Raw genomic sequence first — 72,089 nt, 5'->3', positions numbered from 1 at the left:
CAGATTTAAGCACCCCATGGGCCGGATCCGGCCCTCAGGTCTTGAGTTTGACACCCTGGTCTAGAATAATTGAAGGGCTTCATCCTTGATTCTTTAAAATCTTTCATTGGGGGTCCTGCATTTCCTGGTTGTACATATTGCTACCCCGGCAGTTGATCTGTTCACCAGAGAATAAAGCATTGTCATTTGATCCAATTTCATTCTAAGTGCTGTGAATCTAGATTGCTCTATTTTTTCATCGTAATGAGAATGTAATAAGAGAGGTTAAGTGTAGGAATTATATTTTTTCTCTCATGTAATCATTGAAACTATTTTGATTACACTGCCATAAAAGCTGAATAAGAATTAATAAAAGTTATGTGATTATTGCATTATCTTGATGTTCTTATATTAAAAAAAACCATGTCACACATAGAGGTAATTACTTTCATGCACACACATGCATGGACACACAATTTCCCTGCATGTATTATTTATTACAAGTAATCATAATATTATAATGAAGAATCTTTAGTGGTACAGTTTTGCTTTGTGATCCAAATATGATTTCATCCTTTGTAGAATTTTGAAAAAAATAAGTTTTGCATATATTCAGAACATCAGTACTTCTACATTTTTATATTTTAAAATGAAAAACAAATTAACCTTAGGAAACTAAGACTCGCACAATAATTTTCCCTTATTTTGTGCCATGTTTTTTTTTTATAAATTTCAAGGTTGAAAAGAAAATGCTTGTTAATGAACTATATTTGTAACTAAGTATATACCTATTTTTTCCTGTGTTATTTGTCTAATCTTCAAGGATGATTCAGGTTCAGCATAACTTATTAAGACATAAAACTGTATATGTTTATTTTGTTTGATAAGGTATAAAATGGATAGAACCTTAGTCCAGAAACAGAAGGTTGAGTTTATGAAAAAGCAGCAACCTGACAGGCATTATCAGGCAGAAGAAAACGGAACACTAAAATGTGTTTTGTCAAAAGGCAACTGGACTGCTTTTTGCTTGAGGAAGAGGAACAAAATATTTTTGTTTCTCATCCAAGAAACTTCATCAGTAGTGATAGGGGGTGGTGGAAGGACAGGTTCTAACCAGATAGTGGCGGGGGGTGGGGGGAGAGTCCAAAAGTAATAAAATTGGTTAACCTCTTTTCTTTAATCAAAACTGTCAATTTTGTCATCTCCACCAGATCCATTAATTTTACTATCCATTCTTCCATTGTAGGTATTCATAAATCCTTCCACCTTTGTACAAATGGAAGTTTCCTCGCTGGTATCATATATAAAAACAAAGTTCCATAAGATCTTTCAATTTGTCTATTAGCCCCCAAAGAACCCAGTAGTATACAGCACATTTACTTTTAAAATCCCCTGAATCAAAATACATATTTGATACCAATATTTTCCAGCTTTTGGATATACTATAGAGTTGGGAGAAGATGTGGTTGAGATTTACAATGAATTATAACCTTAAAGGGAACTTTTATAAAATGATGTGTCTTTGGTATTTGATGCCAGATAAATTATCAAAAACACTCTATATAGTGGAATTTCAAATATTTGCTAGAAATGTAATCAGATTGAAAGTACTTTTTTCACTCTTGTGGCTGTGTAATAAAGCTGAAATCACATATTTTTGTAAGCTCCTATTTTGTCTGCCTGGGAATATTGGGTGCTGAAATCCAAGCCATGGAACATTTCCAGAGTAGCCTTGATTTTGTCTCTGACATTGAAGTACCTTTCAACAGACTCCTATCTATTGAAAACAAAGGAAGATCAGATTTTGGTCAACTTATTTTAGATTGTAACTTGTCAATAAGATCACATGATGAAAGAATGAAACCAAATGAATCAAATGCAATGAAGGCAAAAGTGCTGTCTTGGGTTGAGGTCTCATTGTTCTCTCTTGTCATCATTAGTTATGCTGCCAGGTAACAAAGCAGAAGATCAGAGTGCAAAGGGCCACAGTGGTGATTAAACACAGTAAGTGAAGATGGAAAAGAACTGAAATTACCTTGGACACTCATGAGAGGAAAAAATATATTTAACACAAGTCTTTAAAACTTGTCTATGAAGATTCTCAGTTATCCAGGTGATGCTTGTCTTTAAAATGTTTCTTCATGAGAACTGACTGAGATGATTGTCCAAGAGTAATATGTTATCTGTTTATGATGGTGATAGATTTGATTGGCAAATAAAGTTACATTTACATGCCATGATGCACAGCGGACTGTGACAATGACAGTTCTTGAGGTTTAGATTATGAATAACTTAATGACATTATTTTGTTTCTGTCCCACTTTTCATATATATTCTAGTGTGGCAGCATTGGTTGGGAGTTTGGTTTAAGAAGCTTAGGAGGGACGGAGGGAGGGGGAATTGGAAATTATAGATTCTAATTATCTGATTACCAAAACACTTGTCTTTGAGGGGTCCTTGGCAATCTCTGAGTTTGGTTGTTTTCTTGCAGATGTTTCATTACCCAAACTAGGTAGCATCATCAGTGGTAGTGATAGCACTGATTATCCTACCTTGTATAATCAAATGTCTACAAGAAAACAACTAAACTCAGAGAGCACCAAGGACCACTCATTTCAACCCTGAGCTACAGATATTCTCCTTTATTGGTACACTTGCCTTTGTTTTTCAAATGTGTTGGGATTTTAACTTCATAGTTGAATTCATAGTTCATATCACTTGATCCCAGCCAAAAGACAGGATTGGCACCATATCTGGAAGAGGCCAAGTTGGAGAAAAGACTGTTAGCCAGTGTTTCCTTTTGACTGCAATGTACTGGCCCTTATTCCGTGCTTTTGCAATTTATATTTTCAGTTCAACGTTTGACTGATTATATAGCATCACTTGTGTCGACCCATAGAGAGGTGCTTTCTTGTTACAGTGTGACTCATGGTACTTTTTTGGCTAAGGGAGAGTGGATGACTTCAAAGAGCAATTCTTCAAAGACGAATTTCTTCAACAATTTCTTCAAAGAGATCAAGAAAGTGGAAGTTTTTTTGTTTCTTTCATATGTGTAAGTATATTCACAGGTATTAGAGAGGAAAAAGCAGAATAATATCCATCAGTGTCCAAACTTCCTAGTAGAAAGTCTCTCCGTCCCTCCCGTTATGCCCAAGACACTAACTCTCTCCCCCCCCCCCAAGAACTACTTGCTAGCAACCAGGGGTGGGCTGCTGAGGGCTCAGGGGGCCCGGGAGAGCTTCTAGCTAAGACTCTGTGAGCTTGGAGAGCCCCCAATAACCTCAGAAAGACGAGCAGCAAGGGAAAGCTCTTAATTAGGCTTAATTGAACTTCTGGGCATTCAGCCAAGAGCATTTCACACCTCGTAAAAGTTTGCAAGCTAGATAAACAATCCACTCAGCACTTGCGAGGGAGAGCCATTGAGAAAATCAGATGCATAGCCACTAGCCTCCAAAGGATCAATTCCCAATAATAAGAATCACGTATCTCACCAGAAGCTCCATTAAGACTCCAAGATCTCTCTCACAGTCACTGCTATTACACCCAGTCTTTCATTTAAGTATTAAATGCACGAAGTAATAAGCAACTTTTTGATATGTATATATTTTTAGGAAATTAGGGCAAAGAAGCGATGTTCACATATGACCACCCAGCCACATGACCACCCAGCCACGCCCAACCAGCTACACCCAACCAGCCAGTCATTAGGGCAGAGAGCCCCTTGCTAAAAAATTTGAAGTCCACCCCTGCTAGCAACCATCAACTCTGTTTTTTTTTTTAATAAAAATTTTATTTGGGTTTTCACAAAACATAATACAAGTAAAATTTCTTTTTTTTTTTAGAATAGCATGGTCCCGGTTATCACTTCTCCATACAAACACAGATTCAATTTCATATTCATCTTTGTGTTCTATTCCATATCTTATTGCTATTTTAACATTTTCTCAATAATTTTTCCCTTCCCTTAGTTTTCTCAATCTTACTTTTAACTATCTCATTCCTTTCTAAATTCAATTATATATATCTTTTTCTAAGTTTCAATACCTTTCTAGTCATCATATTTATACTTTTGTCTGTCCTGTTTCAATTTCATATTTTCTTTTCTCATTAAACAAAATTTTTCCCTGTAGTTACTAATTGGAGTATGACACCTTTGTATCTTTTAATTTTTATCCATTCAGCTCTTATTTAAACTTCAATTTATGCCTTTACAATTATAACATTCAATATAACACATAACTTCCAGTCGAATTCTGCTTGGTACATTCTTAAAATACACACTAAGTTCTTAAAGAGAAAATATACATATAACAATAATAAATAAAATACTTATTCTATTCCAATTCAGCTCTATCATTAATGTTAGTTATAATCTTTGATATCTTTAACATTTCTTTTCAATAGGATATCATACTTCTAGGAACACATAATATTTCCATAATTTTTTCATGTTTCTTTCATATTCCTCTTCACTTAAATTTTTATAACACATTTATAATGATTAAAATGTTCCCCTCCTTTCCTTATTTAATTCTCTCATTCTCTTTATTTCATTTATTTATTAAACATTCCATTACAATGAGTATTTTATCTATCATTTTAATCACACTTGTTTCATATTTTCAAAGTTCATTTCTATTTCTAATATAACAATACTATCTTAAGTACCCTTGCAGAATCTCCCTTTCAATTAAGTTTTCACCCATCATCTCTGTGTCTTGTCCGTTTTCGCTGTTTCTCTATGTCCTGTTTCTGTCCTTTATAATTTCTTTTCCTTTCCCTCTTCTCCCTCTTCTTGTCCCTTCCCTTTTTGACCCCTTCTCTCTCTAATTCTGATTCTATCTTCTGTAATCCTCTCTTCTGTTTCTTCCTAATGTTGTAATTACTTTTCAAACTATTCTTTTTTTGAGTTGTTTTTTCAGATCTTAAATTTTTCACTCTCTTTCCCCCCTTTCCTTTCTTTTCCCCACATAGAAATACTTGGTCATTGAAGATGGCTTCTTCTTTGTCCCGCCCTTCTTGTTCTACAGGCATTTCTTGTTGTTTCTCATAGTTCAGGATCTCCATTTCTAAAAATTGAAATATGAAGCCAAAAGAATCTCTTCCTTCTTGTGCATCTTCTTTCTGTTTTTTAAGTTCCATTCTCAATTCTTCTAAGAGTGATACCATTATAAAAACTTTTAAACAACCACCCAATTAATTTTAGTCCTTTAAATCCAATAGCCAAAAATCAAAAAATCACCAAGTAATCCAAATAATCCAAAGCTGTTTCTTCTTTATTCCACTTTCTCTTCCTGGGGTTCTTATCTTGTTACAAAGTTTCAGTTAAAATGTATCTTTTAGGAATCTTGTTAAAGTTTCACTGTTAATTCTTTTCACTTCCGGGTGGTCTCTTCCATTTTTCCAGATCCCACTCTTTTGTTTTTTTCCCCTTCTTTTAAAAGTTTTTGAGAATCCAGAAATCTTTATTATCCCTTTGACATTTTATTTTCAGCTTAAATACCTGTTAATGTCAAAGTGGATTTTTGCCGGTTTCTTGCTTAAATCTCTTAGTTGTCAATATAAGGAAGAAAAGACAAAAAAACCCCAAATCCTCTCTCTCATTCACTGCTTCAAAGTCTTCTTTGGGAACAATGTTGTTCTTTTTAATTCAAATTCCAGGGTACCTTGTATTGTTGTTTTTCCAGTTTGACCTGGTCAGCCAAAACTTTCTCTTCTTATCTTCCTCCTGCACATTCTTTTCCGGCTGAGTTCTTCTTTGAGGTGGCCATTTCTGACCACCGCTGCAACCGCCTTCGGGAAAGGGAGTAAGACCAGCTGGGGAAGAGAGATGCGACTCTCCTTAACCCTGCTGGCAGTCTCTCCCCTCTTCACCACCTCTACGGGGTGGCTTAGCCCAGCCGGCTTGGGGAGCTGCAGCGGTGAGCACAGATCGAAATTGCGCACGATCGCAGATTTCGGTCTGTCACCGAAGAAGCTCCCATCAACTCTGTTGTTAACTACAATTTTTGCCCCTTCACACACCTTCTCCTTCCCTGCTACCCAGCTTTTCATTAAAAGATAAGAATGGAACTGGATGAATTACTTTGGAGAATAATGTTTAAAGCCTTTCATTGTGCATCTTTTTTGGACCTTGTCAGTCTTCTCTCTGTATAAACACTGTGAGATGCACCTCCATCTAGGGCTTGTGTCCAGCCCTTCCAGGTCTGTGATTTCCTCAAGGCTTTGATGTGCCCCACTGCAGACAGCCAGCTTTCTATCTGCCTTGGGCTTGGGATGAATCACATCCCTCTGCCTGATGTTTGCTTCTGTTCACCATGGAAGCCTCCAGTCAAAGTCTTCAGACCTCTAGAGCCAGGAAACAGCAATTGCTTTCTCCAGTGCCCCAATAATTCACGGCAAGTCTCTCTCCAGCCACCAGTTTCCTGCACAGCCATTCCAAAACACTTTCTGCCTCGATGCCTTAGAGCAGCACAACTCAAAACCTGCCAATGTGTCTCTCTTTCTTCTCTTTTCCTTCATAATCCCCAGCATTACCCACAGCAACTGAAGCGGTGGGTTTCCCCCCAGGGCTGTAAAACCCCAAAGCTTCTATATTACATTTGGCCAATGAGTATCTTGCCTCCATCTGCCCCACAACAATCCTGGCAAAAATCCAGGGCAGTTCATATGTTCTCCTGACAGCACAGCTGCCCTCCAAGGTCATACCTGAACTGCTTCTCCTTATTTTGTTTCGTTTTTTTCCTCTCTCCTGACTCCCACCAACAAAGCAACAGCCTGTCCAGTCACAAAGCCATATGTCACACTTCTCCAGGATATCTGTCTCTACTCTGGGCTGTCAGCAGGGGTGGGATTCTACCAGTTCTGTCCAGCTCTGTAGAACCAGTAGCTCTGAAGAACAGCAGACACAGAACCGGTTCTGTGTCTGCTGCTGTTTTGGCCCACCTGCCCGCCCGGGCTCTTACCTGTCCTTTATTTCCTGCTTTTTCAACCTCAGCTGCTTTGCGCTTTGCATAGCTGCGGTTGAAAAAGCAGGAAAACATTGATATTTCAAATGCTGTGCACCCATGCGCAGCGCTGCTCAGCTGTCCAGGCAGCACAGCTCATGACATTTCACACACGCGCACAAATCGTAAATCACTGAACTGGTAGTTACACTGGTTGGATCCCAGCCCTGGCTGTCAGGTTTCCCAAATTGCACCCATCACCACTGTAAACAAGTCTAGCCACCTTGTTGCTGATTATTTTCATCTTTTCCATCCTTCCCAGCCTTAGGAACTTCTTCAAAGTTATCCAAAGGGCAGACTTTATGTAACCTACCCAAAATGAGCCTGGTTGTACCTTGAGCGAGAAATCTATATTATTTTGTTCTATGGTATGTCTTGGCAATCTATGATTTTCTCAAGAGTATTCTCCAACACCCTAACATTCAAAAGTATCGATGCACTTTCTATCCTGCTTCTTCAAAGTCATTCTTTTTGCTTCCATACAGTGTCATGGGGGAAATGACTACTTGCATAATTCTGATTTTGTAGGTATCATCATGTCATTGCATCTCAATATCTTTTTCAAGGCCTTCATGGTTACATATTTCTTGATTGTTGGTTCCTTTACTGTTGACATTGATCTTGAAAGGCAAAAGGTCTTCACCACTTCAATAACTTTATTGTCTTTTCTAAGACTAGTTGTTCAACCAGCCTTCTTTATGTTTAACTGTAGTCCCCTTTATTTTATTGTACCCTTTGAGCAAGTTATTGATATTTCTTCCTTCAGCTTTATTTTCTTTCAACCCAGGCTCCCTCAATATATATTTATCATACAGATTAAACAAATAAAGGGAAAGTATGCAGCCTTATTTCTACTCTTCATTGGAGGACATACAATAGCAGAGATTCACAACAAGCAGGTGCGGGTTTTTATTTTTATTTTATAATGACTGAAATTATTTTTCTCTATTTCTGCAGAATATGGAAATGGACAGAAAAGAAACAGCTCTTGCATGTGTTAACAAGAATGGGCATTTTGTCTTCTGTTCAACAGATCTGCCACTAGAGGTCACCATATATTCAGATAACTCAGATAACATGCATGAAATTTAGTTTAAACTAGCATTTCTCAATGGGAACTTTAAGATGTATGGACTTCAACTCCCAGAATTCCTCAGCCAGCATGAAATCTATGCATCTTAAGGTTCCTGAAGCTGAGAAACATTAATTTAAGCATTAACATAAAATAATTTGAGAGGATTTAAAGTTTGTAGGAACTTTCTATGGTTCTGAAACTGATTGGCTTTTAAAATAATAAATAAAAATACGCATCTTTAAAAAGCATCCAAATTACCTCCTGAGGTAATGGAAACAGCATAAAATGTATGGAACTACAGTCTGGATAAAGGCATATGCTGCCTGGCTCTAGTTCATTTGCTATGAGTGTTCTTGGCACTCCATAGCCACTGCCCATATTTGTGTGGCTATCTGTTGTGTTCAGTGTGGATAGAGCTGTTTGGGCTTTCCAGCGCTCAGGATATTTCAAGCGACTATAGGAATAAATTGGCTGGGAATTCTGGGAATTGCAGGTCCAGGATGGGTGGGTGTCAGACTGCAGAAGACAATGGTATTTCAGTTAATGGCAGAGTGAGAAAGAGTCTGCTCCAACAATGAGCAAAATGTCTTGGTGCAATGTGTCTGTTGCCACAAGCTTGTTAGATGGGTGAACGTTTGTCTAATTTTTATTAGCATTAATAAAATAATTAGAGACTTTTGTAATCTATGGATTAACTTTAGCTAGATTGGCTGTGCTGTTGCCTTCAAGCAGTAACATTTCTTTGACATCTGGCAGCAAGAACTAGACAACTGCAAACCTTCCATAGGCTGACCACAAACATCTCTTACAGACTAGCTGACAGGATGCAGCTTTAACATTGGGCTAAGAGAGATTGCAAGCGAGCCCGTTACTGGAATGAAGGAAGGTGACGTGATGGGGGTGTCTGGACAAGGGTCTGGAGGTGAACAAAGTAAAAACATGTCCCGGGTAGTCAACTTATATGATAATGAAGTGGTATTAAAGTATTATGGGGTGGCTTTTCTTTAGGCACATGTAATTTTGTAACCGATCAGAAATTTCTTACTTTTGTTTCCTGTAAGTAAATTGTATAAAAACAACTGTGTCTAGTTTTCAGAGCATTCCTTAGGTGTGAAACTCATGGAACTCCTCTTCTGCTTCTGAACAGAAATAAAAGAATTTTGTCTTTCCTTGACCCTGTTTGGAAATTGGCTTCTTCACGGCGTCCTGTACATGGTCATCCTTATGGCTTATAGCATGGCTGTCAAACTCGCGGGTGCGTCATGCTCTGGCCACGCCCCCGCACAGTTTAGCGAAGGGGGAAAAGTCCCGATACATCATGTGACCCCACTCTGATGGGGTCACCTCTGACACCTCTGACTTACAGGCTTGTCTATGGCTTAATGGTCCTTAACTGCTACTTAAAGTTCCTTCTTCTGTTGTTTCTCCTGGTAGACCCAAATCTTGCATTCTTGTTATTTAGTCATATATCCTTTATATATCTCAGAATCTAACAAGTCAGACCTGGTTAGTATTTTGATGGGGGACCATCAGGAAATGCCAGGACTGGACTATATTAGGACACCACCATCCCAGTGGTGGGATTCAAATTTTTTTACTACCAGTTCTGTGGACGTGGCTTGGTGGGCATGGCAGGGGAAGGTTATTGCAAAATCTCCATTCCCTCTCCACCCCACTAACCTGCTTTCCAGCTCCATTCTCCTGTGCAGGGCAACAAAAGAAGACCCAGTCGATCAGCTGGGGCTCGGGAGGCAGAGAATAGATGGGGGCGGGGCCAGTCAGAGGTGGTATTTGCTAGTTCTCCAAACTGCTCAAAACTTCAGCTACTGGTTCTCCAGAACTGGACAGAACCTACTGAATACCACCTCTGCACCATCCCCATCATCCTGGAAGAAGGCAATGACAAAGAAAGCTAGATTGGCACACTTATCAAGTCACTTAGAGTTGCATTTAACTTATGGAAGACTTTTTCTCACCCACAAACCGTACTTCTTTATTAGGCTAGCCACTAATGTAGACCCAAAATAGGGGGGAGGGGAACCCTGATATCTTAACCACCACACCAAACTGGCTCTGTCTATTTTGCATGTATCAATGTATACCCTATAGTTATATTAAACTAGAAATACAATTTATCAGGCTATAATGGAGAAATATTCTTAATCTAAATGACAAAGATTGAAATGTTGGTGTTATAAACAGCTTGGACAATTTTAGCCATACTTTAAATACTTATATTTGAAATGAGATACGGTACAGCCAATCAATAACATATTTCCAACATTTTATTATTCTACTCCAGTGGTCCCCAACCTTTTTTGTACCAGGAACCGGTTTCAAGCAGAAACACTTTTTCAAGGACGGGGAGGGGGAGGAGGCTTCGGTTTCCTCCCGCCTCATTCCTCTCTCAGTTGCTCTCTCGCTGCTCCACCAGCCCAGGAAGAAACTGCTTCAAAGAAGCCGGGGGGTGGCTTTTCCTGTCGCCGCAGCTCCTCCGGAGCGCCCGTTTCACCCCCACCCCCACCCCGCCCGCCCGCGCGCGGTTCAACCCAGTGCTCCGTCTGCCTGCCTGCCTGCCTGCCTTAGTTTCTGGTTGTTTGGGAGCAGCTTCGGCTGAGAATAATAACTATTTGCCTCTTTTACTCAGCCGAAGCTGTTCCGAATCAACCATTAACGAAGGCAGGCAGGCAGGCAGGCAGAATGGGGCACTGAATTGAACCGCGCGCGGACGGGCGGGGTGGGGGTAAACGGGTGCTTCGGAGGAGCTGCGGCGACAGGAAAAGCCACCACCACCCCCCGGCTTCTTTGAAGCAGTTTCTTCCTGGGCTGGTGGAGCAGCGAGAGAGCGACTGAGAGAGGAACAAGGCGGGAAGAAACCGGCCGCTGAGCCAGAGAGCAGGACAGGCTTCGGTTGCTTCCTCCCTCCCCTTCTTTCATTTGTGTCCTTGATCCCCGATCCCAGCAGCATTCACCGAAGGCGAAGAAAGCCGCCATTTTTTTAAAAAAAAAATTCTTTGCGGCCCGGTACAGAGTGCTCCACGGCCCGGTACCGGTCCACGGCCCGGTGGTTGAGGACCCCTGTTCTACTCATTTATCTCTAAAATACTAAAATAAATATATAAATATATTGGAGATAGGTAAATGCAGTTTCTAAAAATCAAATCAGTAGTACATATTGAACATCTTCTTTTGATCTTTTTGCAAATTAAGTTATTCAGCGACAACATAACATCCATTTCCTTTCTCTCCTTAATAAAGGTGTTTCCTTAACTCTAAATAGCTCTAAATCAGGGCTGTCAAACTCCTACCACTCCTGGTTTAACAAAGGGGTGAATGGGAAAAGTCCCGATATGTCACTTCATGTCGCCATGACGATGTGAGTTTGACACCCCTGTTCTAAATTATAGCTTTAAAATGTGATGCATTTGTTTCCCAATCAAATGTTTTACAAAAGAGGTTTGTACTCTCTGTGCACTTTAAGCAGAGCAGGGTTGGCCCAAATAAACCTTGATTGTTTAATGAAATACTTAATCAACTGACCTTAGACATTCCTTCAATTGCATTGATTGTATTAGAATGGCAATTACTGTTCTAAACTGCTACATTGTAGCTTGGCTGACTTCATTTATGACACCAATTAAACAAGCACCAAATGTTAATGTTATTTGTTCACTCTTTATGAATTAGGGTGAAGCTCAGATAATGTTCATTGCCAGAACCGCGTTCCTAACTGCAAAAGTTAGGAAATTTGGCACATCTATTTTCCCAGAATCACTTCTGCAAATGTGTATAAAGTGAAACTGAATTGAAGTTGGAATGTATTTTACAATATAGAGGGTTGCCTTTGAAGTTAGGGTAGCTATACTGCAGTGGCCAGGGTATTGATGCTAGGCCAACCAGGTGACTAATCTCTGCCTGTTACTACCTGGCTCCCTTCTAAAATTTGGTTTTTGAATTTAAAATCCTAAAGCCAGTGTAATGTTGGTTGGGACAAGGGAGTTCCAGATTCAAGTTTGTCATGGAGCAAAGTTTGGGTCAGTTAATATCTCTCCATCCGTTGTGAAGATCAATTAAAAAAAGGCAGCCTTGTGTACTGTGATTGGGATCGTCTGAAATATATATAGGAATTTTGGAAGAATATTAATTTTAATAGCAGCAATCCTGCCTAATAATGAAAGTTGCAGCTTGCCCCATGTTTCTAAATCCTTCTTTACCTGTTGCATCAATTTATCATAATTATTTTCCTTAAGTGTCTTACAATGTGCTGTCAACCATATTCCTAAGTATTTAACTTTCTTTATCACTTGTATTCCCATAACTTCTTCTAGTTCTATTTTCTGTTTTTCTGTTAAATTTTTAGTCATTAATTTTGTTTTCTTCCTATTAATTTTAAGTCCTGCTACTGCTCCAAATTGTTCTAATTCATTCATCAATTTTTGTCCTCTTTCTATTGGTTCTTCAATGAAAAAAAATCATATCATCCGCAACGCTTGCAACTTATATTCTTCTTTCTTAACCTTTAATCCTTTTATGTCTGGGTTCTGTCTAATTCGCATTAGTAATGCTTCTAATGATAATATGAAGAGCAGGGGTGAGAGTGGGCAGCCCTGTCTGACTCCTTTTTCTATTTTTATTGGGCGGGTATATTCCCGTTTATTATAATATTAGCCTGTTGTGTATCATAAATGGTTGTTATAATATTTTCAAATTTGGTGCCTAATTTCATATTATAAAAATTTTTTGGATTAAAAATTGCCAATTTAAATTATCGAAGGCCTTCTCTGCATCTAAAAACATAAGTGCAATTTGTTTTTCGGGGTGGGCTTTGTAAAATTCTAAGACATCTAGTACTATTCTTAAGTTGTTCCTGATTTGTCTGGTCGGGAGAAATCCATTTTGATCTTCATGTATATGCTCATTTCACATTCTTTTTAGTCTACTTGCTATAATAGAAGTAAATATTTTGTAATTAGTATTTAACAATGAAATCGGCCTATAATTTTGTATATATCGGGGATCCAAATCCTCCTTCGGGATCAGCGAAATCAATGCCCCCCTCCATGAGTCCGGCATCCTAAGATGTCATTAAAAACTTCCACCATAAGAGGTCCTATTTGTTCTGCTATTGCCTTGTACAGTTCCCCTGGAATCCCATCTGGTCTTTATTTATTGTTTTTCTGGTTCTCTATTGCTGATTTCAATTCAAACCAAGTAATATCTTTGTTTAATAATTCTGCCATTTCTTCCCCAATTGCTTTATCCTTCACTTCATCTAAATAGTTTCTTATTCTATCTTCATTAACTTCTTCCTTTTTATATAACGCTTCAAAATACTTATGGGCAATTTCGTATATCTCCCTTTCCATCTATTAGCTGGTATATCAATCTCTTTTCTTTCCTTTTTTTAAGTCTATATGATAGCCATCTCCCTGGCTTATTAGCATACTCAAAATAAGTTTGTCTAGTTATATTCAAATTTATAATCATTCTCTCTTGTTCAATTAAATTCAATTTATGTTTAGTTATTGTTATCTGATTTTGCAATTTTGAATCCTTTGGGGTACTCTGTAATTGAGTTTCTAATTCCTTAATTTTTTGTTGTAATTTGTTTTGCTGGGCGTATTTTTCTTTATTCCTCTTGGCGTTATAACAGATTGTTATACCTCTTATTACTGCCTTCATTGTATCCCAAATGTTTTGTTTCGTAGTTGCTGCATTATGATTTTCCTTTAAGAAATAATTTAATTCCTCCTTGAGTTTGTTGGTATATTCTTTTTCTCTTATTAACTGAGTATTTAATGTAGAAATAATAAAATTACAAAATCGGTAGCATACAAAGAAAATGCCTATAAAATGTTTTATAGATGGCACCTTCCTCCTTTGAGATTAGTGAAGATGCACCCCAATATGAGCCCGAATTGCTGGAAATGCAAAAAAAAAAGAGGGAACTTTTTTCCATATGTGGTGGTCCTGTACAGAAGCTCAAAAATATTGGCAGAAAATTAGAAATTGGCTGGAAGAAATGACAAGAGAACAGATCGAATTCAAACCAGAGTCCTTTCTGTTAGGGATCTTTGATAAACAAATATCAAAAAAAGTGAAATATATAATAATACACATTTTGACAGCGGCCAGATTGGCTTTTGCACAATGTTGGAAGCAGCCTCATGTTCCATCAGAGGAGATGATTATTCAAAAAATTTCAAGTTGTGCAGAAATGGACAAATTAACTTTGGCATTAAAAAATAAAGACACTTCAATATACTACAACAGCTGGAACTGCTGGTACAAATGGATAGACCAAAGATAGACTTCACACTAAAAGGCAAAAGAGGATAGGATAGATCCATAATAGTGATACACAGATATATGTAAGGATTAGGTGTGTGTATATGGCATAAAATAAGGATAAAAAAGAGGTCTTACAAACTGTTGAAGATGAGAATGTTTTTAATTGTTTTCTATTTTTTTCTTTCTATTTTCTTCTTCCTTTCTTCTTTTTCTCTTTCATTTATGTATGTGTTGTTGGTTTGTTTTAATTGTAAAATCAATAAAATTTATTTTTTAAAAAAGGCAGCCTTATGTGCTACATAGCATTTCTATCCAGATAATAAAAGGAAGGATGGCTACATGAACTGTTTGAGACCATGCATATAACAAGCCAAATTGCCCAAGTTTTAAGATTTGTTACAGAGTGCTACTGTTTTGATTCTTTCCAAAAGAAATTGGAACGAGAAAATGCCAGTAGGCCCTGTGGGACAGGAGTCTCTGGAATGGTTGTGTTTCAGGATGACTGTAGTCAAAGTAGTCTTTTTGTATGTGTTCAAATCTTTTTTTTCCTTAAATCTGAAAAGCATTGAATTTGTTTTGATTTCTTAATTATTCATGATTATGAATAATTAATAATATTTTATACTACTTTGCAAACTATACTATAGTTTTTATTTTATTGTGTAAACCTTTAGTGTTTGGGGATAAACCCCTAGCAGAGTATGCAGCAGCAGTCAAGCCAGGCAGCCAAATGAAAGAGGAAGGGTTTTAGAGTATACACACACTGAACACAAACACTGTTTGTAGTTTAAATAGTTTTTAATCCAGTTAGAGTTTAAGCATTGTCAATCAGTCCGTATGTCATTCACAATATATCCATTCAGTAAGACTCACTAACTCAGTCCAGATAATAGTCCTTACTATATCTTTATCAGCCGATAAAGATATCTTCTCCTCCTCCGATGCCTTTCTCCAGAGGATAACGCTGGATATTCAGTAGAACGATCAAACAGTAGACAGTCGCAGTAAAACAGTAGTAAACAGTTGTATCCAGCAGTAAACAACAGTAAACAGCAAACGGTAAACAGTAAAACAGTAGGCAGTAAGCAATAGGGAGTAAGCTTTCTCCTGCTTCCTCTTATTGCAGTTTCTAACCGCACCCTTAATTGGCTAATTACATGCAGTGTGGTGCTTAAAGTTACAAACACTTAAACTATGATACCTTAGTTTATATATTTATCCACCCAAACCTTGTTGGGTATCAATGTTATACCTAACAAAACCTTTTTAAGAAAAAGTATTTTTTGAAATGCAGAAACCCTGAATCTTAGATATTTGAGAAAATAATATTACTGGTACTTCTCCTCCAGTTTGGAAAAAGATTGTGGCGGACAGTAATATTTAAACATTTGGCTGACTGTACCAACAATCAATAACAATAAAAATCCTATAAATAAATAAGACTTTCTCCTTACTAATACCAAAAATCTTAACATTATCCAGGAAACTCTGTTTTACTGTGTAACCACAATTTTACTGTGTTGGAAACTAGAATGATGTAATAAGGTTATGATAAGGCCCTTCAGGAAGAGCAGTGTAATTATAAATGGCACCATATCAATTTGAGGAGAGAAGGTGTCCCTTCAGGGTCACAGCTGAGTTTGGTATTCATTACTATATTTTGAAATGAAGAGGAAAAGGAGAAGAGGAGAGAAGGTTTTGTTTCCCTGGTGATATTAAGCTAGGAGGATACCATGGCAGATCTTGTTGACTGAGAATTAAAACTGAAATGAAGCTTCTAAGGGATTGTCTGTCCTATCACGATGAGGCCTAGTAAACAGGGCCAGCTCTAGACTCTCTAGGCATTTTCTCTTCTTTTCTCACAGAGAAATGTGATTTAGAACATAGAAACATAAGGTGGGAGGTACCTCAGAGGTCTTCTAGTCCAACCCCCTGCTTAAGGCCAATTTCCCCCAAAGAGACACAGTTCTCTAATTTTCTGTTATTTTCAATTCTGATTTTTCTGCAGCCGGCTAACTTTCTAAAATTTGGATTAACTCCAACCATCCAATTCATTGACCTAAAACTGATACAGAGTTTAAAATTTAAAATATTGCTGTCTTCGGTAACTGGGGGGAGCCTGCTAGCCAATCTCCTGGTACTTCTGAAGCTTAAAGGGGATGGACCAAGTTACTCATGACCAGGAAGGAAGCAAGAATAACAAAACAACAGGAAATTAGAAGCCTTTTCTTCATCAATTCCATCAAAATGTTTTTAACAATAACTAGGAGGGAAAGACGAATGCTGTTGTTACCTTTAAAAAATCATTTAATGCTAGAGAGAAAAGTTATCAGCCTGTGCAAGTCAGGCGAGTCATATTCTGGTTCTCACTATGCATATGCCAACAATTATATTTATAGTTATAATTAATAAATATATATTTATAGTTATAATTACAGTTATAATATTTATAGTTATGTTCATCCTCAAGCTGGCCCCCACAGAGCACTGTTACCTCTTTTCAAGGGTTCTCTTGATCAGGTTGTTTGGATTCTCTGTTGGTTGGTATTTACTGGTATGTAAGTTTCTTTCTCTTCCAGTAATTCTTTGGCTTTCTGTATATATTATAATCTGTCCATGATAATCATGCTTTGGCCTTTGTCTGCTGGGAAGATGGTGATGATTTGTCTTAAATAAAATTTATTTATAATGATAAATAAATACAATTGTTGCTGTATGCGTAGGGAGAACCAGAATATAACTTGCCTAGCATGCCAAAAAGTCTAGAGTGATTTCTGTAAGCACTTTTTCCTATGCCTGACCAATTCTTTTTTTCCTCCTCCTGACAAGGCAGAGAGATTGGAGAGAAAGGGATTACAAGAGAGAAAGCAGGCACATAATGGAAAATACACACTGAGAGCAGCATATCTGGGGCTGCTAATGGCTATCACATTCTTCTTGACATGTACCCCCTATGTACCTGTTTGCTCTGTTATAATCTCTTCTTCTCCAATAAATATAAATACAAGCATGAATTTCTTTCTTGCTAATCTGGGGTGAACACTTCAAAATATGGGGGAATGAGGTAAATGAAAGCAGCCACAGGTATGTGTTTTCCCATTTAGCAACTGCTTTACTTAACAACAGAGCTAATGATTCCTATCGTGATTGATAAATTAGGACTACTTGTATACTCTGGGGAAAATAATTTAATTATTGGGTTCAAACCAGAGCCCTTAAAAATCCATGCTTGTCACAAATTAAAAGGCCAGTTTTTATTTAAAATGCTCCCCTTTCTTTTGTATCAGCTACAGACACAAACTGGAAGACACATATTGATTTAATGATAAAACAGTCTGGAATGCCAGGGCATTCAACTATAATGTTATTATGCCATGCTTCCTTTTAGAAAATAAATTTACCTCTTGCTTTTTTTATTTTCACTTGAACCAGTGAAATATAAAACAAGCGTAAAACCTGATCAAGTTATGTGTGCAGAGCATTTTCTGACCTTTCAGTCTTTTTTTAAAATTTCTTTGCATTCTTCAGAAGTTCAAGGATTTCAAAGTTGGTTCTGAGGCAAGTCCAGGCTCCAGTTAACTCCTTTTCCTGGGTAGAACAAAACACTTAGTTAAATGAAGACTGAAAACCTATCCGCTTGCCAATGAAGGGGGTTGACCTCTCCTGACCACCCTTCAGCCATGATCAGTTTGCACTGTTAACCCCAGCCTATGGTCAAACTGATACTTGTTTATAGTGCTGATGATACCAGTGAGAGGAAAATACAGTTTGATGGATGTGTCCTGCATCTTTTGCATGCAAAAGGTAAAACCAGGTTAAGGTTTTACCTTTTGCAAAGGTTACTTTTTCAGGTAACATCTACCCCAGACCATCTGTCCCTCCCTCCTCTCCTCTTTGTGTACATGAATTTACATGAATGTACTTTATTTGCCTTAAGATTAAATGTTTTTATGATTTTTATTGAAAAGATTTCTATGATGGTGGTAAAACAATGCCCATTGTTTTTGGCAGCCTGAGAAGTGAAATCTTTAGCACATGTTGGAAGGGTTAAAATATGTCTTCTCAAATAAATGGCCAGATCTGGTTTTAGCAATAGTAAGATATAATGTATGCTTTCAAATCATTCTGCCAAACTTAATAAAATGCAGGTTGTAGCTTTAAGGTATACGGCAAGGACCAGGAAGAGCATTTATCTCAGCCATAGAGATTCACTAAAATAATTTAGGGACAATAAGTTTTTGTCTCTTTCTCTCACAAGATAAGAAGAATCAAAGGAAAAAAAGAAGGATATTATTATCATAAACCAAACCAACAGTGCATTTGGTTAGCACTGGTTTTTCTGTACGGCTGTCCTTCCAGAATGCAGGTAAAACTTTGGGGAAGGCCATATTAATTTTTAAACTCACTTCATCAATTGTGGTTACTCCAGTAAAAAAAATCTCTTTTCCTGATTTCTCCATTTTAATTTTTGAAAGCAAGAAACTAGGTGAGCATGTTTCCCTTCCACCCTTTCTTTCATGAGATTAATCAAATGAAATTATTTTTTGGAAGTCAGGAACATTATACTAATAACACACAAATGGATATGGCTAATTTTTCAAAGTTTTAAATGGCTTCTTCTTTCCATTGTTTCATTTTGTTTTTATATTTGGTGACTTAATTCACTTTACACATTTCTGTTTCCATTGGAAAATGATGGAAAATGTGTGGTTTATTTTCTATGATTTTTTTTTTCCTGCCAAATTTCAGCACCACAATTCCATGGCTTGGGATTGTAGAGTTGGCTGAAGAATTCTTGGAGTTAAAGTCCACAAGTCTTAAAGTTGCCCAGGTTGGAGACCCCTGGCCTAGGGCTCCTGTGTTTTGCACTGTTACCCCTGGAAACGAATTGTGAATGGTGTCCATTTGGGTTTTACAGAACTGAAAGGTGGAAACTAAAGATGCAAAACCAGCACCCCCTATCCTATTGGGATGCATTAAAGCAATGAAGGAAATGTCACTGAGTTCATTTCTTATATACAGTCTGGTGGGGGGGGGGAAGCAAAGCATCTGAGCCAAAATATGTTCATGACCGAGGCACAAACTCCTAAATTCTTTTCTACGAGAGACATGACTCCTGAGGTTACACTCTAGTTGAGAAGCACAATGCCAGGATACTGGCATCCACTTCTTACCAGAATCTACAGCTGTTCTTGTCACCAGATGGTAAGCAGGATATGGTCACAGATAGTAAGTAGGGAAAACTTTATCATACAAAGCTTTTATTTCCATCCAAAGGCTCTGTTTTAACTTCTTGCTTTCGTGGAGATTTCCTACTCCTCCCCTTTCCTGATGCTGAGTATTATTATGACATTTTAGGAGGCAAATATTGCTACAGATAAACACAGTCTTAGATAGCAGATGTCTTAAGCATCTGTGTACAAAGGGTACTGATTATTCCTATCAATAGTTTATATTCTGATAGTCACATTACTTCAACCCTATTTGAGTTTTAGTATTGCTACAAATCAACTTTGTATTCTGCTTATATTCCTAAAAAGATTTCTTTAATCCATAATAGACAATGATAAATTAAGATAAGGAATCAATTTCTTAATTATTCTATAATGACTTTTCTCCTTTTACTAGTGGTCATAAACAAATAATAACGCATGATTGCATTTGGCAAACTAAACAAAACAGGATTCCTTCAAGGTTTCACTGTGGTGATGTGAACACAAACCTGAAGAGGCAGTAATATAGGTTTCTGGAACAGTATCATAATGACAATCATGTAAGTGATTGTGTGTGATGCCACCTTGTCCCCCCTTGGCAGTGATCAAACTTTCTTAAAGCCAAAGCAATTTGGAGTAATTTTCTATTGGCTCTCTTTCAATTTGACATCCTTTGAAGAGAACAGAACTGGGTGATCTACCTCTGGGAAATATATGCCTCAATTTTACAAATATGCTTGACTGATAACCTGGGTATTTTTAGAGGAGGAATGCATAAAGAGCAAGTGACATCATATGTGCCAATACACCATCATGCAAATCATTCAAATTATATTATTTGTATCATTTGCATAATAACATGATCATACCTGAAGTTTCTTATGATGCCTGTTCTGGGATGCAAAGTGATAAGGGACCATTTAAGTACAAACATCCAGGTATTTTTAAAAGGATAGACAGGTCAGCCGGGGTCACTAAAATCAGAAGATATTCTTATGTCTCAGATTCATCAATAAAACCTAAACCATGATAGAATTTTTAGTATTTGATATGTTATAGCAAAGGTCTTCAAACTTGACAGGTTTAAGACTTGTGGACTTCAACTCCCAGAATTCCTGAGCTAACATGACTGGAGGAGGAATTCTGGGAGTTGAAGTCCACAAGTCTTAAAGCTGTCAAGTTTGAAGACCCCTGCACCAATAGTAATAGGTGCCTTGGGTACAATCGCAAAAGAACTGGAACATCACTTGAAGTGTTTCCAAAGTCACCATCAGTCAACTGCAAAAGGCCACTTTACTCAGAACACTTATGTCTTGCAACAATACCTCTAACACCATCAAGTATCAACATCTGCCTATCCCATGTTCTTGGGAAAGACTTGATATGTGGATAAAAATGCCAAATCCAGCCTGAATATTCAGCTGAATATGTAACATAAACCATAAAAAACCATAAAACCATAAAAAAACCAAATGTCATTAGACATAGCGACTTACAGCATCTTCTATTGCCATCCCAGCTACTTTTGTGGCAAAATAACAGAAAGACTTTGTACAGGTTCGGCTTGGTTCTATAGAACCGGTAGCTCCAAAGAGCAGCTGAGACCAAACCGATTCGCTGCGACGACCTTCTGGTCGTCTGTTTGGCCCACCCATCCTCCCGGGCTCTTGGTGTCCTTTATTTCCTGCTTTTTCAACCTCAGCTGCTTTGATTGGCACAGCTGAGGTTGAAAAAGCAGGAAAGAAGAGGATTCTCAAATGCTGCACACCCGCACGCAGCACTTGTAAGCTGTCTGGGCAGCACAGCTGATGATTTGTTTCAAATGCTGCACATGCGCATGCAAAACACACTCTCACCAAACTGGTTGTAACACCGGTTAAATCCCACCCCTGACCTGATATATTCAGTGTTCTTAGGTGATGCTCTAAAGGCAGACTATTGGCCTAAGACTCAACTCTCCTTACCTTGGTAAGGATTGTGCGCCAAAAAAATTTTTTGGGGGGGGACTCTTAGATGACAGCCAAAAGTGTCTTTCGTGTCTCTTTTCTGCCATTTGGATTTTTACAGCTCAGATCTGGAAGTCCTAATCTTTCTCCTGTTTCTAACTAGGAATTGGGTATTGCTTCATCCCAAAGGTGCTTTTTCAAGAGGCAACTGGACTTTCTGGGTTTTCTTTGAAGATGTTTCGCTTCTCATCCTGAAATGAAGAAGCTTCTTGGAGGAGAAGGCGAAACATCTTCAAAGAAAAAAACAGAAAGTCCAGTTGCCTCTTGAAAAAGCCCAGGGATGGGATTCAAATTTTTTAACAACCAGTTCTGTGGGCATGGCATAGTTGGTGGGTGTGGCTTGGTGGTCATGTGCCTGGGTGGACGTGGCTTGGTGATCAGTTATTGGCTGGGCGTGGCCAACTCAATATCACTCACATCGAGGCACACATCTCCTTGCCTGGCCTCTCATGACTGTGGGGATGCTGCAACAGTCGTAAGTGTGAAAAATGGTCATAAGTCACTTTTTTCAGTGCCATTGTAACTTTGAATGGTCACTCCACACAAGCAAAGTACCAGCAAAGGAGGGGGAAAAAAACTCCAGAGAAGTCCCTGAGACAGGAAGTCTAGTCCTGCCAAGAATGTAATAAGGGTTAACGGAGAGGCAGTTTCTGTAAGCAACACCAGAATGTTTCCTTCCTGCCTTCCTTACAGGATTAGGCCAGTAATTTCTTCTCTAACAACCGGTTCTCCGAACTGCTTAGAAAGTTAACAACCGGTTCTACCGAATAGGTGCGAACTGGTAGAATCCCACCCCTGAAAAAGCCCCTTTGGGACAAAGATGACTTGGATGACTGAGAATCTCCATAGACCTATTGCTCAATCATTTATTTTATTTTAGGCCAAATCATTTATTTATTTTAGGCCTAAGTATTTAAGGGATAATTCATTGTCCCACCTCAGCTTCTCAAAACTGCAAATATCAGAATTCTTAGTTACTATGTGAAGTTAAGGCATAGTTGATCCCTCCTATGAAGTGACTGTTAGTTTAGGGAATGCTGCCCTATCTAGCTTTCATTTAATATTTGTTTTCCAATCTGGGTAGAATCCAGAAGTGATTGGTTTCTTATTGCATTTATATGGGTTTAGCTCATTTGACTTCCAGGGGATTAACTTCAGTGCAATTATGCAGGATTAAGTACTTTGGGGATCAAATTGCCTGTCACTTAAGCACCCAAGAAGACCCAGTCTCTGTTTGAGGGCGACTACGTTTTGAGAATGCTTTCTTTTAAAGCCAAGGACAACAAGAGGATAAGATTTCACCTCTGTATCGAATTTCCGAAACTGATTCTTAGCCAAAGCAAACTCTTTCTAATGCTTATTATTGTAACAGAGAAAACAAGTGGAAACCTGTCACATCTGGAACAATTGGAAACCTCCCAGTGTTCCCCCATGCATTTTACTGCCTCTCAGGTGAGCTGCTGAATGGTATTTGAGGTGAGTTGCAGAATATTTTTATTGCATGCTTTTTTTTAAAAAAGGGAGCTTATTTGGAGATTTGAGGTAGCTGAAATGTAATAAAGATTGTAACGGACAAGACACAATAGGATTATTAAATTAATCCCTCATGGGATGATGCAATTACTTTAAACTGAATTTTTACAGTGGATGCTTTTAATCTCCTTCTAAGTTTGACTTTTCTAGATTGCTTATCTGACAATTCCTACACTTGTAGATATCAAAACTCTATAGCCAATTTAGAATAATCCATCTGGCACAGAAATTTAAATAGCTTTTCTTTCTTCTTTTTGATTACTTTGCAGAATTTTTAGTAATTTGCATTCTCTTGGCATTTATTAAATGATTGTAACCAATGCTTAATGATGAAAATAAGGAAACAGATGTAACAGTTTTTATTATCCTGTGACACAAATTGATATGGGATAAACAATATAATTAAAATAGTCTGTTAATTGAAGATTAATGCTTGCATCCTAGTGTTTCTATTAAGAATGCAAAAAACAAACAAACCCCATCTTTGCAGTCTTCAATGCCATTTTCTTATCTTTGGTGTGTTCTACTTAATCAGTTACAAGTGAGTTAGCATCACTTAAGTTCAAGGACTTCACTGGACTGTTACACACAAAAGAGAAGCAGACAATATACTAATTCATCTAAATTTGGGGAATAATTTACTTAGGGATGTTACTGTGAATAATGAATGCCTTTACCATGAGTACCAACACTTTCTGCACTTTCTTGCATCCTAGTTAGGAATATTTGAAACACCAGTAGGAATGTAGAGGGTTTTAGCAACAATAAAGGAGGGTATCATAGAAAAGAGAAATTAGGAAAGAAATTAGTCACCTCCTCTCCCTGTTTCCAACTGGGAAAATTGTGGGCTGCATTTAACAGGGCTCAAATGTTCCAAAGGGAGCAGGGCTAAAATATTACTGAATAAAAGAAAAAGAGTTTTAAGTATGTGACCTCAAAATTAAGAAGTAAATTTTTTTAAAAAATGGGGTGGGGAGGGAGGGAGAGAGAGAAAAAATGCCTGGGAAATTGCTATATAAAAAATGCTTACAAAATGTGACCATATTGTCCCAGAGTTGATTTTTAAAGAGGGGGGGTTTGTAGAAAAAAAACTTAATTCAAATGTGATAAAAACAAATACTGTATCAACACTCCATTGCCGCAAATGATATGCTGATTTGTCATGATTTCAGTGATATACAACCATTCTTGTTCATACCCTCATGTTTGACAAATGAATAGCTATTAATATCTGATTATTTCCCCTACTGGGGAAAAAATGTTAACATATGGCAGTTGACCAAAAACCATATCAGCAATCTTGCTCATGTTAGCCTGGATTAGAACAAGACCTAACTATATGAGACTGCCATTTGTCAGAAATGGTGTAGGGTCTCCTGCTTGGCCAGGGTGGTTGGACTAGATGACTTATAAGGTCCCTTCCAACTCTGATTATCTGTTATCTGTTAGTTAATGTTCCAACACTCCTCAGTTACATCTCCATCAGGATGGGAATAGTGATTCATTAGCATACAGTAGAAAAAAAAGCTTTTTCTCTCTGTATCTACCTCAATTTAGATTTGTAGGAAATTAACATTGTGTTTATTTAAAGCAATTCACCACTGCTTTGCCAAAAAAGGATATTTAGTCTCCTTAATTTAAAGGTCATGTCCAGGTCCACCGACCAAATAAACAAATAATTTTAATACAATTTTTCTACAAAAAAGTTATTCATTTAATAGCTGCAATTAATTTTTTACAATCTCCTATCACTTTGAAGCAACAATGGCACCTGAACCAAATAGATGGAATAAGAAGTCCTTAAGTAGAATCAGCTGCCTAAAAGCACTAAATTAAGAATGTTTTTTTAATTGTGCAAAGATTTGTAAGAACAGAGTGGAGCCAAACTAGTAACATTTGTTTACCCAGAAAACCAATCAATTCACTTTTAGGAGTACACTAATCAAGTAAGCTTTGGATCAGTAAAATAGCCAAAGTGATACCTACCTCACAATATTTCCCACATATAGCTCCCACTTAAATGGAGGTGCTGAAACTGATGCCATCCAAACACATACAGAGACACATATCCCAACAGCTGTCAGAGTTTCAATGAGGTAAAAATAAATTTCAAACTGAGCCCAAGAGGAGCTGAATTCTGAATATCCATATGTTAGCTAGTGGCAAAAGCTGGGATAAAGGTCCAATTATAAGCTATTTTCATCTGTGTAATAAAAATCTTGTCAGAGAAATTAATTCAATTTCCTTTAAATTCATTCGCAATAATGTGATGGAATGAACATAAGAAGGACTCCAAAATGTAAATCTGTCTTGGAGTTATATTAATCTTAATTACAACTTTCTTACCCTCAATACTCCAAGGAATCCTAGTCCACCTGTCTAAATTGTCTTCATTTGCCTCAAAAACTGGCAATCAGTTAAAAAGTACCAGTTGAGAAAGATCCTATGAATTTTTACACAATCAAAGGAGATGAAATATAAACTCTTTATAATGCAATATACTCTGGATGCAGGGATGTGGTAGGCTGGCTCCCTTCTCACTAAAACTTCCACCCACAACCCTCCTGCTGGTACTCTGTCATCATCCACTTAATTCTGGAAAAAGTCCTTCTCTGCATACTTTATTCGAGAAGAATAAAGAAGCAGACCAAATCTTCTGACTTTCTCAGTAGCTTGGCAAATTAGGAAATATAGATAGTCCTCGACTTATTACCATAATTGAGCCCAAAAATCTCATTGCTAAGCAAGATAGTGTTAAGTGAGTTTTGCCCCACTTTACAACTTTCTTTGCCAGTTGTTAAATGAATCACTGTAGATGATTAAGTTCATAACACAGTTGTTAAGTGCATCTCGCTTCCCCATTGACTTTGCTTGTCAGAAGTTCCCAAAAGATGGTCATATAATCCCAGATCTCTGCAACTGTCATAAATACATGCCAGTTGCCAAGCCTCTGAGTTTCGATCACGTGACCATGGGGATTCTGCAACAGTTGTATGTAAGTATGGTAAAAATGGCCATAAATCATTTTTTTTCAGGGCTATTGTAACTTCAAGGGGCCACAGAACAAATGGTTGCAAGTCGAGGAGCATCTGTAAAAGGATGCTAGCATAAAGTCCTTTCTTCAGAATGAGGGGATCAATCCAATAGAAATGCAAGGCCTTCTTGCATTTAAAGGTTAAAGAACTGCTGAGAGTTGAAGGCCAAGGCAAGGCAAGGCAAGGCAGAACTCTGCAATGTGCATCTCAATGGTTGCTCTCAGCCAGGAATATATACAGTAGTACAGTACATGCAAAATAAGACATCACTTTCCAGGAGCTCAAATAATTCTATAAAATCAGCATCAGCTTCTGGATTGCTATCATTTTCTTGGGAATTGAGACTTTGCTTACCTGACTTTGTACCAGCTCTGAAAAGCCACTTTTCTTCCTCCATGAGAGAGCAGGTATAATGTAACAATTCAACTTTGGAAACACACAATTAATTATGTTTGTATTGAGAAGAAACGGTGAACTCAAGATGGATCCACTTGATCACAGTGGAATGAAGAGTCAAAGACCAGTTCTCCTTGTAATTCAATTCTAGACAAGGTATAGATCTGAGATCACCCACAACTGCTCTATGCAGTTGCTCCTTGTAAGGAGACTGCAAGAGTCCGGCAGGTTTCGAGTCCTGGAAGACAAAGCAATAGTTATCTTGTTCAATCTAGTTTGCATTTTTAAGGGCACCAGGTTCCTGTGCTTCCTTTTCTAATCACTTTCAGAAATTGCTTGTTGACTGCCTTTCAGGTATTAGGAACCTGTCAGCCCTCCCAGGTAAATCAGACAGAAAGCAAAATTAGATGAGCTGATTCTACTTTATTGTAAGCCTACATTGACAGAATATTGCAAGTCTGAAAGTAAAAAATCTTTCCCTGCCATCTTTATCTGCCTGATCAATTAGGGTGGGTCCTTCCTAAGTTTCTTTCTCTGACCATTAAGCCACTGGGGGTTTCCCTTTCTTTTGTCTGATCGTTTCCTAGGCAGTATCTCTTCTCTTTATCCCTGAAGGTAATTTCCACTTACCATCAGAGAACATACAAATTTTACAGTTGTTGCTGTTTGTTGCAAAGTCATATCCGACCCATCACAACCCCATGGACAATGTTCCTCCAGGTCTTCCTGTCCTCTACCATCTTCTGGAGTCCATTTAAGCTCATGCCGAGTCTTCAGTGACTCCATCCAGCCACCTCATTCTCTGTCGTCCTCTTCTTCTATTGCCTTCAATCTTTCCCAGCATTAGGCTCTTCTCCAGTGAGTCCTTCCTTCTCATTAGGTGGCCACCCACTACTTTTACTTCTATCCTTAGCAAAATAACTTTAAAGTACAAGTAGCAAATATTATGGCGTGCATAAGCGCACCAACGTGCCTACTGTCCCTGTCCTATTGTTTCTTTTATTTTTCTTATATGTATCCATTTCATGTATTCATAACTATGTTTATTCTTATACCTATTATCTTGTAAGTGATTGACAAATCAAATTAAATAAAAAAAAATAACAATAGCAAAGGGGTGGCTGAAACTTTGGTTTTAAAAAGTTGCAAAGATACATTTGAAACAAGATTTTGGAATTAATTATAATATTATTTTCCATAAAAATACTTTTGTTTTGAATTTTTTTTAACGATAGGCCAGGACTTTGCAAATTGAACACTAGAGGGAACTAGAAGGAACTAAAACACTTACATTTGACTTACTAATACAGAATGGAGCAAAATATTTTAACATTGGACCAACAGAAAGATATTTTTAAACAATGTACCCAGGAGTGCATTTTAACAGAAGTGTCTGCCTCTATAAACAGATTGTGTTCAAAACATGTTTTGGAAGAGGAACAAGATTTTCCAGATAAAACAGACTGATCTGAAAGTGGATTTTAAATTGACAAGTTGCAAGAATAATATGGAAAAGATGCCACACTTGACATAGAAAAGAGACAGGGATATACAAATCACAAATCACAAAAGTGATATGGATAACTTTCATATATTAGACTCACAAAAGAGGCTTCTTAAAGCTTGAAGAATTTGGGATACAGTACAAAGAAAAATGAAAAGAACATTTTAGGACATTATTTGAAGGAACTAAAGAAGAAGGTTATTAAAAGTAAAAGACAGGAATATAAATTTGGCTTATTTGAATATAAAGTTGACTTATCTCCCCACCTCTTCCCCTTCCCATTCCTAGTTTAGCCTTCTGAACTGGCATTTCCTGGCAAAAATATTAATGGTAGGAAATTACAACAAATACATAAACACGTGTGCCTTGGTTGGAGAATTAGCAGAGATGGGAAAATTGGGGAAAAGTTAAGTTCTGAAAATGCTGTAGAAGGTAGTGGAAGAATTACATCGAAGTGATAGTTGAATGTGCCAGGCAAAAAGTAAAGGTGAATGCAGTATAAATAGATCACTTTAAAATGTGTGGTAAAACAAGAAGAGATAAGAATGAGTATTTGGTGAAATTTGCAAAAGAGGAAAGCCCTCTCTGATTTTCTCCCCATGGTTGGAGATTTGGCAGTGTTGGCTTTAGTGAATTAAAAAAAAAGCTGGACATCTCAAGGAGGCCAGTTTCTAGGACTTCTGAAAGCTTAGGTATTAAAGTATTACTGTGGGCAAGTAGCCAGTCTGTTTCAGCTTTACATGATTAGCTAGGGCACAATCCATTTCTTCTTACCTGGATTGTCCTCTCTCTCCATAATCTAATTATATGTGTCTAAGTTACAACCTGTTTTCCCCTGCTCATTTAATTTTTTAACTATAGACCTATTTAACCTGTTTATATTAAAATGCAATACAGGTAGTCCTCGCGTTTCAACAGTTCATTTAGTGGCCATTCGAAACCCCGAAAAAAGTGGCTTATGACCGCCTTTCACACATACGATCTTTGCAGCATCCCCATGGCCATGTGATCAAAATTCAGATGCTTGGCAACCGACTCATGTTTATGACGGCTGCGGTGTCCTGAGGCCATGTGATGACCTTTTGCAGCCTTCCGACGAGCAAAGTCAAGGAGAAAGCCAGATTCACTTAACAGCCAATGTTATGAATTTAACAATTGCAGTGTTTCACTTAACAACTATGGCAAGATAGGTTGTAAAATGTGGCAAAACTCGCTTAACAACTGTCTCGCTTAGAAATGGAAATTTTGGGCTTAGTTTGTGGTCATAAATCAAGGACTAGACATATATATTCACTTTAAGAATAAGTTCTTACAAACGGCATCCATTTATAGCATCCAACCAATGGAACAGCTTGCCCTCGGAAGTTGTGGGAGCGTCATCACTTGAGACTTTCAAGAAGAGATTGGACTGCCATTTGTCAGAAATGGTGTAGGGTCTCCCGCTTGGGCGTGGGGTTGGACTAGATGACCTACAAGGTCCCTTCCAAACTCTGATTATCTGTTATCTGTTATCTGCTGCTTCTTTAGCCTTCAGTAATCAAAGCAGAACCTCCCCCATAAACTTCTCAAAAAACATCTCCATGGACTTCTCAAAATGCATAATGTGGAAATATGCAAAACTGCTGTTTTTTCCCCTGGTCTACATTCCAGAAGAGGTGCTTCCCCGAAGGCAAGGAATCCACCCCTGGTTGCTTAAATAAATAAATTTAAAAAAGATGATTATGTGTGCAGAGGTCTGAATTCATATGAATGAATAAAGAAGAATGTTGGCTGCTGAGCCCAGCCTGGGTCTTGAATTTAGATAATTTACATAATAGAAATGTCTCCCAGAACAAAAGATAGTTTCTGTGTTAAATCATTGGCTACAGTTCCCAATTTTTCAACATTAACCATGACACATTCTTCTCTATTTCTGTCCTGGTATATCCTCTATATCTAATTATAGTGTATTTGTCTGAATTATAAGCTCTTTGACCCTGCTCATTTAATTTAAATATTATTATAGACACATATTTATGACTCAGATTGATCTTCCCATATGTTTCTTCATTATGTCAAATTATTTTTAAGTCGTGAGACACATAAATAGGATGTGGGAGGAGGGACAGACAGCAGTCTTAGAGAAGCAACAAATACAAAAGTGTGAAATGTTTCAAAAATACCCTGATTTGATTTGTCTGCTGGATAGTGTTGCACCAAGTGGGGGATGGCAGAAGCAGAAAGCAAAAGAGGGTGTATGTCAACTCACAAAGCATCTCTGAATTGCTCTCAAGTTGCCATGGGCAAGGGGAATGGGAGAGTGAACTTTGCTGCTGCATCAAGGAGCTGGTATCTCAGTCAAAACAAGGCACATCCCACCCAATCCACCAAGATCGTCTCCACGGGAACCTACAGTGACCAGAGGGAGTGACTTTTACAACCTGCGAAATTGCTTCATTGGGGAATGTGACTGATAACACATATGGGGAGGGGGAAACAGGGTCAGAGGCAAAGCACAAATTAACTAAGGTCAGAGTTGGTTCTACCTGGTCCATGACGGCATGAAGCTCCTAATAAATAACTGGATTTCTTTTGAAGCTTGGCTTGCGACTCATGATTTAATTAGGGCATCTGTCAGAACCCTGACAGCAAGCCAACTCTGACCTCAGTTAACTCACACTTTAATTTATCAGGAATACCACATCTGGAAATCTAGATATTACTTGGTTGGAAGTCATAACAGCGTTAAAGAATGCAAAACAGTAGCTAAACTTATGCTGGTGTTTTTTTCATGCCAACGTATCTACTAGTGGGAGTGCCTTAAATCAGTAATGACAAAACAGCCAAAGTTATGTTTGAGATATCCAGTATGTTGCTTGGGCTTTCAGATTTCTCTACCTAAATCCAATAAGGCTAAAAGCCTCCTGTTTGTTTTCTTTTCTAGAAGAAGAAAGAGAAAAATTATCTGGATGCCACTTTATGCCTTCTCTTCTTCAGTATTTCAAGCCTTCTTTAGATACGAATTTAAGGGGCAAGGTATAAATTGCCTTGTTTACCACAAGGAACTAAGGCATAACTCTTCAGAAAGGAATATGCGTCCCCTTGATTCCACTGTTTTTTCCTTCTGTATTTCCTTTCTCTCATTTTTTTTCCCTTAGTCCTTAAGAAAACTTTTCACATGGGACTAAGGGAGAAAACTTCTACCCCAGTTATCAGATCATGAGTAGGCTAAATAAAATTGTATGTCCCCACCGGCTGCCAATCCCTAGTAACGAGGCTAGTGAACCTGTTGTTCTTTAATTATCTATGGCAGGTAGCAAAAGAATTAGCCGAGTCTCTTGGCACCATTTCTATTCCACCGAGCATCACCTGCCAGCAGGAAAACAACTGCTAATTGCTCTAACTAATTTGAGGTGAAGCAGGTTTGGGTAAATTTAGCTGAACACTTAGTAAGGCAGCTTTCGCTGCCTGTAGGTTGTTTGATTAACAGGTCATAGGCATGAAGGGGTTTTGCAAGGTGAAATGGGAGGGAAATATTTCAGTTCTCTCTTCCAATCCTTGTGCAGGTAGCCCTTGACTCACAACCACAACTGAACCTGAATTTTTTGTTGCTAAGTGAGAAATTTGTTAAGTGAATTTTGGCCCATTTTACAACTTTTCTTGCCACATTTGTTGAATAGAATAGAGTAGAATAGAATAGAATAGAATAGAATAGAATAGAATAGAATAGAATAGAATAGAATAGAATAGAATAGAATAGAATAGAAACAGAGTTAGAAGGGACCTTGGAGGTCTTCTAGTCTAATCCCCTGCGCAGGCAGGAAACCCATTATGGACAAATGGTTGTTCAATCCCTTCTTAAAAACTTCCAGTGTTGGAGCATTCACAAATTCTGGAGGCAAGTTGTTCCACTGGCTAATTGTTCTGTCAGGGAATTTCTTTTTAGTTCCAGGTTGCTTCTCTCCTTGATTAGTTTCCCTCGGTGGCTTTGGAGAATAGCTTGACTCCCTCTTCTTTGTAGTGAATCACTGAAAGTGAATCACTGCAGTTAAATCAGTAACATGATTATTAAGTGAATCTGGATTCCCCATTGACTTTGCTTGTCAGGAAGTTGCAAAAGATGATCACATGATCTAGGGCAGGGGTCTCCAACCTTGGCAACTTTAAGACTTGTGGACTTCAACTCCCAGAGTTCCTCAGCCAGCTCTGCTGGTTGAGGAACTCTGAGGATTGAAGTCCACAAGTCTTAAAGTTTCCAAGGTTGGAGACTCCTGATCTAGGGCACAGTACCAGTTGTCAAACATCCAAATGGCATGACCCAATGGTCATAAGCTTGAAAAATAGTCATAAGTCACTTTTTTCAGTGCCATTGTAACTTAGAATGGACATTAAACAAACTGATTTAAGTCGAGTACTACCTGTATCTATTAGCCATTACTGACTGTGTAGATATAATATTCTTCTGAAAAACACTAAGCTTGGGTTCAAAAGAAGCCTGGCTGGCAGCTCAAAAGTATGAATCGAAAAGGTGAGATGAAGAGGTAGAAGACTGTGGGGCTTAAGTCTTTGAGAAGTCTAACACCCAGAAATAGCCAAGGAGTGGCCATAGAGAGCAAACATGCTGCAGTTGGCTTTGGCATCATGCACTGCTTGACCTAGACATAGTAACAGTAATAGCTATGGTACTTCCTATTATCAAAACCACAATGCAAAACAGCATAGTACCACCCCCGGTCTCTTCTGTCCAAAAACAAGGATGTATATAATCGTGCTGACCAGCACCAGGAGCTGCAGAAACTGAAGAAGCAGGAAGTTTGGCCTAGAAACATGGTTCATAGTTAATTTGAGGTTGGTGGCATTTCTGTGCATGTCTTTATTTAACAAAAACAGTTAAATAAAATAAAAATAAAATCACTTGTCAGTGGGAGTAGCAGAAACCCTCTAATGCACCCCAATGCACTTACCGTGGCTGGCAGAACTCACCCAGCCCTCTTTCCTGCCAATAGTGACCAAAAAAGCTGGGCAGATCTCTGACATGAACTATACCATCAACCAAATTGTGTGTGAAACGTACCAGATTGTATCCCTGGTGAAAATTGTTTCAGGAGAAGACAGAAAACACTATTTTAAACACGGGGAGACCAAAGCACTATCATAGGGATATGGTGGAAAAGAGAACTTGTCAGGGCATGTCATGCAGTGGGAAGAAGCCAAGCAAGTGAGAGACCAAACTCCAGTGGCATTTCCCTTGTTCCTCTTCTATCAAGGCAGGGTTAAGAGGATAAATTTTATGTACTTCTAAACCTACTCCTTTTGGCTGATTGAGAAGGTAAAGTGGGTTCAGAAGAATAACCAGCTGCTGAATCTTTCAGAATTTTAGAAGTTTCTTAATGCCCACTTTTTCATGAGGGATAGAGAAATACAATCACCGTTATTTTTGGATTGTCACAGAAATTAAACATATTTTGAATAATAAAAGCTTTCAATAAAATAAAAAGTAAAGAGGTCTACTTTTAATGAGTTGGATGTAGACTAGGTTTCAAGTGTGGGTAAATTAATCCAGTGTTTTGTACTACAATTATTGTCATATCGGCTCCTCTTTGTTTCCTAATAATTGTCTCACTGTGTGCTTTCAACAGGTTGGTGGGACTCCATATTAAGGAGCTTGCAAAAAATAATTTGCTGTTACTCCCCAGCCCATAAGAACATGTAGCACAGCATACCACAATACTTATTTGCTTATAATTGTAAATATGTGTGTTGTGGTTCAGGCATCAGGCTGAAAACTGAGAGATGGTGAGTTCTAGTCTATGCACAAAACCAGCAGAGTGGCCTTGAACCAGTCACTCTCTCTCAGCCTTAGGGAGGAAGCAAGGGAAAACTACTTCCAAAAAACCTTGTCAATAAAACTACAAGGATACAGAGGTCTCCAACCTTGGCAACTTTAAGACTTGTGGACTTCAACTCCCAGAACTCTCCAGCCAGCTCTGCTGGCTGGAGAATTCTGGGAGTTGAAGTCCACAAGTCTTAAAGTTGCCAAGGTTGAGACCTCTGAATACACCCACCCACCCACCCACACACACCCACACACACACTATATTAATTTCTAGGGCCATCTATTTGTCAATAATTCTGGGTAGCTTGCAAATAATCAAAAATAGTTGATATCAATACCAGTAATAACTACAGAAAAGACTGCTCTGAGTGGACGGAGACAGAATTAATTGCATCAAAAATAATAGGTTCACTATCATAGAGTGTATAGTAGTGCCTGTAGCAACTGCCAGGTCTATAAGGCTCTGTTAAGAGAGGGGTGTTGAGGAGTCAGCAGGAGTGGGGAGTGTTGTTTGAAAAGGTAGGTGTGGTGTATAGCCTTGCTCTGTTATCTCTGGGATATTCTGCTTCCAATAGAATCTGTCTATCCATTTCATGCATCGCTTTACTCTTTAAAGGCTTTCAGGGGAGGGGAATTTGAAGCATATCTTTTGGTTGCCTTTTCAGTCTGAAGACAGAGTGGCCCTTTTTGGTTAAGTGGTATTTTTTGAAATAGCTTTCAGAGCCCAAAGTGCTTCTTGAGTATGGGAAAACATCTCAGAAAAAGTTGTTTTTAAGGAAGTTGGTAGAAAGAATGCTACATATGGCTGGTTTTATTCATGAGTTTTATGAATTGTAAGGCTCTTGAAATCTTTGGATGAAGTGTTATACAAATAGCTGTAGGAGCAAGACATAACACATTCCAGAGAGAGAATATGTATTATTTAAAATCATTGCCTGAAGAACAAGCATATTTTCCTTTGTAATCACAGCATAATTGAACATGTAAGGTGGAGGAGAACACACATTTCTTGGGAGAAAAATGCAAGGAAAATGCTGTGACTCTATGCAGCCGAATAAACTGGAACTGTTATTGTGTTAAAAGTAGTACTGAAATATTCACTAGGAATAGTTTTGCCTTATGTTCAGCACAGAATCACAGTTCCCATCAGCCCCTTCCTCTGTAGTGAGATGTTATAGAAAGTGTAGCCCAAAACAGTAAGCATCAAAATTTTCTATAGCATGAAAACAGTTACAAAATAGTTCTGATAAGGGTGGATTTTCAAAGTCAGAGTTTAAAATGATTATATGAACTTCACAATTTATACACAAGTCAACTTCTGAAGGAATAAATGAAAATTCCTCTGCAGAATAATCCTTCCAGTTTATAAAATCTGCCATTGGTCTTTATTCCAGCACTAAATAGACTTCTTGAGTTCTTTCTCCAATGTATTTAAATGAATGTAGTACCGCAAAGTTTCCATAAGCGAGAAGCTTGTTAATACTGGTATCACTGAATTATCAAACCTATTATTTTACTGTAGACTCTATGAGTGTTACTTGGAAATTATTTCTGTTAAGAATGCAATGTGTATTAATGCTAAGAACCAGTGTTCATAACTTCATCAGTTTGTAGCATCTGCAAACTATAGCATTTCTTTAGCCTGTGGTGACCAAAGCAGAACTTCCACAGATCTACTTCTCAAAACTGATCATGTGGAAATGTAGACTTCTGCTTGTGGTTGAGATAAGTGTTTCCCATAATCAAGCAATCCATTCCCCGTTTACTTAAAAATAAAAAATAAAAAGCATTCATATGCAAATTCTGAACGATAAACTGGTAATGGAGGGTAAGCTTCTGCTGTTTTACCCCAGCATGTCCCTTGATATCCTTTGAATTTACGGTAAGTAGTAAAAAAATACCTGCCATGGCAGAATTTAAAATATTAAATAAAGAGCCCTTTATTCCAGTAACCTCACTTTGAATTTGCCATTTGAAAGAAGTTTTCTACAGTTCTCATGGATCAGTAAAGTTATTACAATTCATGGCTTTATGGTATCCATCCAAGGACTGTAAAACTTTATAACCTTGGGTAATTGTAAATTATTCTGGAAAAACTATAGCTATAACAAAATGTGCATTCCAAATATCTACAAGAATCCTCCTTTAGAAATATTATTCAATTTGTTTAAAGAATTACCTTTAACCAATGTGCTGTCCAGACAGTATAATACTGTCTGGACAGCACAACCCATATTTATTTCATTCTTTGCAAGCAAAGCACAGCAAAGCATGCATACATACATACGCACACACACACACACGTACACACATAAATCCTTTCTCCCTCTCCATTTGCAGATAGCGTGGGAAAGACACAGTCTACTGGTATCTAACCTGGGGATTTAGGCTGTTCACCTGTTTTCTCCCATGTGATGGATGTGTCCACTTGGAAAGAAATGGAGGTGGCACTGGTTAATTTTGACAACACTGAAGAAATAATGGAAGACCCTTGTTTTTCAAGTGAACTCAATGCTGCTGAGCAACTGCACAAAGAGCATCCCAGCTGTGCCAGCCTTCTGTCTAACTGGAGGATACTCATCAACAATGAGAACACCAACAATGAGACTATCTTCTCCAAATTGTCTGCTGAGTTCTGTGACCATTGGGGGGCAGAGAACGGGGGCATGGATGAGGGTGACCAGAGGGTAATAATCAACATTGCTGGGCTGAAATTTGAGACGCAGCTCAAGACACTTCATCAGTTTCCAGATACCCTACTTGGAGACCCTGAGAAAAGAATACATTATTTTGATTCCATGAGAAATGAGTACTTCTTTGACAGAAATAGGCCCAGTTTTGATGGAATACTGTACTATTATCAGTCTGGGGGTAAAATTCGGAGACCAGCTAATGTTCCTATAGACGTTTTTGCTGATGAGATCACTTTCTATGAACTTGGTGAAGAAGCGACGGATCAGTTCAGAGAAGATGAAGGCTACATTAAGGATCCTATCACCCTTTTGCCATCCAATGATTATCATAGACAGTTCTGGTTGCTCTTTGAGTACCCTGAAAGCTCAAGTGCAGCCAGGGGTGTGGCTTTGGTCTCAGTTTTGGTCATTGTCATTTCTATTATTATTTTCTGTGTAGAGACCTTACCTGAATTCAGAGATGAGAAGGAGCTAAAGCATGAAAGTAATAATGTAACCAAAGCTGTTGTGGCATCTAATACTTTCACAGATCCTTTCTTCATGATAGAAACTGCTTGCATCATTTGGTTCTCTTTTGAACTACTTGTCAGATTCATTGTTTGCCCCAGCAAAACTGAGTTCTTCAAAAATATTATGAATATCATTGATATTGTATCCATCATTCCATATTTCGTGACACTTACTACCGAGTTGATTCAACATAGTGAGTTGAATGGCCAGCAGAATATGTCTTTGGCCATCCTCAGGATTATTCGCCTGGTCAGGGTATTCCGCATCTTCAAGCTTTCTCGGCATTCCAAGGGGCTACAAATCTTAGGACAGACCCTCAAGGCCAGCATGAGGGAACTTGGCTTGCTCGTCTTCTTTCTCTTCATTGGAGTCATATTGTTTTCTAGTGCCATCTACTTTGCAGAGGTGGATGAACCACAGTCACATTTCTCCAGCATACCTGATGGCTTCTGGTGGGCTGTGGTCACCATGACGACTGTTGGCTATGGAGACATGTGCCCTACCTCCCTGGGGGGAAAGATAGTGGGGACTCTGTGTGCTATAGCAGGGGTGCTCACCATTGCACTCCCTGTGCCAGTCATTGTGTCCAATTTTAATTATTTCTACCACAGGGAGACAGAAAACGAAGAAAGACAAGTCCTGCCTAGAGAGATAGAAAAAATACTAACTAGTGCAGTCACAGGGAATGGGAGTATAGATTCCTTAAATATCACAGATGAAAACTTTTCTCAAGAAAAGAAAAAAAAGTATTGAATAATCACACCTTGACAAAATTAAGGGACACTGACTAACCGGCTGACTGCTATATCATGCCCACACTGTGTAACTCTTCTCCCCTCTCTTTTAAATAACATAATTTTGGTTTTCAAGACATTTATTTTTACTTTCTGATTTCCTGTTACATTCTTAAATAAATAGGTTTCCATTTCTGTCACCTAACATTCTGATTCTTTTTTGTAAACTATCGCTCTGGATTCTTCCTTGCTTACTTTGATATCAGTGGCTTTCTAATATAAGAATCCATGAATTGTGTATAATTTCTTTTCAAAAACACGCTACCTTGCAATGCTGCCTGAATTTCACACATTCAGGAGGACCCTTCTTTTAATAACTGCTAGTCCAGATGGAGCAGATGGAAAGATCTGGAAGAATTACTACAGTGCCAAAGTTGAACTAATAGAGGCAACTGAGTGACACAGCATGTTGACTGACTGACACAGGATTTTCAATGAACTGTTTCCTGTTGCTTCTTCTTAGTCTTTCAGTGCTACTGATGTAACCTCTACTTCATCTTTAGTATGAATAAATAAATATTTATCATGGTCTTGGCAATAATAATAATAACAACAACAACAACAACAATAATAATAATAACAACAACAACAACAACAACAACAACAACAATAATAATAATAACAATAATAATAACAATAATAATAATAATAATAATAATAATAATAATAATAATAATAATAATAATAATAATAATAATAATAATAATAATAATATACTTGATTGATACCTAGGATGCTGGCAGCAACCTGTGCCAGTGCCAGTCAATGATATTTGTGATACATTTTTAAATGTTCAGTTGACTGAGTTTCATGTTTAATGAATAAAAGAGATGATAATAATAATAATAGTTACAATAGTAATAACATCCCAGGCGTTTGGGAAGAACTCAACATGTGGATAAAAATACAAAATCCAGATTAAACATCTGGCAAAACAAAATATAAACATACCGTATTTGCCGGCGTATAAGACGACTTTTTGCCCCAAATACATGCCTCCAAGTGGGGGGTCGTCCTTATACGCCGGTATATCCACTGCCGGCTTTTTGGATGCTTGTTGGACGCAGCGAAGGCGCCTGGCTTCCTGGATCCCCTGCGCCGCTTCCGCTTCATCCCGCCGCCTCGCTCCGCCCAAGGCTGCAGCCTTCCTGCTCTTCCCACGGCCCCTGGCACTCTGCCCTGCCGCTGCAGCCCGGGATTTCTGGAGGGCGTTTCCGGTGGTGGTGGGGGGTCGTCTTATACGCCGGGTCGTCTTATACGCCGGCAAATACGGTAATTACTAATGAAATAATTGAGATCATATCTAGGGTTTAGACTTATATATTCTTAAGTGTTCTCACTAAAATCAGTGAAATTGGTTAATTATCATCTTAATGATTTCAATGAACCTTTTCAAAGCATTAATCCAGCCTAATATATAATGTTTTACAATGCAAATAAAATTGAGGTGGGCTTTGATCACATTAGTGAGGTCACCGTGCTGACTTTTTTTATCTCCTGCCTGTTGCAGAACCAGGTAGAGGATAGATGCAGAAATTTAGCCTATAGCCCACCACACTCATTCCAGTCTGCTTTTCTCAGTCGGTCCACAGTCTCTACTCCTGTCCTTGTTTCTGCTCAATTATTTGAGTCATCTGGCCATTCCTTCTCAGGTTACAATTTTACACATTTCTATCTCTGGAATTAATTGAGTAGACATGTATATACGGTCATGCTGTCAGTCAATTATAGACCTCTTTTTTCATGCAGTATACATACAAACTGTTTTACATGTCATTTCACATTTTCCTTCCTCTTTGGAGGAAAATACGTGTAAGTTCCATAAATGTGAAGTCTTCAAACAACAAAAAGCATTGAACATTTGCATGCAGCCAAACAGAATTAATATTAAGAAAAAATTAAAAAGTTGTTTCAGTCATGCACATTTATCACTGAAATAGAGAACCACATTTGTCATTTCTTGACAATGAGTCATGTTCATTTAAGTCAGATGAACACATTGTAGAATTAGCATGGAAGTAATCGTCTGTGATCATCAGAAATAAAATAAATTCTAAAGGGTTGTATGAAAAGCCTTTGTAGCCACTTCCTTTTAGTCCTGTAATCTATTTCTTTAATTGTGTCATCATCATTTATTTGACTTCAGTGAATACTTACTATGCTTTAATGTTGTCTATTCTTACTTGTAACCAATTTAAGTAAGCACAGTGTTTTGACAGGTTTTTCAAAGTTCTGATTCTTCCCAACCCACAGAGAACTGTGAAGATGGTAAGATAGAGCTATATGCACACCATTCCAAGTACTTTTATAAATCACACAGTCTCCTTCTGTAGCTGCAAACATAAATACATTTGGTAATTATGATGGCTGCAGTTGATCAGAAGTTGATAGGCAACTAGACTGTTGATAGATTTGCAGATGATCATTACATGCCCAGTAGCCATCTGAGCTGTCTTTAGGAGATGAATTAAGATGGAAGGAACAAAATTAATATATTTCTCTTTAAAGGAATATTTCTAATCCAGATGTACACTGGAAAATAGCAAAAATCTGAAACAAACACCACTAGAAATAGATAGCCACAGGTATAAAACTGTCTCGTAGGAAAGACTGCACTGGAATTTATGGTTCGCTTCTGTGGTGTCTTCTTTCACTGCTGATTACAATTATAAAGGCTCTCCTTTTTATATCACCTCATTTTTATTTCAACCTTCTGGGAATCCTTCCCATACAAGATGATAGGAACTCTCAGAAGTTAACTAGATAACACATGTGTATTTAGAATTGGGATTTAAATGATTAGCAGCCTGGCATTATTCATAGATAGATTATAGATAGGTAGATACAGATACATTTTTCTTAAGATATCCAGTTGCAATAATAACAACAATAATTATATACTTCAATTTTGTTTAGAAATATACAATGCTATGTCATGCATTCAAGCTATTTAACTCACCTCTAAATTACAAAAATATATAACTGAGTTTAAAAACAATAACATAAATGCCTGGCTGGATGTCATGCATTACGTTTGACCTTAAGCTGTTTTGCTGATTATAGAATTGTAAAAGTAGATAAAGCATGATTAAATTCAATGAACAGCTGTGAAAAAAAATACTTAGGATAGTGACATCCACACTTCAACTTTGTTATACTGATCCAGAGAAATGTCTTATCTATAGAAACTCCCTCTTAAAAGGTCAATAGAAATATTTGTTATTCAGATAAATCAACCAATGCATCTGCCACAGGATGCTTCCTTTACCCAAACACATCATAAATAAATCTGCAAGGCAGATATATCCAGAAATGGTGGCGACATAGCCATCTGTTCTTCTGATTTTCTGGGATTTTCGGTAGGCCATAGCCTACCAATGCAGAAGAACAGAAGAATAAACCCGTGAAACATTGCAAACCTGACCTCTACATTACAAAAATGCAAAAAATTGAGTTTTTCCAAAAGTAACAACATAATTGTATAACTAAGGACAACCACCATGAACAAATAAACAGCGCTGAATTTCACATACAGAGTAGCATCAAGAGAACCATTATTAAATAACCTCTTGAAGCAAAGAGTAGGATGATGGAGAGGCAAATAATCAACCCCCCTCACACACACACACACACACACACACACACACACACACAAAGAGAGATGGACTTAAACTGAGGTCTCACATAATCTTTCAGCTCTGGGCTTGTTGACATGCTTTCCAGACGGCAGTAGTGATGGTGGCTGCAGCCTTAGTCTAGAGGAAAGTTTCGAAAATCAAATCAGAGGAAACAACACTCACGTGGATCAGACTGCTGACCATCATCCACCTAGTTGCTATCTTTGTAATTTCTCCTTCAGGCAAGGAAAAATGTGTGCTTTCCATGTCAGGGTTTCAAGACATGTGTCAGAAATATGGTTGTTTCCTGGACTACATACAGGCTGACTTCAATCGGAACTGGGGGTTCCAATGGAGAAAGTAAGAGAGAACAACCAGGTATGGAATATTGGCAGGATGCTAAATGTTGCCCATGTTTCATTTTTTAATTTTGTTTTCAGTGCATTCAGAGAAGATATTGTAAAATGATGTTGTTTTAAATCTTAAAACCAGATGAAGGAAATGCTCCCAATGCCGGCATAAAATTATTTATGTATTGTCAATACATTGAACCAATGCAAATCTCAAATTCATCCAGCTTAAGTCATTCCTGGGCGGGAAAGGGTGGGATTTAGCATAAATTCAACCAATTTATTCCAAGCAGCTGAATCCCAAATAGCTTGACTAAGTTATTATTATATTTTTGCCATCAAATCAATCTTGGCTTTACACAGTTTTCTTGGCAACATTTTTTGAAGTGATTTTTTTTTATTCTGCCTTTTTTCATATAAAACTCAATGTTCTTTCCTCCTCCTATTTCTCCACAATAACCCTATGAGGTAAATTGGGCTAAGAGAGAGTGATTGGCTTAAAGTCTCCAGCTGGCTTTTCATGGCTAAGGTAGGACTAGAGGTCATAACCTCTTGGTTTCTGGATCAACACCTTAACCACGATACCAAGCTGGCTCTTTACTTTCTTCCTAGTGCCAAGAGTGTCCCAAAATCAGTCATCTGGCTTCCATGCTAAAGGCAGGATTAAAATTCACTGTCTTCTGCCTTCTAATCCAGGAACTTTAACCATTACCCCCAAATGTTATAACCTTACTTGGAATAGCAATATGTAGCAGATCCATGTGCTTACTCCCACACTGGGTTCACATGTTGTGCAAAACTATAATATAGGTTTTTTTAATGTATTTGGAAAACCATATTGTCTGAATGCAGCCACATGGTTAGTAAACTATGATTTATGATTAGCATATAATATGAATTAAACCAATTGTGCTTTCTCCAGAAAGCTATAGTCTGGTTTAATGCATACTATAGTGTGCCAACTTATATAGGTTCAGTAAGGTAAAAAATTAAGAGTTTTGCTAAAGGCCTGTAAGTATATTAATTTTTAATTTTCTAGTCTCATAAAAGGTAGAATCAGATGATCCATTTAGTAAGTCAGTTTCTTAATATGGTGCTGAAAAAAATGAGAAGTACATTGTTTATATCTTATATAAATGGCTATGGTATGCCCATGATAATGCTTAATTTCTATATTAATTGACAATATGTTAAAACATTTTGGAAAGATTCTCATTTGCAAGGCTCTCAGTATATAAATCAGCTATGAGATCCTTTTTCTAATCCTAACTATTTCTCCAATTAAATACATCTTCAGATATGTAGTCTTTAACCACTAGAGGCCAATGTAATGCTAATAAATACTGTATTGATGCAAAATTAAACATTTTTAGGTAATCCTGCTGGTCTATTACTGTAATTATAACCAAATTTTCCAGATTTCTTCAGGGAACACTATTATGTCACTTAGACAATGCTCTTCAATTTGATACAGACTTATCTCATCAATTCATTGGCTATTTTACAATGAAAGAAATAGCTATTCAATTGAGTTAGTGTTTATATTGCCCTTAGACAGTTCTACAGCATAAAGAGAGTATGCTGTAAAACTGACTAGAGCAGGAGTTGAAACTCTTTTGCTCAGGTAACTGAGAAAATGGTAAAATGATATTCCAATGGTTTTTTTAAAAAAAAGCATTTGGAAAAACAAGTTAGCATAGGACAACGTGGTGGCACAGGGGTTAGAATGCAGAATTTCAGGCTAATTCTGCTGACTGCCAGCAGTTCGATCCTCACTGACTCAAGGTTGACTCAGCCTTCTATCCTTCTGAGGTTGGTAAAATGAGGACCCAGATTGTTGGGAGCAATAGGCTCTCTGTAAACTGCTTAGAGAGGCCTGTAAAACACTGTGAAGTGATATATAATTCGAAGTGCTATTGCTATTGTTATTAATAACAACTATTTAAGCTAGGCTTTATTTGACAACTTTCTGTATTATTGCAAAAGGCCTAAAACCAAGGAATTTTTTAATTTTTATTTTAAAGATGATGGTTATTCTTACATACATTTGTGTTTTGATACTACATGCATATGAGCCAAGAAATATGCCTAAACAATAAGGGGTAATTTGGATAGACCTATTATTGTCTTATAAACCTTACTCTAGTCTTAAGAATCTTTTTCCCCTTGCTTACAAGATTCTCTAAGTAGCAAATTATGCTCTATAGATTATTCAGTACAGTTATATTTCTGTATAGCTGTACATATAAATGTAGCCATTGAATTGTAAAGGTAGTCCTCGACTTACAACAGTTCTTTTAGTGGCTGTTCAAAGGTACAACAGCAGTTTAAAAAGGAACCTAGAATCACTTATGACCATTACCGCATCCCCATGTTCACATGATCAAAATTCAGATGCTTGGCAACAAACTCATACTTATGATCGGTTGTGCAGTATGGGGCCATGAAATCAACCTTTTGTGATCTTCTGACAAGCAAAGTCATTGGAGAAATAAATTCACTTAACAACCATGAGCATCTGCAGTGATCCACCAAACTGTGGTAGGAAAAGTCGTAAAATCGGGCAAAACTCACTTAACATTTGTCTCACTTAGCAACATAAATTTTGGGATCAATTGTGGTCGTAAGTTGAGGACTACCTGTACTCTGCACACATGCTAGTTAATTTTTTCTACAGAGGTTCTCGGGGAGTTGTATTTCAAAAGAAATCTATACTGAAAAGGGCTTCATAGAAAACTCTATGGGATGAGTAACCTATATTTACAAAAATGAAAAATGCTGGAATCTTGGAAGCTGAATCTTAAGAGTTTGAACAGTTGAGAAATCTGATAAATTCTTACTTTCTTAAAAGTAAAGTGTATTTTTAAGATTAATATTTCACTGAAGCCAGAACTTTTCTTTTTAGGACTAGTGCATAAACAGAAAAGAGTCACAGAAGATTATTTCAGTGTATGACTACTGTGGAGAGATTACTATATGCACAAAGATGGAAAGATTCTTACCATGGGGGAATGGTTTCTGAACTTGGTGAGATGAACAAAGGGACTTCTTTGATTAGGAAAAGGTTATTACTGACATTCATAAATGACTGGAAGCCGCTTATAGATTTATTTATTTTTTGGTATGAAAAAGGAAATGATTTTGAGACATGTTTTTCATTATTAGAATAATAGGCTATAGAAAGAACGGAATTATAATTTAATCTTAGAGGGGATTGAATAGAATTGTATGTATAACTGCTAAGAAAAAAGTAGGAAAACATTTCTTTATTTTTTTCTGTTCTTTTTTTCTTCTTTTTTGTAATATATCCTGTTAGGGAAGACCATTAGGAACATACTGGGGTATTTTCATTTTTTAAAAAAAATCTTTGAGTGACTCTTATACACAGCAGGCATAATTCTTGATTTAGTTAGAGCTGTATAATCTGCGGATAACACATTTTGTTGAATAAGAAAGCTACTTCCTTTAGTGAATGGTACTCCTCCTCCTTTGCTTTTAGGAAGTGTACATTACTAAAATATTGTGTTCCAAGCTCTTTGTAGTTCCTTTATGCTCTGGCTGATTGGCATAAAACAAGTCATTTGTTCCCAATTAAGCCGACGATGAGGAATATTTTCAGTGTCCTTATTCTTGGTGAGTAGACAATTCCCTGGTTAACAAACCCAAGGACAGTGAGAAACAATAGCTTGGGTGGTAGAAGAGATATATCACAGGTAGAAAATCCCATCCTCTATCTAGTTAAAAGGCACAAATGGCAGAATGATTTTCTGCCTGAGCTCTTTGAGAATTGCTACCGAAGTAGATAAGATGCTCTTAGAAAGCCAAAGCATTTGAGTTGGTAGACCATGATCATAAGTCTCCTGCTGGCAGAGTTAAATAACTCCTAGGAAATCTATTCTCTTTGTTAGAGAATATAGAAAGAAGGATAAAAAGGAAAAAGTGTAAGGAAACAGAAGTGAGAAGCCAATTATCTTTAAAGTTCTTAAGAATACTATGACTAAGTACAATTGTAAAAATTTGTTTCACTGGTCGCATTTGATGTATAAAATAAGATAGTTCAGCTTTATACTTGAGAATCAGATGCAGAATAATGGGTGACTCAGTTATTGTTGTATTATTATGCAAGTTTACAATAATGGCTGTTCTGACTTGAATTGATTCTAAACTCTTAAATGAAAGGTCAGGTTCTGTTAACACTCAATTTTGGATTGAGATTATCAGATGCAGCCAGTGGGTGAATTCAGGTCTCAGCAATTAATGTGTTTTAGGAGTATTTTGCAAGGTTCCTAGAATTATAATGAATTGTATGACAAACTGGAGGATTTTGTCACAGCCTTTGTGTCTATTGTTTGAAACCCTCTAATTTTTAAAGACAAATTTACTATGTATATAAACAAAAGCAGTATATTTCATTACAATGCTGATATGATTTGGGGCGTAGTCTTTTCATTCTGATGTAACAATCTACTCTATTAATCATTTTTCTTAAGATTACAAGAATCCTATTTCTAGTCCAAATAGTAGGTATTTCTTTATTGTAACAATGACAATTCATGTTTTAATTAAGTCATAAAAAAACGAAATTGCAAATCAAGTATATGGAAAAGCTATCTAGCATAAATACAAAAAAGCTAGGGAGCCTGCCTTGTATTTTGAAAACATCCAATATACTATAAACTTAATATTTCATTTTTTTCTAGGTATTGGATTTGCAATAGTCTGTGCAAGTAAAAAAGGTAGAATTTACATTATCTTCTGAGAAGTAGAATAAAAGTGCTATTAAACACTGGCTGAGCTATATTGTGAGGCTATATTGTGATCATCTGTGTCTTTTTTGCAATGAACTTCAGTTTCCATTATGGTGTTTATCTATAAGATTCACTTTAAAATTTTTTATCATAGTTGAACAAACATTAACTAGCATCATTGTTTACTACCACCACCATCATGCCAATTTACTGCATCACTTAAGATTCTTTCTTTAGAAATGGACCTACCATACTCAGTTCAGTCTGAGAAATTTAGTAGCATGGTATGTATTACTAATATAGTCATTTTATTCCATACATATATAGACAGTCAAATCTGTATCTAAATTTAAAATCTCATATTAGTAATTATTATGCAGTCACAAGTGGGCAACCAATAAGCCATATCCATTATCCGTTTCAGAATCCAAGTGAAGTCATTTGGCACAGATCATTCTTTGGGGATAGACCAAGTAGCATTTCAGAGATATGATTGCAGACTGCTTCCTATTTCTCAGTTCTGATTCTACTTCCTCCTCCATTCAATGCTACCAATGCCTGATTTTACTCGTTGTCCTCTCACTTAATAGTCAGCAATGATAGTCACCTGCTTCCTTTGCTACAGATCACTGGAACAGATGTTCTAGCCAAACAATGCACAATGGGATAATTTGTGGTGTCATCATGATGCAAGCTTCACCCCTTTGTACCTGTGGCAAATGATGCCAGTATGTAAGGGACAAAGCTGGCATTATGATATTGCAATACACATTTTGTCACTTTCCTCTTTTCTTGCCTTCCAGGCACTTGGATGATGTTTCGTGATTTGGAACTAGATGATGGTACCTATCCAATACAATTCAAATATGAACAATACGATGAGCCAGGTATCTCCATATCTTCCAATCTTGCACTATTTCTTTGGGTTGTTCTATGCTTTTTCTGGCATCAACTTTGATAGTGTCCAGCCACTAAATTCTTTGTACCACAGCTTTAAAGAAATAAATGATAAATACTGTTTATAGTATATTATTTTTTCCATTTAGTCTGAGCAGATGAAAAAGGTAAAATTTATAATATCTTCTGGGAAGTAGAATAAACGGGTGCTATTAAACGCTGGCTGAGCTATATTGTGAAAGTCAGATCATCTGTGTCTTTTTTGCAATGAACTTCCAGTTTCCATTATGGTGTTTACCTATAAGACTCACTTTAACAGCCTTTATCAAAATTGAACGAACATTAACTAACATTATTGTTTACCACCACCATCATGCCAATGTGCTGGATGACTTAAAACTCTTTCTTTAGAAATGGATCTACCATACTCAGTTCAGTCTGAGAAATTTAGTAGTGTGGTAGGTATTACTAATATAGTCATTTTATTTCATACATATATAGACAGTCAAATCTAAATTTAAAATCTCATATTAGTAATTATTATGGAGTCACAAGTAGGCAACCAATAAGCCATATCCATTATCCGTTTCAGAATCCAAGTGAAGTCATTTGGCACAGATCATTCTTTGGGGATAGACCAAGTAGCATTTCAGAGATATGATTGCAGACTGCTTCCTATTTCCCAGTTCTGATTCTACTTCCTCCTCCATCCAATGCTACCAATGCCTGATTTTACTCGTTGTCCTCTCACTTAATAGTCAGTAATGATAGTCACCTGCTTCCTTTGCTACAGATCACTGGCACAGATGTTCTAACCAAACAATGCACAATGGGATAATTTGTGGTGTCATCATGATGCAAGCTTCACCCCTTTGTACCTGTGGCAAATGATCCCAGTATGTAAGGGACAAAGCTGGCATTATGATATTGCAATACACATTTTGTCACTTTCCTCTTTTCTTGCCTTCCAGGCACTTGGAAGATACGACATTCCGATTTGGAACCAGATGATGATGTTACCTATGCAATAAGGTTAAGGCATGAAAAACTCTACAAGCAAGGTCTCTCTACATATTCCAATCTTGCATTATTTCTTTGGGTTGTTCTATGCTCTGTCTGGCATCAACTTTGATAGTGTCCAGCCATTATATTCTTTGTACTACAGATTTACAGAAATAAATGATAAATACTGTTTATAGTATATTATTTTTTCCATTTAGTCTGAGCAGATGAAAAAGGTAAAATTTATAATATCTTCTGGGAAGTAGAATAAATGGGTGCTATTAAACGCTGGCTGAGCAATATTGTGAAAGTCAAATCATCTGTGTCTTTTTTGCAATGAACTTCCAGTTTCCATTATGGTGTTTACCTATAAGACTCACTTTAACAGCCTTTATCAAAGTTGAACAAACATTAACTAACATCATTGTTTACCACCACCATCATGCCAATGTGCTGGATGACTTAAAATTCTTTCTTTCGAAATGGATCTACCATACTCAGTTCAGTCTGAGAAATTTAGTAGCGTGGTAGGTATTACTAATATAGTCATTTTATTCCATACATATATAGACAGTCAAAGCTGTTTCTAAATTTAAAATCTCATATTAGTAATTATTATGCAGTCACAAGTAAGCAACCAATAAGCCATATCCATTGTCCGTTTCTGAATCCAAGTGAAGTCATTTGGCACAGATCATTCTTTGGGGATAGATCAAGTAGCATTTCAGAGATATGATTGCAGACTGCTTCCTATTTCCCAGTTCTGATTCTACTTCCTCCCCCATCCAATGCTACCAATGCCTGATTTTACTCATTGTCCTCTCACTTAATAGTCAGTAATGATAGTCACCTGCTTCCTTTGCTACACATCACTGGCACAGATGTTCTAACCAAACAATGCACAATGGGATAACATTTGGTGTCATCATGATGCAAGCTTCACCCCTTTGTACCTGTGGCAAATGATGCCAGTATGTAAGGGACAAAGCTGGCATTATGATATTGCAATACACATTTTGTCACTTTCCTCTTTTCTTGCCTTCCAGCCACTGGGAAGATACCACATTTCAATTTGGAACCAGATGATGATGTTACCTATCCAATAAGGTTCAAGCATGAAAAATTCTACAAGCCAGGTCTCTCTACATCTTCCAATCTTGCACTATTTCTTTGGGTTGTTCTATGCTCTGTCTGGCATCAACTTTGATAGTGTCCAGCCATTATATTCCTTGTACTACAGCTTTACAGAAATAAATGATAAATACTGTATATAGTATATTATTTTTTCCATTTAGTCTGAGCAGATGAAAAAGGTAGAATTTATAATATCTTCTGGTAAGTAGAATAAAGGGGTGGTATAAACACTGGCTGAGCTATATTGTGAAGGTCAGATCATCTGTGTCTTTTTTGCAATGAAGTTCAGTTTCCATTATGGTGTTTACCTATAAGACTCACTTTAACAGCCTTTATCAAAGTTGAACAAACATTAACTAACATCATTGTTTACCACCACCATCATGCCAATGTGCTGGATGACTTAAAATTCTTTCTTTAGAAATGGATCTACCATACTCAGTTCAGTCTGAGAAATTTAGTAGTGTGGTAGGTATTACTAATATAGTCATTTTATTCCATACATATATAGACAGTCAAATCTAAATTTAAAATCTCATATTAGTAATTATTATGGAGTCACAAGTGGGCAACCAATAAGCCATATCCATTATCCGTTTCTGAATCCAAGTGAAGTCATTTGGCACAGATCATTCTTTGGGGATAGACCAAGTAGCATTTCAGAGATATGATTGCAGACTGCTTCCTATTTCCCAGTTCTGATTCTACTTCCTCCTCCATCCAATTCTACCAATGCCTGATTTTACTCGTTGTCCTCTCACTTATTAGTCAGTAATGATAGTCACCTGCTTCCTTTGCTACACTTCACTGGCACAGATGTTCTAACCAAACAATGCACAATGGGATAACATTTGGTGTCATCATGATGCAAGCTTCACCCCTTTGTACCTGTGGCAAATGATACCAGTATGTAAGGGACAAAGCTGGCATTATGATATTGCAATACACATTTTGTCACTTTCCTCTTTTCTTGCCTTCCAGCCACTGGGAAGATACCACATTTCGATTTGGAACCAGATGATGATGTTACCTATCCAATAGAATTCGACCATGGACAATACTATGAGCCAGGTGTTTCCACATCTTCCAATCTTGCACTATTTCTTTTACTTGTTCTATGCTCTGTCTGGCATCAACTTTGATAGTGTCTAGCCACTATATTTTTTGTACCACAGCTTTACAGAAATAAATGATAAATACTCTATATAGTATAATATTTTTTCCTCTTTGTTTATGTATATTTCTAAAATACTTGGGGCAGGGGAAGGTAAATGCTGAATGGTTCTGATGGAAAGCAGGAAGGGCACAACAATGTTTGATTTGAATTTTTTCATAAAAAACATTGTGTTAATGTTTTCAGAAGTTAATGATTTCATCATTCCAAGTGAAAGTTGTTGCTGTTGTAGCAGCGGTGTTGAAGAACACAGTGGTACATATCCTTCTTTTACTCCTTCATCTGTGTCTCCCATATCAAATGTCACTATTAATGACAGTAAGTATTATTATTCCTCATCTCATTTCAACTGCATTTTGTGGAGATTAATTGAATGCAAAGAAAAGAACTGTGATTTTCCATTATGGGTTGTTCAGCATTTTGTTTCGCGCAGTGGCAAACTAGGTGCCTCTGATAGTGCTTGATAATCCTCTCTTGTGAACTCTGTGGTGGCTACCACTACCCACAGGTTAATTATGTCCTCATGAGTGTCTCAACAACTACCATACAAAATGACTCTTCCTCCCTGAACCCTGAAATACGTATTTAAAATTCTATTTTAAAACAGTAATAAAACAGCTTTGATGAAATCAGATGTACAGATTAATAATGGCGAACTGAATTCTGAAATATGGGGATGGGATGTGATTTGCAATGTGTTGTGCATTGGTGACAAGTGTTGAAGCTGATTCATACACATTGAAAGATGTTTTTCTTTTTTGTACATTTGTTGTGAAAATAAAAAAAAGATCAATTGATCAGAGCATATTTTAGGGCTTGCACTACAAACTGCAAAGCTTAATCCACTACTCTGAGAAATAATGGACCCCAAATTCAACGTCTTTGAATCTTGATTCAATTACTATTATTATTCAATCAATATGCCTATCTGTATAGCATTATCTGCCATGAAAATATTTTATACTTTTTAAGCACACAATTTTGCATTGTACTTAAAATTTTCTGTTTCATTTCACAGAAATTCCCTTTTACGGCCATCCCCTTTACTGCCAACAAGGTTTAGTGAGGGAAAATGTCAATTTAAGTGTGTGTGAAAATGAATGGAAACAAGTAAGGAAACCAATATGGGTTAATTTTGTGACTGAAATTTATACTACTGGGAACATAGGATGATGTAGCTGAAGTAAAATATGGAGTATTGCATTATGTTGTGTTTTATTTGCTCTTTGTTATTAATTTGTTAATTGCTATGATTTAGAATCTTGAAAACATCTTAGAGAGAATACTTTTTTTCCTAAGGGAAGAAATGAAACTGAACTTTTAATTTAAGAGCACTTATTAAATTTTGTGATATAAAAACTTATTAGATAGTTTTCTTAACTCTTCCAGGAGTGGCTAAAGGTTAAAACTTGGAGACTTCATCTCTCTCTCTCTCTCTCTCCTCTCTCTCCTTCTCTCTCTCTCTCTCTCTCCTCCCTCCCTCCCTCCCCCCTCCCTCCTCCCTCATCCTATTTCAATCATCTAACATCTATCTATCTTGATCTACACATTAGGTACTGCCTATCTCACTCTCAGAATGATTATAAATGAAATTTATATGCAGTGAAACGTTTCTGGGTTTTGCTGGAAATTTATTTTAAAAAGCGGGAGAAAATACTTTGTTAACTGATTTATGAAAACAATAGAAACTGAAACAGAGGAGGAAAAAAAGAGCTAAATGGTTAGTGGGAGTTTTCAGTTTATGGGCTAAATGTATGTTAAAAAGGCCAAAGCCCCTGAGTAAGCATACTTATTTATGAATTCTAATTGTGTTTGACAAGTGAATACAGTTAGATATTTTCTTCACCACTATTTTCAGCTTTCAGCAAGGATTGAATAGAAGGTGGAGATAATAGCACCAATCTCTTTGAATTCATTCTAGAAATGGCTCAATAATGGGCATTCATTGGTAGATAAGCCTCCTTGTGGCTATGAAGTGCCTCCAGACCATGTTTCCAATTTATGGCAGCACAACTAGCCACTTCTTTAAAAAGTGTGTGTGTGGGAGCTTCTTTGTCCATTTGCCAATTGAGCTTTGAGAAGACCATATAATCCTCTTCTTTTCTTTTCTTTTAGAAAAACGATACATATTGCTTTGAGATGGGACCTATCTTCAAACTCTTGATATCTCTCTGTGCAAATGACATACCTTCTGAAAACTCCTTGAAAGTGAGAATTATTAAGAACTGAATAGTTCATAGTTGAGAACAATTTCATTTTCCTGAGAAGCAAGCCTATGTATTTCCTATTGTGTATATTAATGAAAAGTGGGTGGGTAACAAATTGGGCATTTAAATAAGCTTTTCAAATGATGCTTCAGAATAATTTGTAGCAATGTTCCAATATCTGAAAATCATTATAAACATAAGAGAAGGAAAGGGAAAATGATTCTAATGGAAAATGATTCTAATTTTTCTGTATGTGGAGGAAATTAAATAGAAATATTATTTAATCTTGGTATAATCCAATGAAGTTTAATACAGTTTTCTAACTAGAATTGTATAATTAATAATCCAACATCAGTGACTACATTTCCATTAGAGAATGATGTTAGTCTTTGCATCAACACTTATGTCACCTTTAATATTAAGAGATGATGTATAGTATAAGGTTTTATAATACTTTCTGATAAAATGCTTAATAACTTTATTAGTTCTACATATATCTCAGGGCTATTTTTTGTTTATAATTAAAAGAAATACTAGCACAAATAAAATTCATAAAGTTGGTTATCTACAATAAGAAATCCACAACAAAAAAACTAAAAAGCACTGAGAAGACATTTAGCCAGTGATCCAGTATGTGATGAATATTGAAAAAAATACAGGTAAAGAGAATAAAATAGTTTTCTTTTTAAAACTAACTGTGACAATTGAGGGCTTTTTTCCCCATTTTTTTTAAATGAACAGGTGAAGTATTTAGGTCACTAACCATAAACATAGGCTCTGTTCCAAAGTTTGTTTCAATGTTTGTTTAGGAAATGAGTGTTAATGGCTGCAAGTCATTCAAACCATCTTTTGGTTATGAATAGTGTATGAACCAATCAAGTGTTTTCTGCATTATTCTCAAAAGGGATTCATAAAAAAGTTTGGGTAAAACCTTTAAAGTTCTAAATGGCTATCGGGCCAGATTATTTGCAGGACCATCTCCCTCTAAGGATATTTGCCCCATTAATTGGATTAAGTCCCTTTTCTTAAACGTTGCAAGACCTTCTTAACCCTTACAAGACTAGGAAGCGTGTCCTTTCTGTGACAGACTCTGTCCTATGGAACATGCTTCTTCCTGAAGTCTGGCCGGACCCCACATTTGCAACCCTTCCAAAAAGTACTTAAGACAGGCTCTCCCCATAAGTTGGTATAGGATGAGATTGGCATGAAAAGAGTATGTTGTGGGTTGCATTGAAATATTTAGCTGTGGCGCCAGGTTTTTGGGGTTTCACTGTTTGTGTTTTGTTGTAGCTACATATTCTTTTATTTGAGAATTGTGAGACACTCACAATTTAGTTCAAGATTGGCAGTTTTTATAACTGTTTATATAAAATAGATAAATAAGTGAGATTTGCATGGTTTAGAGATCTATTTGCTTTTTGTAATACCGCAGGACTTGATGAATTCCTTTGAAAACATTTCTGACAGCCATTCCCTCTGGGATATTGAAGGAAAGAAACAAATTTTAACAACTTTGTCCTTGTTAATGGAAGGAATAAGTACAGTTGCCCTATCAATAACTTTTGCAGAAGGAGAACAGAATGTGGATCAAAACTCCATGGGTAAGAACTCCACTACTTAGATAATAGTACAGTTTGAAGGAAAAAAGGGCTTCTACTTTTACTGTATGTTTTATAAGTGATTTTTTTTTATCTGAGTCTCCTTTCATTCATCAGCTGTTAGCATATCTTCCTATTGTGCTTTATACAGGCAAGCTATAATTCTGACTTCATTCATCTGGATATTAGTAATCAAAGCTATTTTTCATTTATTCATTTGATTTATTAAATTTGCATCCCATTTTTCTATGAAATATTAAAGTTTTTACTGTTTAAAGATATGTTAGAAAACATAAAATAGTTAATAAGAATAAAATAATAACAAAATAGGAGGTGGAGTAACATTATATATAAAAGATCACTTCATCTCTACAGAAATACACAAAACCAAGGATGAAAACCTCCTAGAATCCATATGGGTCAATATAAAGGGAGGGGGGGGAAATGACATTGCTATAGGTGTATACTACAGGCTACCCAACCAAGCAGAAGAAATAGATGAACTCTTTGTTAATCAATTAACAAATGTAAGTAGAAAACATACCACAATAGTAATGGGAGATTTTAACTACCCTGATATCAACTGGGAGACAAACTCTGCAGCAAGTGGGAAGTCGAACAGATTCCTAACCAACTTAGCTGACAACTTTGTCATCCAAAAGGTAGAGGAGGGAACTAGAGGAAAAACTATACTGGACCTAATTCTTACTAATAAAGAAGTGATAGAAGGAGTTTAAATTGCTGAAACTTTGGGTGAGAGTGACCACATCATACTGGAATTCAATATAATGCAAAGACAAGCAATAGAATATAAAGAAATAAATATTTATTTAAAATAAATACGACTTCAGCAACAAAGTGGTCAAAGCCTGGAATGCCCTACCCGACTCCATTGTTACAGCCTCAACCCCTCACAGCTTCAACCTGAAACTTCTACCGTGGACCTCACCCCATTCCTAAGAGGTCCTTAAAGGGGGTGTGCATAAGCACACCAGTGTGCCTACCATCCCTGTCCCAATTTATCTGTATTTACTCCCTTTGTTCTTGTTTATGTTTATACTTATACTTGTTATCTTGTACATGTATGACAACCAAACAAATAAATAAATAAAATAAATAAATGTCTTATTTGTTATTAGCTCCAGGTTTTTTTTAAAAAATGACCTGCATTTATTAGATCCATTCAGCATTTCTTTGTCATTCCAGGGATCCAAACAAATCTCATCAGTCCAGAATCCTTTGAAAACAATGACGCACTCAAGTTAAAAGCTAAAGGAGATCAAATTGCCATCCACCCAAGAGCAATGGCAGTAACTGCCATGATCACAGGTATTGCTCATAGTTTGCTTGGTTTTTCTACCAAGAGTAGATCCAAAACTACTTTTATAATCTGCTTTATTGTTCCCTCCCTGTCAGCTGCACCTCATGATTTTTGAACCCACAGAAACTTTCCTCGCTCTGGTTTGAATTAGGGAAATTTCAATCCAAAATCTGTAAAATGCTAAACTGGGAAAGGTGGACTTAAGGCAGAGGTCTCCAAACTTGGCAACTTTAAGACTTGTGACTTCAACTCCTAGAATTAGCTGGCTGGAGAATTCTGGGAGTTGAAGTCCACAAGTCTTAAAGTTGCCAAGTTTGAAGACCTCTGCCTTAAGAGAAAGAAAGTAGTTGGTAGCACCTATTTTACCAGGAAGTAAATATATGGTCCTACATTGATCCTTTCATTATATCAAGATTTTGCCAAGCTGGGGAAAATACATACTCTTTATTTGACGTTATCTTGCTCTCTGATCTTCCTTCTGCCACTTACAGATCCAATTGCTGTGGCTTTTATATCACATGGTGGGTTGGAATCACTCCTAGAAGAGACTTTACTGCAGAATGGAACATTCCAGGGCAATGAAATACTGAAAGATGTTCACATGAACTCTAGGCTAGTAAGCATTTTCACCAGCAACCAGATAACAAATATTTCTACCCCGGTTAATCTCACCTTTCAGCATCTCCAGGTATGTAAATGAAGCCTTGGGAAACCAATCCTCTTTTTCTATCCATCTTATGAATATATATTAAGAAAGAAAGCAGAATATTGAGGAAAATGTAAAGTTGAATAAATGCCTTCAATAGATCTTATTGTCGTTCAAGACAAGTCTGATAGCACCTTTTATTTAAAAAAAAAAACACCATATGATTCTGTGGACTGCAGCTCATTAAACCATATGTCTTTTAATAATATTTGTTATTGGAAAAAGTGCTACCAGAATCTTTTTTATTTTTTGCCACCATGGATTAACATGAGTTACTACTGCAGTGCCTGCTCACCTATAAGGTCTATGATGTATACACATTGTTCCTTTTGGTTGTCTTACACTTGCTTCCTTATTAATATTCAATAACTATGATGTAGAGTGTAAAGTAAATAAGTAGATTTCCTCCCTGCTTCCCATCAACATTATTTCCCTCTTGCAGAATAAAGTGGCCCAGGAAAAGGTTCTCTGTGTCCACTTGAATTCTGGGGCCTTGTCTGACCATGGTTGCCAACGACTCTTTTCTAACATCACCCATACAGAATGCAGCTGCCAATATCTGTCCAGTTTTGCTGTGCTGATGGCCACAACTCATAAACGAGTATGTAATTTCTGAAAACATCTCAGAACTGTATCGTGGTAAACAACATGTTGTTTTTTCCTCACTTATTCAAATATCTGTTGTGTCCAGCTCTTGTCAAGGAAGATATTTTTTTATTGTTGAAGCTGGGATAGAATAACATTTCTCTACTGAACATACTGTAGAGTTTTCCATAATTATTCATAGCCATTCCTCTCATATATAGAAAAGTAAACCAAGAAATGCTTGTAAGCCTCAAGAGTTAAAGATCCTGACACTTTGTTTCCAATCACAATACAACAAAAGCAGTCAGGTAATAGGATAGCTTTTATATGCAAGTCAGATCTATTGTCTAGAGTCTAGATGAAATGTATCTATGGTCTAGATGAGTGGTTGCCAACCAGTGGGCCGGGGACCACTGGTGGTCCGTGAGGAAATTTTGATGGTCCTCAGAGAAATGTCACCCCCAAAGCAATTAATCCAGGTTGCATGGGAACAAAAGGCTGTGCTGCCCACATGGCCCGTGGGAACATAAGGCTTGCATTGTTTGCATTGCAAACAACATGAGGTAGTGAGGGGAGGGGGAAAGGGTGGAGTGGGGAACTTGCCCTACTTGCCCCACGCGCCTTGCCTGGCCACCGGGCTACTTCTTTCTGCTTCTTTCTTCTTGCTTTTGACTGCATGTAAGGAAAGCAGCAAAAGTTTTTCTTTCTCTCCCCCAAACTCTGCCAGAAATGAGTCTTTGGGACCCTGCAAGACATCCTGCTCCAAGAGGCTGTGCTGGTGTGACAAGTCTCACAAAGACTCGTTTCTGGCAGAGTTTGGGGGAGGGAAAGAAAGACTTCTGCTGCTTCTGCTGTTTTCCTTACATGAACCCAAAAGTCTCTCTCTCTCTCTTTCGCTCTCCCACTGAGAACAGACCTGGAGACGGTATCCTGCAATCCCAAATAAAGAATGATCGATCGGTAGGAAAATGGGGTGGGGAATTTTCCTGCAGTCTTTTTTGGCATTTTCCCAGGGTCTCTAGTCTGTGGGATTTAAAATTATGAGTTTGGTGGTCCCTGAGGTCCAAAAGGTTGGCAACCCCTGGTCTAGACAAACTTTCTTATTAAAAAGTGGCTTATATAATGTTGAAAACTTCTCTTTCCAGGGAGATCTGATCCTCACCATTATTAGCTTCCTTGGGTTGTCCATCTCAATCATCTGTCTCTTCCTGTGTATTGTCACATTCCTCTTCTGCCGCTCCAGCCACAACAGCAGCACCTTCATCCACCTACAACTGTGCATCTGCCTGTTTTTTGCAGACCTCCTCTTCATAATTGGAATAGATAAAACTGGCAACAAGGTATTTCAGAAGAATATGCTCTGCTTAGTGGAGAGAGAACCCCTCTGAGTGTGCTTCCTACTCAGTTTAAATTAAAGTCTTCTTTTTTCTTTAGATTAAATAATTTGAATCAGTTTTCTTTGCAATTCTTTCACCTTTTTTATTAATTTTATAATATTTCCCTACCTGAAATGAAAGAAAGATTACTTTGCACAGATCTTTCCTGCTGCTCTATTACTGGAAACATGAGGGTCAAGAGATATGATTTGTTCCCCTTTCTTGATTTTCTTTCAAAACCAACAATTCAAAAATCAGATGCTGATAAAGAAATAACATTTTATTTTTTATTCAGATCCTGTGTTCGGTCATAACTGGAATTCTGAAGTATCTTTTTTTGGCCTGCTTTGTCTGGATGTTCTTGGAAGCTATCAATCTCTACCTCATTGTCAGAAACTTGAAAGTTGCAAATTACAGCGGGGCCAGCAAGTATATGAAGATATCTATGTACCTCATTGGTTATGGGTTTCCTGTCCTGATTGTAGCTATTTCTGCAGCAATTAATCCTGGAGCCTTTGGGACACTTTATCGGTAAGCCTGAGCATATGGTTAAAAGCTGCTTCCCTCAGCCTGGTGCCACCAAAATGTAAGCTACATGAACACAATTGCTAGCATTACTCAGAGAAAGGCAATTTTGAACAATATATTGAAGTGTCTGCATGTCTGTCTAAATTTTTCCTAATGATATTTCTTCCCTTTAGCTGCTGGCTTAATCCAAATTTTATCTGGAGTTTTACAGGACCTGTCTGTGTGATAATTGTGGTGAGTAAGCATTGCCACTCTCTTTTTAACAGCAGAGAAATGAATTTTATATAACATTTCTTCTAAAATGACTAAGAAGAAAAATAAAAACCTGATATCAATGAAGCTAAATCTGATACACCATCCTTCTTTGGTTTTCAGCCTTTACAAGATGATGTATCTTTCACAAATAATGTGGTAAAAGTCATTGCTTGGGAACCACATTTAAAATAATGTAGGAAAATCCGTTACACAAAGGGAATTCATGAATTTCAATATTTTGCCAATGGCTGGAATTTTATACTTTAGGAAGAACATTTTTGGGGGAGGAAAAGAAATGATGAAGTGGGAGAAAAACATTTTGAATCAAGATGCAAACTTTCATTTCTTCTATTCATCTGGAATTAAAATAGAAGTGAACATCTAATTACTTAAAACAATCAATTAGCAAAGTATAGGAACTCAAACTAACTTTACTTTTCTTTCCTTCAGCTTATCTAGTCTTAGGGCATGATCTATTTCTTGTTGTTGTTGTTATCATATTTATCTGAGACTTATTTCCCCCCCCCTCAAAGGTCAATTTAGTGCTTTTCTGTCTTATTCTGAAGAATTTGCATGAAAAACTGGCCTCTCTCAATTCAGAGATATCTGCAGTCAGAAGTACCAGGTAAGATCAATCATAAAATATGAAACTAGGAGTTCAGTATGATCCTGGCAATTTGACAAAAAACATTTACAAAATTCTTTTTCATAGTATTCCAGACCATATGAAGTTTGTCACAATGTCGGATGGTTAACTTTTTGCTATTGTTGTAGATCACTGATGTTTAAGGCCATAGCCCATGTGTTCATCCTGGGTGTGACTTGGTGTTTTGGCCTCTTTCAATATGGCCATTTGGAAGACGTTATGGCATACATGTTCACCATCTTCAACAGTGTACAGGGAATCTTCATTTTCCTGGTGCACTGCTTACTCAACCAAAAGGTGATGTATAGAAGACCAGAGGCCTGCACTTTGAACAAACAACACAATTTGGAAAGTTAGATTACAATAGAAAGTCTTATGGTCCATGTCCCAAAGTGCAACTAGACTTTCTGGATTTTCTTTGAAGACATTTTGCTTCTCACCCAAGAAGCTTCTTCAGCTCTGGCTGGGTGGTGGGGAATGGAAGGATTTCATTGGAATGGAATCCTTCCATTCCCCACCATCCATTCAGAGCTGAAGAAGCTTCTTGGATGAGAAGCAAAATGTCTTCAAAGAAAATCCAGAAAATCCAGTTGCCTCTTGAAAAAGCACCTTTGGGACAACTAAATGATTGAGAAACTCCATAGACATTCTTACAGTCCATATTTTCAAAACTAGCTTCAGGATTTTGTGAGTTCCTGGTACAAAAATGGTCCATGCCCTCATCTACCAGTTTCTCTCTCATAGAAGAAAAAAAAAAAGCTGTTTGTGTGTGGGGGGGGAATGTAATGGTTAGGATGTGAATGTCATCTCCCTACAGGTAGCCCTTGACTTATGACCATTTTTTAAAGGATGGTTGAAGTTGCAGCAGTGTAAGAAAAAAGTGAGTTATGAACTATCCTGAACTAACCTGTCACACTATCCCTGCAGGCACATGGCTGCAATTTGGGCACTTGGCAATCAGCTTGCATTTTCAATCCTTGCAACATCTTGCAGAGATGTAATTGTGATATGCCAACCTTCTCAGCTAGCTTCCCACATGCAAAGTCAATTGGGGAAGCTAGATTTGCTTCAGGATCATGCTGATTTGCTTAACAACTGTGTGATTGCTCAGTGGCCATAGTAAAAATGATCATAAAATTGGCTCCAGTCGTGAGATGACTTGAATAATTGCCACATCGCTTAATGACTAACATTCAGGACCCAATTATGGTTGTAAGTTGAGGATTACCTGTACTAAAGATTGGGCTAAAAATAGATTGATTAGGAGAAAGATGAATTTTAAGAAAATGCAATAAAGAGAAGAAATCTGATGATAATGTAGTTATTGAAATATTCAGTTTTGTTTTTTAAAAAATGTTAAACGTTAACCCACTTTTCATACTTACAAACAATTCCCCAAACAGGGGCAATTGCATTGAAGATTATTCTTCTGAGTGACTTTGTATTTGGATCTTCAGGTAAGAGAAGCTTACTGGCATTTGATTTGTTGCACCAAAGACATCAGACCTCCTGTTTCTGAGATAACTATGACGTCTGTTCCCATCAGCAGTCCTTCGGTAAGATACATGTGAGACGGATAGATTGAATCAAACTTGCAGTGGTAGGGGTAACCAGCCTTGATGCCTATTACAGGCAGTATCTATATGTCCAGAACATCAGTAGAATCGTTTTTCTAACCCATTTAATTCTTACAATGCAAACACCATTTTTACAGGTGAAACTCAAAAAATTAGAATATCATGCAAAAGTTCATTTATTTCAGTAATGCAACTTAAAAGCTGAACCTAATATATGAGATAGACTCATTACATGCAAAGCAAGATAGTTCAAGCTGTGATTTGTCATAATTGTGATGATTATGGCTTACAGCTCATGAAAACCCCAAATCCACAATCTCACAAAATTAGAATATTACATGCAATCAATAAAACAAGGATTGTACATGGAACAATATCGGACCTCTGAAAAGTATAAGCATGCATATGTACTCAGTACTTAGTTTGGGCCCCTTTTGGAGCAATTACTCCTCAATGTGGCGTGGCATGGAAGCTATCAGCCTGTGGCACTGCTGAGATGTTATGGAAGACCAGGATGCCTCAATAGAGGCCTTCAGCTCTTCTGCATTGTTCGGTTTCATGTGTCTCATCTTTCTCTTGGCAATGCCCCCTAGATTCTTTATGGGGTTCAGGTCAGGCGAGTTTGCTGGCCAATCAAGCACAGTAACCGCACGGTCATTGAACCAGGTCACTAAGTAGAACTGCAACTGTGTTTACAATCTTATTTCAGCCTTCCTTTGCTTTACAGACCTGCAAAGGTTATAAATGTAAGGATTTGTCGCAAAGTTACCTTTTCATCACCATCGTAACTGCAAACTAAAGCAAACTTAATGGAGTTTAAAATTTAAACTCCTGCTAAAGGAGACAGTCATTAAATGAGGGCTGAACTAATCCGGTAGCTAAAATAATATTTTCTGCCTTTGATTCAAATATTTTAGAGAGCTGACATTTGATGGAAAATTCTGTAGGGGATGCATTCATTTATTTGCAAAGTCCTAATTTTTAACTGAAAATTGAACTTTTCCTGCCTACCCACAAAAATTCTGTCATTTCACTTAAAAGTGAAAAGCATCTGAGCAAGTTGTTAAAAAGTGGAGATTGTTCTTAGATTATGATACAAATATGATACTGTGTTATGTAAAGAATAGCATTTGTGGTTTCTTTAGTTTAGCTTGCTCAGTAAACAAAGATTTTAGCCCAGTCTTCATTTACTATTGTATATTGTTTTTACCTTTTGCTCATTATAAAGCAAACTTTTAAAGGGTGTATTTTCTCCCCAGGAAAATGAACCATGTAATGCAGAGCATAACCAGAAGATTGAATGGGAAGAACCATCATAGCACACTGTCTCTCCTTTGGACTCTTTGTTCAGTTTGAATGAAACTGAAGAAAACTGGGATATATTCAGCCATTTTTAATTTTCTTTCCTTGCTGATCTCTGGAGCCACATTCTCTTCAAATTATAGTGGAGAACTTTTCCCCCCCAACCCATTCCTTGTTTTAACTCACTTAACCAGAAAGAAAATATAGAGGGGGCAGGTTATCTGCTTGCCACTAACTATAATATCTAGTGGATATTTTGTTAAATTAAAAACAAAGAGCCTTGAATAACTGTATAATGCAGGATGAATTTAAATGTCTTTTTCATATATCTTGTATTTATTGTCAGTATTTTTCCTAATGGCTTCTTATGCATCTTTGTAGGTAGAGTATTGGATAAAATGTTTTTATTTCTCAAGTAGATATAGATAATGTTCTGCAAATTATTTAAAGAGGCAGTTTCACTTGTGGCAACACTGTAAACCAAGAGTCATTCTTTGAACCATCAAGTTAACTACCGTACATCTTTCTCAAGATATGACTCTTTCCTGTGTTGGAATATTTAGAACACTCTTCTGCCATGATTTTGCTGGTTTTTGAGGAACAATATATTGCTAAGACATTGAAGTTAAGTGATTTATACTCCACATAGGTAAACTTTATTGTTTTGCTTTATAATAAGAACAATACATTAAGTAGTTGAATTTATAATTTCACTGGCTGACATTTGATACATGTATTATTTACTTCCTTCCCTTCCCTTCCCTTTATATACTTTACATTTGTATGTTTGCTTTGTATATTCCCAGTGGTTAAGTCAAGAAAGTATCTTGAGATTTATGGTCCAAAGCTCATTGACACCATAATTCATCATGCATATGAATGTTGGTATTTTAAATATCAATCATATTTAAATATGTCACTGAGTATTTTTGGTTACTTTTTTTAGCCGCAGCTATTATTCAATTTTAATGTGAAGCCTCAAATTATAATGCCCACTGTAGGATAAATAGAATGATCATGATGCCCAAAATAATTTGGACTGATTGATGGATTCTAATATCCAGTTGGCTGCTAATTATCCAGGAAGCAAGATGTGAGGTTCTAGTTTGATATACCACACAATTTTTTGGGAGGACAACGTGGAAGCCTGGAGAAGCAGAATGAGACTTTGACAGCCAGCGGAATCTAATGTGGGTTTGGGGAGACCTTGGGAGAGCTGGTGGAGGCTGGTCATGGATAGGAGAAAAAATTGCAAGAGCAACTGACCAAAACAATTTGCCACCTCCTCTGTTAGCCTTCCCATTGACTTTCCTTGTGCAAGGAAGTTACAAATGGCGATCAAAGGCTACAGCTCACTACCAATCACAATAAAATCACTCTAAAGCAAGCATCTAACATATAGTATATACACATTACAAGGAAAACATACTTCAAGGATAGCTTTACAAGATTACATTGTTGACATTTTCCTTATTAAGTTTGCCTTAGTTATGTGGGGCTGGATTTTTGCTGGCTCAAGTTGATTTCATTCTGCCTTTGTTAAACCAAGTAGTTTTTCTTTTTGTTTTTCTGGTAAGGCAATAATTTCCTGAAACATATTGGAACTGTATAGATGGAGAAACTAGATCTGGTCTCTGTCATGTCCCCAAGGACAGAGGGAGATATCTTATAAATAAAGGGATAAATACTACAAAGCCAACTATGGAGCTGCACAAGCATTTCCACTTTAGGAATCATTGTCCCATAAACCCAAATCAAGAAATATGCCTAAACAATGTCAGGCAACATGTCTTTAATAAGCAAACTGAACTCTAAACAATTTTTTAAAACTGCAAATTTCTATATAGTATGTAGCAAATTTTGCTTTACAGATTATTCAGTAGATCTCTATTTCTTGAACTGTATTGATGATGAATACCATTACTACAGAGAGTTTGTTCTTTGTAATTGGCGTACAGTCTGGCTACAATATATTCTGCTGCTGAATTCCGTAAAGAGCTTCCAATCTCTATCATCATCATAACCACCACCACCACGTTGAAAATGTCTTTAGAGAAAGCATGACTGTAATTCCTTTTTGAGAGCCAGTTCATTGTAATAGTTAAAGCATCCAGCTAGAAACTGGGAGATTGTGAATTCTAGTCCCTCATTGGATACAAAACCATCTGGGTGACCTTGTTCCAGTCACTTTCTCTCAGCCCTAGGAAGGAGGCAATTTCAAGTCATTTCTGAAAAATCCTGCCAAGCAAAATGTAGGAATTAGTCCAAGCAGTCTCTGAGAATTTGAATGGAAGGGGAGGAAAAACCCTAGGAAAACAAGACAATGCTGGTTACTTCAGATATCCATTAGCTAGTATTTTATCATTTGGGGTAAATTATTACTATTCTTAAGGCATAGGGTATTCAGATTTATGAAGGTCTGACTGCATGAATACTACATGAAGATAATTATCTTCTATAGTAGAATATCAGGAAATATTCAAAAAGAATCTGCTGCCCTCCATCCTTGTTTACTGGTTGTGAATATTTGCTTTATATTCAACAGGTTTAAAGAATTCTTTTTTTCAGCATGGTTTCAGATGATCCACCAAGATCCAGCTTCTTAATTAGTTACAACGCAGTGAAACCTATAAACAGGGATTGATCTCACTTCTGAAGGTCTTCCTAAGAGATAAGACAGCCCTTTGTTCTAAAATAGGAAGAACAACTTAATATAATTAAGGTCCACATGGCAGCATTTGGATCATAGATTCCTTATGATGAAGCCATATTTTCTAGAAAGAAAGCAAATCATTTATATACCTTTGCTGTGAAAGTATATGCTTGTTTTTGTTCTCGGATCCCAAGCAACTTCTCAGTACCTCCCATTTTTGGAAATATAATGGGGGGGGCTCATTAATACCATATGAAATATGGAACAGTATTTAAAGCCACTTCAAATATTAAGAATCTTCCCATATGGATAGATGCTTAACCAACAGATTGTAATATGTTACAGATCTTTCTGGTTACTGTATTATATATATTCTTAAACAGGTTCTTATATTTTTGGTACTTTTTCAGAATTATAGCAGAGATCCAACACGAATTATAGGAATCAAAATAAAGTTGTTCTAATCTTTCGCACAAAACGCACAACCAACATTATTATTAATTTTTCCCACCCTTAAAAATCTGTAAGAGCATCAGCATTTCATTATTCCTGCCAATATTTATGGAGAAATTATCCGAGGCCAAATTGCACAATTATTTAGGCTGAACCCTGAATCACAAAACATTTTTTCAGGAAATTTGCAACGTTGACAAGTTCTGCTTGGTTTTCTCTAGGTCTAATGAGAAACCGAGTCCTACTGAAATGTGAGAATCTCTAACGGTGATTGAAAATAGAGTGGTACAATTTTTTCAGGACTTCCATATGGACTTGGGGAAAATATAGTTTGTTTTAACCATCAAAACTTTATGATCTTACTTCCCCCTTATGCGTATACACACACACACACACACACACACACACACACACACACACACACACACACTAAGATAACTGGCTTTTCTGCCTTCATATACAGTACATATAGCAATATCATTTAGACTTATATACCATTTCATAGTGTTTTACAGGATTCTTTGAGCAGTTTACCAATGTCAGCATATTACCCCTAACAATCTGGGTCCTCATGTTACCGACCTTGGAAGGATGGAAGGCTGAATCAACCTTGAGCCTGATAAGATTCGAACTCCTGGCAGTGAGCAGTGAGCTAGCCTACAATACAGATAGTCCTCGACTTACGACCACAATTGAGCCCAGAATTTATGTTGCTAAGTGAGAAATTTGTTAAGTGAGTTTTGCCCCATTTTACTTTTTTTTTCTTGCCGCATTTGTTAAGTGAATCACTGCGATTGTTATATTAGTAACCAGGTTAAGTAAATCTGGTTTCCCCACTGACTTTGCTTGTCAGAAGGTCAAAAAAAGATGATCACATGACCCCGGGACACTGCAACCGTCATAAATGTGAGTCAGTTGTCAAGCATCCGAATGTAAATCACGTGACCATGGGGATGCTGCAACAGTCATAAGTGTGAAAAATGGTCATAAGCCACTTTTTTCAGTGCCATTGGAACTTTGAACAGTCACTAAATAAATTTGAATTTGAATTTGAATTCTTTATTGTCATTGTATGTATGTACACAGTATACATACAATGAAATTCACATAACACTGAGAGACCAGACCCAACATGCACACACATGACAGTCCCCAAACACCCACCCACCCACCAAATTTTCTGCCCCCTAAAAAGACCAAGTAACGCTGTCCAACAGCTCACTGATGGTGGTCCTTAAGTTCATTGTTAAGTGCAGTTATAGCTCTAGACAGGGATGGGATCCGACAGGGTTAACTACCAGTTTGGTGATTTATGATGTGCTTCCCTGCATGCTGCACGTGTGTGTAAATGTTTGTCAGCTTGCTGCCTGGACAGCTGAGCAGTGCTGCGTGCAGGGAAGCAGCGTTTGAAAAAGCCCTTTCTTCCTGCTTTATCAACCGCAGCTGTGCCTCGCATGGCAGCTGAGGTTGAAAAAGCAGGAAATAAAGGTCAGGTAAGAGCCCAGGTGGGCGGGTGGGCCAAAACAGCAGCAGACATAGAACCGGTTCTATGTCTGCTGCTCTTCAGAGCTACCGGTTCTACAGAGCCGGACAGAACCAGTAGAATCCCACCCCTGCTCTAGGATAAAAACTGTTCGGAAAACATGTGGTCCAAGTTTTAATTGTTCTGTATCTTCTGCCAGAAGGCAACAGTTCACAAAGATTACAAGCAGTGAATGAACTGTTCAATGAACTGTTGTAAGTCGAGGATTACCTGTATTGAATTCTAACCACTGCTCCACCACTAATTCTCAACTATTTCACCAGAAAGGTTCTGTTTTCTGAAAGGGCCATTGTAGAAAATAGCAAACTGTGCTGAGAAGAGACAAATAATAATTTGGGAAGTTCCGCATTTACTGTCCGTCCCTTGGTTTCAGGCTCCAATCAAGGCATCACTGGAGGACATTAAACTTTTTGATTGTCTGCGCTGTCTGTATACTGTCTTACATTATGATACCCCCACCACAAGGCACTGAGGAATCATGAGATCAATTTCATAAAAAGAAAACAAGAAGAAAATATGAGGAACCAAAGATGATGTTTCATCTGGAGCCTATTTCCGTTGGTCATGGTTCAGTAAGAATTTTTTTTTTCAACTAAACGTTGAAAAATAGAGAGAGCTGTATTGTGAAACATGCCTTTGTCTTTAAATATAGTTTCGAATAAGGAAAAAAGCCCTGCCCTTAGCAAGTGTTCAAATTATGATCATTCTGAAAGGCTCTTTCATCAATTATTTAAATCAGGGGTCTTCAACCTTGGCAACTTTAAGCCTGGTGGACTTCAATTCCCAGAATTCTCCAGCCAGCAAAGTTGCCAAGGTTGAAGACCCCTGATTTAAAATCAAATAATATTCTCATTGTCTTCAGTCACTCTCTGACCCCAAAATTCTTTTGTTAATAAAGAACTATCCGAATCTCAGACTGCCCAGCATCTTTGTCATAATCAGCATCTGTAGTTCCTCATAATGACAACTCTCCCCCTCCTCCTCCTCTTCATTTACAGTGTGTCCAGTCTTCAGTTGGTCTTGTGCACTTTCTCCATTCCCAAAATAGGCAGCCCCAAGTATGTTTAAGACAGAATTCAACCCTGTGTACCAGCCTGGATCAGGTAAACTGGAGTTTCATTCTGGCTGTGTTGACTTCCTCTCTACTTGTTTTCCGAAACTGGTGGCCAGGGGTGGGATTCAATTTTTTTAACAACCGGTTCTGTGGGCGTGTCTTAGTTGGTGGGCGTGGCTTGGTGGTCATGTGACTGTCTGGGCGTGGCCAACTCAACCTCACTCCCATCAAGGCACGCATCTCCTCGCCTGGCCTCTCGTGACTGTGGGGAAGCTGCAACAGTCGTAAGTGTGAAAAATGGTCATAGGACACTTTTTTCAGTGCCATTGTAATTCTGAATGGTCACTCCACACAAGCAAAGTACCAGCAAAGGAGGGGGAAAAAACTCCAGAGAAGTCCCTGAGACAGGAAGCCTAGTCCTGCCAAGCATGTAATAAGGGTTAATGGAGAGGCAGTTTCTGTAAGCAACACCAGAATGTTTCCTTCCTGCCTTCCTTACAGGATTAGACCAGTAATTTCTTCTAACAACTGGTTCTCCGAACTGCTTAGAATGTTAACAACTGGTTCTAGCAAATAGGTGCGAACTGGTAGAATCCCACCCCTGCTGGTGGCTAAATAAACAGAATAACAGAGTTGGAAGGGACCTTGGAGGTCTTCTAATCCAAGCCCCTGCTCAAGCAGGAAACCCTATACTATTTCAGACAAATGGTTGCCAACAATTTGACATTTCCCAGTGTAAATTTTGTTAGCAGGATGAACTCCTAAACCATGATTTTCCAATCAATTTAAGAAGGTTGGCAGATGGATATATTTCCAATTACTGTATCCCTCAACATTTATTCTGTGAATATGATTTATTCTTCTGGATTAACAAGGATGCTGGAGACATATTTATTTCTAAATATGCTGTTAGTGCCCTTAGGGGTCCAGTGTCTTTCTTGAAAATCACAGTGATGCTGTACTTCATTTTATAAAATATTATTCCTATTTTTTTTTCCTTTACTATGTATTGATTTCTTTTAAAGAAGGAGGTGCAGGGATACTGTTAGGCTACAAAGAAAATATCTTGAAACACACCGGTATCTTTCTTGTGTAAAGCACAAGTTTAGTAGACCTACTAAATTCCACAGTCCCTCTGGGAGGGAGATAGGTGGTTATCAATTTAACATATAGCACTTAGCGCTTCTACTGCTTTACAGCACTTTACAGCCCTCTCTAAGTGGTTTACAGAGCCAGCATATTACCCCCAACAATTTGGGTCCTCACTTTACCCACCTTAGAAGGATGGAAGGCTGAGTTAACCTTGAGCCTTGTGCGATTTGAACTGCCAAATTGCAGGCAGCTGGCAGTCAGCAAAAGCAGCCTACAGTACTGCACTCTAACCACTGCGCCACCGCAGCTAATATAAAAAAAACCAAATAAACATTTACATACCCAGTACACATAGTGAAAACACCCTGTCCAGTTTCTCTATTTAAAGAGCATTAAAGAGATGAAGAGGATGACAAACTTTGACTTTTCATGCAGAATTTTGGCTCTGATTGAAGCCTGGGATTGACTAAGCAAATAATTTTGTAGTGTTTTTTAGTGAATGTTAATACATCTCCCTCTGATTTTAGGAAATGTATATTAATGCAATGAAGTGTTCAGAGCCCTTTTTATTTCCTTTATTCTTTAACTGTTAACTGCTATAATCAGTTAATTATTCACTCCCACAAACCATGGTCAGAGGGAGAAAAGGAGGAAGAAAGAAATGTTTCATATTGCCAGTCTGACCAAATCAAACTGTCATGGTGTACCTTTTTTGTTAAAGTGTATTATAAAGACAATTATAGTATATAGTATACTATTATAATTCCATTTTATTTATTCTAGGTATTAATTATCAATTATCCATACAGTAAAAAAAGGTAGAATTTGTTTATCTTCTCAGATAAAGAAGTGATACTAAATGCTTGTTGAGCTATATTTTGCATGTCAGACTCAGCTAAGTTCATTTTTTGCAACAAACTACAATTTCTGTCATGTTGTCTACCTATAGGACTAATACTAAATAGATCTGAAGACTATGGTTAAACTTAGAGGCAGAGGCAAGTTCAGATAATTGTGTTTAGGACAAAGTCCGGGAACAGAAGTGACCCATGAAATTGTACTTCCTATCCATGTGTAATACAAGTTGAGATGTATGAGCCAGGCATCTGTACATAACAGGTGGCACTTGAAAAGTCAGAATGGAAAGAGAACTCAAGAAGACAGAACATGTACTTCTATGCACAGATACCTAGATACCTTTTCTATGAATAGGAGCCTTGTGTATATATTCATGTTCAGGAAGTAATCTTGAATAAATGTAGGTAATTGGAGATAATAGCTAGATAGAGATAGATGATAAATGATAGGTATAGGTATAGGTATAGATAGGATAGAGATAGAGATATGATAGAGATGGAGAAATAGACAGTGTTGCAAATTTCTAATACTCCATGGATGTACATCACTTCCATAACTTTTCCTAATCTATGAATTTTATCAAATCTCCCCTTTCTAGTTGATATTACATACTTATATGCAGCCACACTTTTTTTTAAAAAAACAAATTTTATTAATTTTAAAGACAAACAAATCATCATTAACCATTACATACTTAAACCTTTTTCCATTATAAATTTTACAAGTCAAATAAAACCTTATTTTATACAATATAATTCTATTTTAAACCATTTCCATATGAGCATACAAATACCTCTTATCCAATTTCTCTTTACTTCTCTTTACTCTTATTCAATTTCACTATTATTATTTCATCTATTTCTTTCTGACTTGGTTACCATTATTCTCATTCTGTATTTCTGCAAGGTTTTATTAATTCTCCCAGAAACATAAACACACAACACACAAACATATAAAAAATCTTTTAGGAAAGTAACTTGGCCCCAGGTACCTCTCTCTACATGGACTTCAATTATATTCATGCTCATCTTACATATCATTACCTATTTTATTTACCATTCTATATCTTCTATATTAGCTTCTCCACACATTTCACTCTTCTTAATTCTATCTTATTTAATCCATCTTAATTTGAGTCATTATATTTGTATCTTTTGTCCATTCTTTATTATCCTCTATCTCATTCCTTATAATAAAAAAAAAGAATTTCTCCTGAAATCACTAATCAGAGTATGATGCCTTTCTATCTTCTCCCTAAATTAATTAGATTAACATTTAAAATAACACCTAATACCCAATCTGATTCTGCTTGGTACATTCTATCTACTAATTTTTTTTTAATAAAAAAAATAATAAATCCAAAATGATTAAATACATAGTTAAATAATAGATCTAAATATTGAATCTTATAACATTCCCATTGCCTTTTCCAAAAACAAATGCTACTATAATAATTTTATAATAACATCAATACCATAGTCATATTAAACTCTTTAATTAAAACTCAATATTCTAAACATTCCCTTTAATATTTTATTAAATTTTAAAATCAATCATTACTA

General features: G+C 37.1%; 2 protein-coding genes across 4 annotated transcripts; both read left to right on the top strand.

The window, feature by feature from the left end:
• Positions 1-36,251: 36,251 nt before the first annotated feature.
• Positions 36,252-37,810, top strand: KCNA10 (potassium voltage-gated channel subfamily A member 10). The gene has a single exon (XM_026677973.2). The coding sequence runs from the start codon at positions 36,269-36,271 to the stop codon at positions 37,808-37,810; it is 1,542 nt and encodes a 513-aa protein (XP_026533758.2). The 5' UTR covers positions 36,252-36,268.
• Positions 37,811-45,324: 7,514 nt separating this feature from the next.
• Positions 45,325-63,578, top strand: LOC113418936 (adhesion G protein-coupled receptor E3-like). Of its 3 annotated transcripts, XM_087960036.1 has the most exons (20): positions 45,325-45,451; positions 46,519-46,554; positions 47,370-47,453; positions 48,435-48,524; positions 49,512-49,601; positions 50,581-50,670; positions 50,960-51,091; positions 51,792-51,883; positions 52,889-52,981; positions 54,413-54,581; positions 55,785-55,907; positions 56,391-56,587; positions 57,048-57,206; positions 58,336-58,530; positions 58,862-59,097; positions 59,268-59,328; positions 59,883-59,974; positions 60,124-60,292; positions 61,453-61,551; positions 62,832-63,578. In XM_087960036.1, the coding sequence occupies exons 1-20, from the start codon at positions 45,421-45,423 to the stop codon at positions 62,889-62,891; spliced, it is 2,298 nt and encodes a 765-aa protein (XP_087816162.1). In that variant the 5' UTR covers positions 45,325-45,420; the 3' UTR covers positions 62,892-63,578. The 3 variants fall into 3 exon arrangements, with proteins under 3 accessions (XP_087816162.1, XP_087816163.1, XP_087816165.1); XM_087960037.1 differs by lacking the exon at positions 48,435-48,524; XM_087960039.1 differs by lacking the exon at positions 49,512-49,601.
• Positions 63,579-72,089: the final 8,511 nt, after the last annotated feature.

Source organism: Notechis scutatus, chromosome 3 (genome assembly GCF_049901735.1).
Source record: "Notechis scutatus isolate UNSWTSFEM ecotype Mainland chromosome 3, rNotScu1.2, whole genome shotgun sequence".
NCBI classification, from domain to species: domain Eukaryota; kingdom Metazoa; phylum Chordata; class Lepidosauria; order Squamata; family Elapidae; genus Notechis; species Notechis scutatus.
Note: the sequence above shows the minus strand (reverse complement) of the source record. Positions and strands in the feature narration are given on the sequence as shown.

Excerpts from the sequence above, each read along its gene's own strand:
- KCNA10 (XM_026677973.2), top strand. The coding sequence starts at position 36,269 with ATGGATGTGTCCACTTGGAAAGAAATGGAGGTGGCACTGGTTAATTTT.
- LOC113418936 (XM_087960036.1), top strand. The coding sequence starts at position 45,421 with ATGAGGAATATTTTCAGTGTCCTTATTCTTG. Across the intron at positions 51,884-52,888 it reads GTGAAAATGAATGGAAACAA|AAAAACGATACATATTGCTT; the intron begins GTAAGGAAACCA and ends CTTTTCTTTTAG. Across the intron at positions 60,293-61,452 it reads ACTGCTTACTCAACCAAAAG|GTAAGAGAAGCTTACTGGCA; the intron begins GTGATGTATAGA and ends TTGGATCTTCAG.